At 45.2% G+C, this 72089-nt stretch overlaps 1 protein-coding gene across 1 annotated transcript; it reads left to right on the top strand.

The window, feature by feature from the left end:
- Positions 1 to 12209: 12209 nt before the first annotated feature.
- On the top strand, positions 12210 to 65562 carry LOC134965194 (mucin-2-like). Its single transcript, XM_063941706.1, has 5 exons — positions 12210 to 12807; positions 25284 to 25400; positions 39898 to 40053; positions 62241 to 62384; positions 64528 to 65562. The coding sequence occupies exons 1-5, from the start codon at positions 12210 to 12212 to the stop codon at positions 65268 to 65270; spliced, it is 1758 nt and encodes a 585-aa protein (XP_063797776.1). The 3' UTR covers positions 65271 to 65562.
- Positions 65563 to 72089: the final 6527 nt, after the last annotated feature.

Raw genomic sequence — 72089 nt, 5'->3', positions numbered from 1 at the left:
TCGTCTCATTGGGTTCCTATGATGACATAGTGATTAGGCCCGCCGATAAGGGCGGGGCCATTGTAATCCTGAACCTGGAAGATTATAAAGCGGAGATATATTCGCAATTGGCACACGTGGAAGTTTATCAAAAGCTGACTACGGACCCAACATCCAAATATCAGAAGGAACGGTTCATATTCTAAATTTGGCTGTGGTGGAGGGCAAATTACCAGCTAAAATGTTAAAAGCACTGTCTATTAAATATCCTAGAGTACCAGTGCTGTACACATTGCCCAAATTGCACAAAAATAGTCTCAAACCCCCGGGCAGACCGATCATCTCCGCCCCTGACTCTCTGTATAGGCCAGTGGCGCAGCTTCTGGATTCCATCCTGCAACCGTATCTTCCTCTTCAATCAACATTCTTGAAAGACACTACTTCGTTCCTGTTAAAATTACAGGAGTATAGATCACTCCCTGAAGGAACGTTACTTTGCTGTTTAGATGTATGCAGTCTTTATACTGTGATCCCTCACACTGGGGGTTTGGCAGCTATGTCTTCATTTCTTAGTTCTCATCTTCCTGTTGAGATGTTTGACCATGATTTGTTTTTGACCCTGCTAGAACTAACTCTCCGTCGTAACTATTTTTTGTTTGACGGACAGTTCTTTCTGCAACTCAGGGGGTGTGCGATGGGGTCCCCTGTTGCCCCATCGTACGCTAATATATTTATGTTTGTCCAAGAAAAGGAGTTGTTTTTTAATAATCAGGATATCAGAGATAATATTCTAATGTTTTGTCGCTATATCGACGATATCTTCCTATTATGGAAGGGTGATAAAAGTTCCTTTAAAAAGATAATGTCAGACATCAATTGCAGAGATTCCCCCGTTAAATTTACATTTACTTGTAGTACCAGTGAGGCGCATTTTCTGGACGTAGCTATTAGGGTGAATAATGGCATTCTGACTACTGAGGTGTTTCACAAATCCACCGATCGTAATACCCTTTTGACGGCATCCAGCCATCACCCTGAACCGTTGAAGAATGGCCTACCCCGATCCCAGATGATGCGTATTGCACGCATTGTCAGTGATCCAGTGGTACTCAATAGGGAAATTGATGCATTGATTAAGAAATTTTTGGCCCGTGGCTATGATAATAGTCTGCTACAGACCAATAAGATGGAGGTGTTGGCAATACCCAGGCATGCGCTTCTTAAACCTTCTGGGAAGCAACGGAGGCCGAAAATCCCGTTCCCCTGTGATTTTTCTACTTCTAATCCCATTATGAGACGGGCCACTCGGGCATTATGGCCCATAGTATCTACTGACCCAGATCTGAAAGGGCTACATCGGTCCACTCCAATGATGGCATTTAGACGTGGGAGGAACATTAGAGACAGAGTGGTTAGAACAGACATCACCGGGATGGGAGCATCCCAATTGCCTAATGTACATTACAAAGCACCTGGGTGTTACCGCTGCAGTTACATGTTTAGCTGTAAAGCCTTTCAACATCCCCATTGTGAGAATAAAAAATATGACATCAGATTCGTACTTACCTGTTCCACCACTCATGTCATTTACATCATCATTTGCCCTTGTGGATTGTTTTATGTTGGGCAAACCATTCGTAAGTTCTCTGAACAAATGGCTGCCCACAGGTCGGCTATTAAATTAACCCTTGAAGGTAAATTGATTGACCAACCGGTGGCCAAACATTTCAAATAGGCTGGCCACTCTTTAGAATCCCTCCGGTATTTCATGATTGATCATGTCCCCCTGTCACTTCGTGGGGGGGATAGATCCAAATCTCTACTTATTAAGGAAGCACGTTGGATACCTGTTTGGGAACTATTTCTCCAGGTGGTCTTAATGAGAAAATTAATTGGAACACATTGGTATAGCGTTGAACTCCGAATATTTATCTTGTGCTCTATAGCACTGCTGCTTGCCCTTGTTTGTATGGGATAATGTGTTGTAATCCTATATTGGCTATTTAGATATATGTGCTGCAGGTACTTGTCAGTGTATTTTCTCTCAGACTCCGCATTTGTTTTTAACTATTGCCTTGATTGTCTTGAATGTTTACTATGTGCTTGTACATTGTGTATAGGGATTTAGTTACTGTATTATTTTAGGTGGGCGTTTCCGATCCCTTTTTTTCCTCCCTCACAGAGCCCTCCCTGTCTGAACTTCCCACGTCTGGTAGCTGTGGACCGCAGCGCCGGCTGGCGGTGGAACGCAGGCTTGCGTTCCCTTGGTAACCGTTAGACTTGTACTCGGAAATGACGCGGCGGATGCGGCAGGGTGAAGGGGACTCGAGGGCGGAAATGAAGGTTGACGACGCCGGCGGTGTGGGGTCCTATTTATAGGGGTAAGTGTTTTTCACCTTGTATTTCTTCTGTGTTCATTCTGAGGACGGGGCTTGCTGCCCCGAAACGTCAATGATATGAAATAAATTCTTCACCTGGTTTATGATCTCCGAGTGCCGTTGTCTATTGGAGTGATATATATATATATATATATATATATATATGTATATAAATAAATAACTAGTGTCAAATATTGTAGATACTGAGGATTCTGGGAAATGATCTATTGTTTGTTGGACTTGTGACTAATAGTGTATAACGCCCATGTGGACCGAGCCACTTTACTGTAAGTAAATATGTATTTTACAAAAATAAACCATTACCAAGTCATGCAATCATGATGAAGTGGTAATATGTGACTAGACATCACTAGGTGTGACTGTACCTTTTCTTCTCTCTTTTATAATCAGATGTGCATACTCACATCTGGGTCACATGTTCTGATGTCAGAGGGCACTGGATAAAAAAGGACAGCAAATTCCACTGTGGTACCTGAGTACTTCATTGCACAATTGCACAATTGCAGGTGCTGCAATAGCTATCTAGGTGAGAGGGAGATTTATTTTATGTGATGTCATCAGTGCAGTAATTATATCCTTTGGGATTGTGTATGATGTCATCAGAAAATGTTTATCGGGGTGGGACCACTTAAGATTGTACTCAAGTTTAAGAAGCCAAATTCCTGTGGTATTTAGCTTTAGATAGTACATATCACACAAGAGTTCCACTAATATAAATCTTGTGATAACATGTGCCCTCTCCAATGCCATTGTAAGCTTTAGTGATCCACCACTGCTTAGATCAACAGGGAGCTGGAAGGCAACCGATTCTTGTGTAAATACTGCTGCTTGTGTTCTTGTGTTCCCAAATGTCAAGTGACTTTATTAAACTTTGTTCTTTAATCCTTTTTAAAAATGCAAGTATGCAGAGGATCATCTGGATGCATTCTAGCGTGGGAAAGCAGTATTCTAATTAGCCCATGGCAGTTCTTTTGTCAAGCATTTTTTCTGTTTTGTTTGCCTAATCATTAATTAGACACATAAGAAAAGTGATCTCACTGAGGACATCGGCAGCAAATGCCAGTTGTGTGATCACCAATATTTCATTGCATGAAAGTGATGTCCTGTGTTGGTAATACCCAGATTATTGCTGCCCCAGCATCGCTAGAGTCAGAGAAATTTTCCAAGATATAACACGGTATTGCATGTTCACCAATGCAGTGACAGCTAGATAACTGTAAGCCAAAATTAAAATATTTAAAAAGAGGAAAGTAATAATGACAGGCAAAACAGGGGCCCGCCAAAAAATATGGGCATGCCTCGATGGGGAAGGGGCGTGGTCACAGTTATGCCCTCTGTAGCTGTGCCCCCAGTAGCTGTGCCTCCAGTAGTTTTGTCTCCTGTAGCTGTGCCCCCAGTAGTTGTGCCTCCAGTCATTTTGCCCCCAGTACTGTGCCCTCAATAGTTGTGCCCCCATTAGTTTTTCCCCCATTAGTATTGCCCCCAGTACTGTGCCCCCTGTAGCTGTGCCCCCTGTAGTTGTGCCTCCAGTAGTTTTGCCCCAGTACTGTGCATCAGTAGTTGTGCCCCCATTAGTTTTACCCCCAGTAGTTGTCCCCCCAGTACTGTGCCCACTGTATTAATGCTCCTAGTAGTGTCGCTTACCAAAAAATAAAAATAAAAAATAAATAAAAAATACTCACCAGCCCCGCTCCTGCTTCCCGACCGCTGCTGTCCTCCGTCTCCGGATGCCAGATCTCCTCGGATCTATGGGATGTCATGACGTCATGAGGGACGTCATGGGGGATGTCATGACGTCTCTCCCATAGCACCGCACAGACACTAGAGGTCAATTATGACCTCTAGCGTCTATAGCTGCTTCCACAATGCCGTGCGGTGCGCCTGACGTCATCGCGCACGGCACCAGTAGCGGATCTTGCCACGGCGGCGGTGCCCTCGGGACAGTGGCGCCCCAGGCAAAAATCCTGCTTGCCCGTGGCAAGATCCACTACTGACCGCAAGACAGAGGGGTCCTGTTCTGCACCTGCATCACCTGGCTGCCCCCATCACCGCATCACGCCCCTAAGCACCTTCAGTCACACACCCCATTATTTAACATAGTAGCATAGTAACATAGTTAGTAACTACGGTTGAAAAAAGACAATTGTCCATCAAGTTCAACCTATTTGTGGTCTCCTATGTAGTCTTATTATAGGACTAGTTATTTTTGTTAGTACTAGTTATATTAACTATAATGCGTGCCTACGCACCATAACTCTGAAAATCTTTATCCAATAGGAATTTATCTAACCCATTCTTAAAGGTGTTGACTGAGTCCGCCATTGCTACTCTCTCAGGCAGGGAATTCCAAACACGTATTGTCCTTACTGTGAAAAAACCTTTTCGCCTCAAGGGCCCTCATTCCGAGTTGTTCGCTCGCTCGCTAGCTGCTTTTAGCAGCATTGCACACGCTAGGCCGCCGCCCTCTGGGAGTGTATCTTAGCTTAGCAGAATAGCGAACGAAAGATTAGCAGAACTGCTAATAAATATTTTCAAGCAGTTTCTGAGTAGCTCCAGACCTACTCACAGATTGTGATCTGCTCAGTCCGTTTAGTTCCTGGTTTGACGTCACAAACACGCCCTGCATTCGGCCAGCCACTCCCCCGTTTCTTCAGACACTCCTGCATTTTTCCCTGACATGCCTGCGTTTTTTAGCACACTCCCGGAAAACGCTCAGTTACCACCCAGAAACGCCCCTTTCCTGTCAATCATTCACCGATCAGCAGAGCGACTGAAAAGCGCCACAGGATCCACAGCAAATCTGCTAAGTTTTTAGTTAAATAACTAAGCACATGCGCCCTGCGTGCCTTGCGCATGCGCAATTAGCAACAAATCGCAGCATAGCGAAAATCGGCAACGAGCGAACAACTCGGAATGACCCCCAATGTGCGGAAACTCCTCTCCTCTAACCTAAGTGAGTGACCACGTGTCCTCTGTGCTGATTTTATAGAAAACAGGTCCCGAGCTCTGTGTATTGCAGATGTTGATCATGTCCCTTCTTAGTCTCCTCTTTTCCAATGTAAACATGCCTAGCCTTGCAAGCCTTTCCTCGTATTTCAACGTCTCCGTGCCCTTGATTAGTTTGGTCGCCCGCCTCTGAACCTTTTCTAGCTCCAGGATATCCTTTTTGTAATATGGTGCCCAAAATTGCACACAGTATTCAAGATGAGGCCTCACTAGTGATTTATATAATGGGAGTATAATACTCTCGTCCCTTGCATCAATTCTCCGTTTTATGCATGCTAATATCTTATTAGCCTTCTTTGCTGCACTCCTACTTTGGGTACTGGTGCTTAATTTGTTATCTATGTGAACCCCTAAGTCTTTTTCTAGTACAGAATCCCCTAATATTACCCCTTTTAGTATGTAAGTGTTATTTTTGGTCTTGCCCCCACAGTGCATTACCTTACACTTGTCTGTGTTGAATCTCATTCTCCATTTTGCTGCCCATGCTTCAAGTTTAGTTAAGTCGTTCTGAAGAGACTCAGCATCCCCCTCTGTATTTATAACCTTACACAGTTTGGTGTCGTCTGCGAAAATTGACACCATGCTCTTTAGACCTACTGTTAGGTCGTTGATGAAAATGTTGAGCAAAAGTGGTCCAAGTACAGACCCTTGTGGCACACCACTTAGTACTTTAGCCCAATTTGAAAATGATCCATTTACCACAACGCGCTAATTTAAGGCACACACTTCAAAATACTGTCTTACAGTACATCCCATACAGGAGCAAATAGTTCCATGAGTAAGGTGTCTGACTGCAATAAGGAAGGTTGTGGGTTCAAATCCTGAGTATGACAGTATTAGATGTATGTCAGCTCCGGCCCCAATCAGCCTATTTGTATCGCACTGTAGGAGTAGGTCCTGGGCTATGCACAGACTGCACAGACTGGAAAAAACATTAGATGGTGAGTGAGTTGCGAACGGATTTGCAGCTGACCGGCGTTCACACTGATTTTCGCACGACGTATGCAGACTTGCATGGGGCGGTTTTACACTCTGCACAGTGAATATCTAATCGCAAACCTCTGCAAATTCGCAGAGGAGCGATCAGGTCTGAATTAGGCCCTTAGACAGGGCAGACCTCAGAATGCACTGCACCCATGTGTCGGTAGAGTACCGGTTACAGCTGGAAATGTATACGTCAGCATACATACACCTACCCTGTACTGCAGAGAGTTGTTGAACACTGTGATTACAGCCAAACACATGAAATTGAAATATGACATGAAAAGTAAATAGTGTAACAGCATAAGATAAGACATAGGGGTATATTTACTAAAATTCGTAATTTTCAGAATGAGGTTAAAGTTCAAACACGAATGACATCGAATGTGTGAAATTGCAACTTTTTGAATTTATTACGACTAATTTACTATGCTGTCGTATTCTGCATTTTCGTGTTTTCCGATGTCGATGTCATTCGTATTTTTTGGCAGTGTTTTACGGGAGTGAATAGTAAAACACTGCCGACATTAACACAATGAATCTCGGCCGAATCTGTGAGATCCGTGCAGGGCTTCATTGTGCACCTTTCGTAAAAAAAAGAAAGTGTTAAAAAAAAAAAATGCGTGGGGTCCCCCCTCCTAAGCAAAACCAGCCTCGGGCTCTTTGAGCCGGTCCTGGTTGTCAAAATATGGGGGGGGAAATTACAGGGGTTCCCCCATATTTCATCAACCAGCACCGGGCTCTGCGCCTGGTCCTGGTGCAAAAAATACGGGGGACAAAAAGCGCAGGGGTCCCCCGTATTTTTTGAACCAGCACCGGGCTCCACTAGCCAGGTACATAATGCCACAGCCGGGGGACACTTTTATTGTGGTCCTGGTGGCCCTGGCATTACATCCCCAACTAGTCACCCCTGGCCGGGATACCCTGGAGGAGTGGGAACCCCTTAAATCAAGGGGTCCACCCCTCCAGCCACCCAAGGGCCAGGGGTGAAGCCCGAGGCTGCCGCCCCCCCCATTCAAGGGCGGCGGATGGGGGGCTGATAGCCAAGTGTAAAAAATCTGAATATTGTTTTTAGTAGCAGTACTACAAGTCCCAGCAAGCCTCCCCCGCAAGCTGGTACTTGGAGAACCAAAAGTACCAGCATGCGGTGGAAAACCGGGTCCGCTGGTACTTGTAGTACTACTACTAAAAAAATACCCAACAAAAAACAGGACACACACACCATGACAGTAAAAGTTTATTACATACATGCACACCTCCATACATACTTACCTATGTTCACATGAGGGTCGGTCCTCTTCTCCATGTAGAATCCTCGGGGTACCTGTGAAAAAAATTATACTCACATAATCCAGTGTATCTTCTGTTCTTTGTATAATCCACGTACTTGGCAAAAAAACAAGCCAGAAACCCGACCACGCACTGAAAGGGGTCCCATGTTTACACATGGGACCCCTTTCCCCGACTGCCAGGACCCCCCCTGACTCCTGTCAAAGAGGGTCCCTTCAGCCAATCAAGGAGCGCCACGTTGTGGCACTCTCCTGATTGGCTGTGCACTCCTGTAGTGTCAGTGAGGCTGCACACGGCAGAGATACAATGTTGCGCCTATGCGCTCCATTGTATCCAATGGTGGGAACTTTGCGGTCAGCGGTTGACCGAAAGTAACCTCACCGCTGACCGCAAAGTTCCCACCATTGGATACAATGGAGCGCATAGGCGCAACATTGTATCTCTGCCGTGTGCAGCCTCACTGACACTACAGGAGCGCAATATGGGGGAACCCCTGTCATTTTTTTCCCCATATTTGACAACCAGGACCGGCTCAAAGAGCCCGAGGCTGGTTTTACTTTTTTTATTTTCTCTGCCGTGTGCAGCCTCACTGACACTACAGGAGCGAAATATGGGGTAACCCCTGTCATTTTTCCCCCCATATTTTGACAACCAGGACCGGCTCTAAGAGCCCGAGGCTGGTTTTACTTTTTTTATTTTTTTTTCTTACATTTAACACTTTCCCACCCCTTACCACTGATAAACATGCACAGATCTCATGGATCCGTGCATGCCTATCAGAACACGGTAAAAAAAAGCAGGTCTATTTGAAAACTGCTTTTTTTTTATGATTTGTATTTATTCACGGCAGTGTATGTATGGCTATTGCCGGCAGTGCTTGTGAAATACAAGTTTTAGTAAATTACCGAGTTCTAGCAAATAACAGGCGTATTTGACCGATGGTGTATTCATTCGTAATTTTTTTCTTTGACTTCAATAAAAATACGAATGCCCTCATCACTGCCGTGATTTGAGTTTAGTAAATGGCCGAGATGACACTTTGAAGAAAAAACACCATCTCGGTCAAAATCGGGAGCTTAGTAAATATACCCCATAGTACAAGAAACTAATATGACTATAACAGCATAGTATAAGTGAAGAGCTTGGGTATAGTATAAGAAAATAATATAAGTGGATAGTATAAAAGCGCATTACTGTATAATGAGTCTACCATCTATTTTCCAAGCCAGGGTCCCCCTGTAAAGGGTGGAGGTCCATTTAATATTGTTCAATATGCTGCATAGTTTGCTTTTAAAGGGAAAAAAAAACATAACTAAAAAACAAAGAAATAAAACAAAAGCAGAGCAAAATAATATTTTGCTGCCATTTAGCTCCAGTAAATATCCTATGAAGATTTATCACTACATTTCCGATAACAAGAAGAGCGCGGAAATGCAGAGACAACGCTGCAGTAAGCAATAGTACATCCCGCCCAGAAAGAGAAAGCATTAGCAGTAATAGATGGGGGAAGAAGTTAAAGCAATGAGGAAACAAGCGCATTGAGGGGAGTAGTGGAATCATAATGGGGGTATTGTATCAAACCTTGGAGAGAGATAAAATGGAGAGAGATAAAGTACGACCCAATCAGCTTCTGTCATTTTTCACACGCAGCCTGTAAAATGGTTGTTAGACGCTGATTGATTGGTACTGTGTATCCAGGGGCAAACGCAGGATTTAGCCAGGGGGGTTTCCATGTATATGTATGTCTGCATATATATATATATATATATATATATATATATATATATATACAGTATATATATATAAATATTCATACATACATTGATGCATCCTACTGTAGGTCTGTGAGCAGTGAGGACGGTGAGGCCGAGGACGGAGGGAGCTGCTGTTTGTGCACAGCCAGCAGCTCCCACTGGACATTCTGTTTTGTCAGCAGAGAGCTACAGTACATAGCTCTCTGTTGTTGTTGTTGTTGTTGTTGTTGCTGCTGCTGCTGCTGCTGCTGCAGGTCCGTGGTCGCGATCGCGACTTTTGCAGAGATAGAGACACATCTGTCACGTCTCAAAAAAAGAAAATTCAGCTCATCAGGGGGGGTTTCCAGGTATTCGGAAACCCCCCCTGCGTGCGTTACTGGTATCTGTCCACTTTATCTCTCTCCAAGAGAAGTAAGGATGAGAGAAAGAAGAGATGGAGATGGAAGCAGCAATTAGAAGGGAGCAGTGGTGAGTGAGAGGAGAGACACTTTTAATTATCTGCCTTGGAGAGGAGGGTTCTTTTCAGTGATGGTCCATGAAGGTCATGGTTTCAATTCCCACCATGGCCCTAACTGTGTGGAGTTTGTATATTCTCCCCGTACTTGCGTGGGTTTCCTTTGGGTACTCTGGCTTCCTCCCACAATCCAAAAATATACTGGTAGGTTAATTGGCTCCAAACAAAATGAACCCTAGCGTGAATGTGTCTGTGTACAGGTGATAGGGAATATAGATTGTAAGCTCCACTGGTGCAGGGACTGATGTGAGTGGCCAAATATTCTTTGTAAAACATGACGGATTATGTGTGCGCTATATAAATAACCGGTAATAAATAAATGATAACTAACATTATTTTTTGTATATATATTATTTATTGGATACAAGGGTCAGGGGGCGTGATTTTGATTTGGAAGTAAAGCAAAAAAAAATCAAGTGACTGTGCACCTGGGCAGAAATATGTTGCACTGCAGCATAGGCGTATCTATTATGGGTGCACAATGTAAGCTGGGCACAGGTGATTCGCTCATGTACAATAGAGATTTGTCGCCGGGAGCATGATGAGCGCCATGTTTCCGGAGACTTGCGCATGCTCAGAGTCTACCTGCACCACAGAGAGGAGGGGGCCCACACAGAGTCTGCACATGGGTCCCAGTCTCTCTTACACCGCCACTACACTATAGGGGCAGATGCAACATGTGCAGAGAGAGTTAGATTTGGGTGGGCGTGTCCAAACTGAAATCTAAATTGCAGTGTAAAAATAAAGCTGTCTAACATTTGTGGGCTACATGCAAAAGTAGCCAGTATTTAGCCTGCACAGAAAATATATAAATGAATGTGTACCCCTTGCATGGCAACATGGTTTATTCCAGATACAAAGTTACTTGCTTTTTTATTTGCTTTAGTTTCAAATCAGAATCAGGCTCACTGTTAGGTAAGGGTCTACATGTCTCCATTCTTTCAACATTGGCCATTTGGCTGCATTCCACTTATTAGTAAACAGAGTTTATTTAATGAAAACTTGGGCTGCAATTTTTAGTTTCCTAGAAGAACAATGGACAGGAAATCATTTATAAACAAGTATAATTTTATATCCAATAGTGTCCCTCATTTCTGTGTGATCTTAGGCTGGGTACTCACTGGAGTGTTGCCGTACCAAAATGCAGTTTTGGTGCGACATATCGCTTACAGCGCGCAGGACTGCGCGCTCCCGTGGTCACATGTGGCCGATACTTGGCTTGATGTGCTACACATCAAAACAAGCGTCCGTCGCTAGTGTCCTGTGTTATGTTAATGACGGACAGAACATGGTTGTTCTGTCCTTCATTAACATCGCCCCAATGTGTACGGGCATTCTAGGCTGAAAGGGATTCGTTCCAATGTCCTTATTACTGATTGATGATAATGCTTCTGTCATACAGTAGCCACCCGTACTTACCCCCAGCAGCTGCAGTTGTCATTCCATAACCTTATATATTTCAAGTATTCCTCACACCTCTTAGACTGTAAGCTCATTTGGCCAGGGCCATCTTTCATTACTGCAGCACCTCTTTGTCTGTAATTGGGTAATGTCTTTACTGGTAAGAGTCCATGCTAATTTGTGCTGCTGTGAAATCCGTAGCGCCTCACAAATAAATGTTGATGATGATTGCTAAAGTATTATTCCCACAATCAGAGCCATGCTTGTGGGGGTGGCTTGGAGATTACTAGAACATTGTGTATGGTGCAGATAAATAAAGGCTGGAAGTTAATTATTTTAATCTTGCTAGGTAAACAAGCTGACGTGTATTAAAACAGAAAAAAGGCAAACAAATTTAATTTAATCCTTGGCAGCTGGAAAGACATTAAGTAACACATTTGGGCACATTGAGAATATTGTATAAAGTCTTAGGTGTTTGCTTTACAACGAGTATGTAAAAGGTTTATTAATATGTTCCATGTGGACTAAACATAATGATGTTCTCTCTTATTTACAATCACATTATTATTATTATTATTATTATTATTATTATTATTAACAACATAATTGTAGGAAAGAGGGGTTTGTGTTCCTGGAACACTGGGCGGACTTCTTAGTCAGGCACCATCTTTTTTTGTCGTGATGGATTGCACCTGAATGAGGAAGGGCAGCGGTGCTGGGGGGAAGGATGGTTAGAAGGTTGGAGGAGATTTTAAACTAGGTGCCTGTGGGGAGGGTTTAGTTAGAAACTACTGGTCAAGCAGTGAGAACAGCAAAGATGGTGGTAGTGAACCAAATGGGGGTGGAGAAGGGGGGAGGGACAGAGCAGACTTCAAGGCCATTAATATGGGTACTAATAAGGGTATTACCAAGGGTATTGCCAAATCACCGACTAGTAACATTTATGGGTCCCCGTTACTGCATATAGAAAATGATGTCCCTAGCGCAAGGAGGAATACTTATCTTAATTATATTTATGTAAATGCTAGAAGCCTAACAGCTAAAAAGGGGGAACTAGAAATCCTTGCCACAAGCATTCAGTACGATATTATAGGCATTACTGAAACCTGGTGGGACGAATCTCATGACTGGTCAATTTATATGGAGGGTTATAAGCTGTTCAGGAGAGACAGATCAAACAAACGGGGTGGAGGGGTTTGTCTTTACCTAAAGCAGTTTTTAAAACCTGATGTACGGAAGGATATTCATGAGGAAAACGTAAACACTGTTGAGATGTTATGGGTTGAAATTACATGCGGTGGAAAGGTAAAGAAAAAGATAGTAGTGGGGCTATGCTACAAGCCCCCTGGCATTAATATATCTGACGAGGAAATGTTGCTGAAGCAAACTGATAAAGCGGCAGGAGCAGGGGACGTAATAGTGATGGGAGATTTTAATTATCCAGAGAGAAATTGGATAAATGATTCATGCGATACTGCTAGGGGTAATATGTTTTTAAACACACTAAATGATAACTACTTACTTCAACTAATCGAGGAACCAACTAGGCACAACGCAATCTTAGACCTGTTATTGACAAACAATGGGTATTTGATATCAAATATTATATTAGAGGAGCCTATAAGAAACAGCAACCACAATATGGTCACATTCAATATAAATTTTCATAAGCAGTCCTATATTGGTTCAACTAGGACTCTGAACTTCAGCAAAGCCAACTTTGACATGATGAGAGAAGCTTTAAGGGACACTGAATGGGAAATTTTGTTTGAAGGAAAAAACACTACAGAGAAATGGGAGGCATTAAAATCCCTGCTCGATGAGATTACTTGAAAATGTATTCCCATGGGCAGCGAACAAAGGACTTAAAACTCCAAATCAATGTGGCTTAATAAAAATATTAAGGAATTAATGGGCAGAAAAAGGCAATTCAGAAAATACAAATCAGATGGGAAGGCGGAGTCATTCGAGTACTACAGAGGTTCCCAAACTGTGTGCCATGGCTCCCTGGGGTGCCTCGGGACACCTGCAGGGGTGCCCTGGGTTGGTGGTCCAGGACCAATTCAAATTATTCATGGTCAATATAATAGGCAAAACCAGTGCTGGTGGCTGCCAGTCATAAAATATGTGGCCAAACAGAAGCAAATCTTGTTCTTCACCACACAACTGACCCTAAGGATGACATATAAACGCGATCTACTTAATGTAATATTTCTTTCTAAATTTCTCAATAAGAAATTTTTGGCCTAGGGGTGCCGTGAAAAAAAGTCTGATATTCTAGGGCGCCGTGATTCAAAAATGTTTGGAAACCACTGGAGTACTATAAGGTTTGCAACAAGATATGCAAAAAATAAATAAGAACGGCTACAGTACAAACTGAAAAGCTAGCAGCAAAGGAAAGTAAATCAAACTTTAAAAAATTCTTTAAATATATCAACAGTAAAATATTGAAGAAGGAGAGTATAGACCCTTTAAAGGACAAACTGGGAAACTTAATAAAAAATGATAACGACATAGCGGATACATTAAACAAGTTTTCCTCATCAGTATTTACAATAGAGGACCAGATGAATTAATTAACACACCCAACCCCAATAAGGATAATGTCCCATTGCTTAGTGCTTATTTAAGTGAGGAGGAAGTCTGTGACCAATTGAAAAAAATTAAGATTAATAAGTCACCTGGTCCAGACGGTATTCATCCAAGGGTTCTTATGGAACTACACTCCGAATTAGCAAGACCTCTATTTTTAATCTTCAATGATTCACTTACATCAGGCATGGTTCCCAAAGACTGGCATATAGCGGAAGTTGTGCCAATCTTCAAAAAGGGAAGTAAAGCTGAACCAGGCAATTATAGACCAGTTAGTCTTACATCTATAGTGGGGAAAGTCCTTGAAAGCATTCTGAGGGATAGTGTACAGAAGATCCTTGAAGCCAAAAAGATTATTATTAGGAACCAACACAGATTTGTGAAGGATAGATCATGTCAAACATACTTACTAGGCGTTTATGAAACAGTTAGTGCGAACCTTGATCAGGGTAAGGTGGTGGATGTAATCTTTTTAGACTTTCCTAAAACTTTCAACACAGTGCCACACATGAGACTTTCTATAAGTTACATGAACTAGGGCTAGGGAACACAATATGCACTTGGGTTAGTAACTGGTTAGATAATAGGGAGCAGCGCGTTGTGGTAAATGGAACTTCTTCAAATTGGACAGAAGTTCTAAGTGGTGTGCCACAAGGGTCTGTTCTCGGACCGCTATTGTTCAACATTTTCATTAACGATCTAGCGGTAGGTCTAGAGAGCATGGTGTCGATTTTTGCAGACGATACCAAACTATATAAGGTTATAAATTCGGAGGGAGACGCTGAGTCTCTCCAGAACTATTTATTTAAACTGGAATCATGGGCAGCAAAATGGAGAATGAGGTTTAATACAGACAAGTGTAAGGCAATGCATCTTGGTAGCAAGAACAAATATAACACCTATATACTTAATGGGGTGATTTTAGGGGACTCCGTACTGGAAAACGATTTAGGTGTTCATATAGCTAACAAACTTAGTAACAGCACCCAATGTAGGATAGCGGCAAAAAAGGCAAACACGGTACTAGCATGCATAAAGAGGGGTATTGATGCAAGGGATGAGAGTGTTAATCTCCAATTATATAAAGCCCATAGAGGCCCCATCTGGAATACTGCGCACAATTTTGGGCACCCTACTACAAAAAGGATATCCTGGAACTAGAAAAGGTTCAGAGGCGGGCGACCAAACTAATTAAGGGGATGGAGACGCTGGAATACCAGGAAAGACTTGCAAGGCTTGACATGTTTACACTAGGAAAGAGGAGATTAAGAGGGGACATGGTCAACATGTAGAAATATTTAAGGGGACAATACACAGAGCTTTTGGGGGATCTGTTTTTGTTAAGACCAACAGAGAAAACACGTGGACACCCACTTAGGTTAGAGGAGAGGAGATGCCGCACACAGAGGCGGAAAGGTTTTTTCACAGTAAGGACAATACGAGTTTGGAATTCCCTGCCTGAGAAAGTAGTAATGGGGGACTCAGTCATACTTTTAAGAATGAGCTAAAAAATTCTTTAATGGATAAGGATATACAGGGTTATGGTGGATAGATCACGTACCATAGTTATAATAAAATGAGGAAATACAACACAATTCCTGAAAATAATAGAGTAGGAGAACACAAATAAGTTGAACTCGATGGACGGATTGTCTTTTTTCAACCTCACAAACTATGTAACTATGTAACTATGCAACATTTGTTATAGCGCTATCTTATTGGCTTTAAATTAGAAATGTGCAGTTCGGTGCATCCAGCAATCCGAATCCACCCAAATTTTGTAAATCCGAACAGTACCAAAACCAGGTCCAGAACTTAAGAGGAAATCAGAACTGGACCGAGTCCCAACTTTCTTGCAATTCAGTGTTCCGATTTTAAATCCGAATTTTGGATTTTGGATTGCATAAATTACATGATGTTAGCTGTTTTCTTATCGATTTATATTAATGATTATCGATTTTTAACCGAGCCGAAAATCAAATCTGAACCAAAATACTTGAGAGTCAATTTGCCAAAACCAAAACTAAAACAAGATGTTGAATTAGAACCAAAACAAATAACACTGGGCACCGCGCACATCTCTACTAAAAAATAACACTAAGGGACGAATGTAATGCCGCCTGAGTTGGCCACAGATTGCCAACCTAACTCGGACGATTTATTAAATCGGCAAACATTTACGGTAAAAGGCAAAACCATGCCTTGTAAATGGTTGCCGCTTTAAATAAAATTCAGAGTTCGGCCGGCAACCTGCACATCTTGCATTACATCCTGCCCTAACAGTTAACTTCATCTTGTTTAAGTCAACCCTGTACTCCCACTGATTTACAGTATATTATAGCTTAATTATTTTTTCTCAGCCATCTTTGATTAGAGACTGACTGATATCTGTGGCTATAGGATTAAAGGCTTGAAATATATATATATATATATATATATATATATATTAGAGATGAGCGGGTTCGGTTCCTCGGAATCCGAACCCGCCCGAACTTCAGTTTTTTTTTACACGGGTCCGAGCGACTCGGATCTTCCCGCCTTGCTCGGTTAACCCGAGCGCGCCCGAACGTCATCATCACGCTGTCGGATTCTCGCGAGGCTCGGATTCTATCGCGAGACTCGGATTCTATATAAGGAGCCGCGCGTCGCCGCCATTTTTCACACGTGCATTGAGATTCATAGGGAGAGGACGTGGCTGGCGTCCTCTCCGTTTATAGAGATTCGAGAAGAGAGTGAGACAGAGAGAGACACAGTAGTAATTTTGGGGAGCATTAGGAGGAGTACTACTACTACTAGTACTTGCTGAAGTGATAGAGAGAGATAGTGTGACTGTATTATCTGACTTGTGGGGGAGACACTGACAGTGGGGAGCAGTTAGAGTCTGAGAGCAGGACTCAGGACTCAGGAGTACATATAACGTACAGTGCACACTTTTGCTGCCAGAGTGCCAGCCACACTGCCATTGTTTGTGACCACACTGACCACCAGTATAATATATATTGTGATTGTCTGCTTAGGACTCAGGAGTACTACTTGCAAGTTGCTGATAGTGTGACCAGTGACCTGACCACCAGTTTAATAATCACCACCAGTTTATGAGTTTAATATATATATATATATATATATATATATATAATTGTATATAATATATATATAATATTGTATACAACCTAGCACCTACCCGTGTTTTTTTTTTTTTTCTTTCTTCTTTATACATACTACTATAGTAGCTTACTGTAGCAGTCTGCGGTGCTGCTGAGCTGACAGTGTCCAGCAGGTCCGTCATCAGTCATTACATAATAAATATATAATATATACCTGTCCGGCTGCAGTACTAGTGATATTATATATACATATATATTGATTTCATCTCATTATCATCCAGTCTATATTAGCAGCAGACACAGTACGTTAGTCCACGGCTGTAGCTACCTCTGTGTCGGCACTCAGCAGTCCATCCATAATTGTATACCACCTACCCGTGGTTGTTTTTTTTTTCTTTCTTCTTTATACATACTACTATAGTAGCTTACTGTAGCAGTCTGCGGTGCTGCTGAGCTGACAGTGTCCAGCAGGTCCGTCATCAGTCATTACATAATAAATATATAATATATACCTGTCCGGCTGCAGTACTAGTGATATTATATATACATATATATTGATTTCATCTCATTATCATCCAGTCTATATTAGCAGCAGACACAGTACGTTAGTCCACGGCTGTAGCTACCTCTGTGTCGGCACTCGGCAGTCCATCCATAATTGTATACCACCTACCCGTGGTTGTTTTTTTTTTCTTTCTTCTTTATACATACTACTATAGTAGCTTACTGTAGCAGTCTGCGGTGCTGCTGAGCTGACAGTGTCCAGCAGGTCCGTCATCAGTCATTACATAATAAATATATAATATATACCTGTCCGGCTGCAGTACTAGTGATATTATATATACATATATATTGATTTCATCTCATTATCATCCAGTCTATATTAGCAGCAGACACAGTACGTTAGTCCACGGCTGTAGCTACCTCTGTGTCGGCACTCGGCAGTCCATCCATAATTGTATACCACCTACCCGTGGTTGTTTTTTTTTTCTTTCTTCTTTATACATACTACTATAGTAGCTTACTGTAGCAGTCTGCGGTGCTGCTGAGCTGACAGTGTCCAGCAGGTCCGTCATCAGTCATTACATAATAAATATATAATATATACCTGTCCGGCTGCAGTACTAGTGATATTATATATACATATATATTGATTTCATCTCATTATCATCCAGTCTATATTAGCAGCAGACACAGTACGTTAGTCCACGGCTGTAGCTACCTCTGTGTCGCACTCGGCAGTCCATCCATAATTGTATACCACCTACCCGTGGTTTTTTTTTTCTTTCTTCTTTATACATACTACTATAGTAGCTTACTGTAGCAGTCTGCGGTGCTGCTGAGCTGACAGTGTCCAGCAGGTCCGTCATCAGTCATTACATAATAAATATATAATATATACCTGTCCGGCTGCAGTACTAGTGATATTATATATACATATATATTGATTTCATCTCATTATCATCCAGTCTATATTAGCAGCAGACACAGTACGTTAGTCCACGGCTGTAGCTACCTCTGTGTCGGCACTCGGCAGTCCATCCATAATTGTATACCACCTACCCGTGGTTGTTTTTTTTTTCTTTCTTCTTTATACATACTACTATAGTAGCTTACTGTAGCAGTCTGCGGTGCTGCTGAGCTGACAGTGTCCAGCAGGTCCGTCATCAGTCATTACATAATAAATATATAATATATACCTGTCCGGCTGCAGTACTAGTGATATTATATATACATATATATTGATTTCATCTCATTATCATCCAGTCTATATTTGCAGCAGACACAGTACGTTAGTCCACGGCTGTAGCTACCTCTGTGTCGGCACTCGGCAGTCCATCCATAATTGTATACCACCTACCCGTGGTTGTTTTTTTTTTCTTTCTTCTTTATACATACTACTATAGTAGCTTACTGTAGCAGTCTGCGGTGCTGCTGAGCTGACAGTGTCCAGCAGGTCCGTCATCAGTCATTACATAATAAATATATAATATATACCTGTCCGGCTGCAGTACTAGTGATATTATATATACATATATATTGATTTCATCTCATTATCATCCAGTCTATATTAGCAGCAGACACAGTACGGTAGTCCACGGCTGTAGCTACCTCTGTGTCGGCACTCGGCAGTCCATCCATAAGTATACTAGTATCCATCCATCTCCATTGTTTACCTGAGGTGCCTTTTAGTTGTGCCTATTAAAATATGGAGAACAAAAATGTTGAGGTTCCAAAATTAGGGAAAGATCAAGATCCACTTCCACCTCGTGCTGAAGCTGCTGCCACTAGTCATGGCCGAGACGATGAAATGCCAGCAACGTCGTCTGCCAAGGCCGATGCCCAATGTCATAGTACAGAGCATGTAAAATCCAAAACACCAAATATCAGTAAAAAAAGGACTCCAAAACCTAAAATAAAATTGTCGGAGGAGAAGCGTAAACTTACCAATATGCCATTTACCACACGGAGTGGCAAGGAACGGCTGAGGCCCTGGCCTATGTTCATGGCTAGTGGTTCAGCTTCACATGAGGATGGAAGCACTCAGCCTCTCGCTAGAAAAATGAAATGACTCAAGCTGGCAAAAGCACCGCAAAGAACTGTGCGTTCTTCGAAATCCCAAATCCACAAGGAGAGTCCAATTGTGTTGGTTGCGATGCCTGACCTTCCCAACACTGGACATGAAGAGCATGCGCCTTCCACCATTTGCACGCCCCCTGCAAGTGCTGGAAGGAGCACCCGCAGTCCAGTTCCTGATAGTCAGATTGAAGATGTCAGTGTTGAAGTACACCAGGATGAGGAGGATATGGGTGTTGCTGGCGCTGGGGAGGAAATTGACCAGGAGGATTCTGATGGTGAGGTGGTTTGTTTAAGTCAGGCACCCGGGGAGACACCTGTTGTCCGTGGGAGGAATAGGGCCGTTGACATGCCTGGTGAAAATACCAAAAAAATCAGCTCTTCGGTGTGGAAGTATTTCAACAGAAATGCGGACAACAGGTGTCAAGCCGTGTGTTGCCTTTGTCAAGCTGTAATAAGTAGGGGTAAGGACGTTAACCACCTCGGAACATCCTCCCTTATACGTCACCTGCAGCGCATTCATAATAAGTCAGTGACAAGTTCAAAAACTTTGGGTGACAGCGGAAGCAGTCCACTGACCAGTAAATCCCTTCCTCTTGTAACCAAGCTCACGCAAACCACCCCACCAACTCCCTCAGTGTCAATTTCCTCCTTACCCAGGAATGCCAATAGTCCTGCAGGCCATGTCACTGGCAATTCTGACGAGTCCTCTCTTGCCTGGGATTCCTCGATGCATCCTTGAGTGTAATGCCTACTGCTGCTGGCGCTGCTGTTGTTGCTGCTGGGAGTCGATCGTCATCCCAGAGGGGAAGTCGTAAGCCCACTTGTACTACTTCCAGTAAGCAATTGACTGTCCAACAGTCCTTTGCGAGGAAGATGAAATATCACAGCAGTCATCCTGCTGCAAAGCGGATAACTGAGGCCTTGACAACTATGTTGGTGTTAGACGTGCGTCCGGTATCCGCCGTTAGTTCACAGGGAACTAGACAATTTCTTGAGGTAGTGTGCCCCCGTTACCAAATACCATCTAGGTTCCACTTCTCTAGGCAGGCGATACCGAGAATGTACACGGACGTCAGAAAAAGACTCACCAGTGTCCTAAAAAATGCAGTTGTACCCAATGTCCACTTAACCACGGACATGTGGACAAGTGGAGCAGGGCAGGGTCAGGACTATATGACTGTGACAGCCCACTGGGTAGATGTATGGACTCCCGCCGCAAGAACAGCAGCGGCGGCACCAGTAGCAGCATCTCGCAAACGCCAACTCTTTCCTAGGCAGGCTACGCTTTGTATCACCGCTTTCCAGAATACGCACACAGCTGAAAACCTCTTACGGCAACTGAGGAAGATCATCGCGGAATGGCTTACCCCAATTGGACTCTCCTGTGGATTTGTGGCATCGGACAACGCCAGCAATATTGTGTGTGCATTAAATATGGGCAAATTCCAGCACGTCCCATGTTTTGCACATACCTTGAATTTGGTGGTGCAGAATTTTTTAAAAAACGACAGGGGTGTGCAAGAGATGCTGTCGGTGGCCAGAAGAATTGCGGGACACTTTCGGCGTACAGGCACCACGTACAGAAGACTGGAGCACCACCAAAAACAACTGAACCTGCCCTGCCATCATCTGAAGCAAGAAGTGGTAACGAGGTGGAATTCAACCCTATATATGCTTCAGAGGTTGGAGGAGCAGCAAAAGGCCATTCAAGCCTATACAATTCAGCACGATATAGGAGGTGGAATGCACCTGTCTCAAGCGCAGTGGAGAATGATTTCAACATTGTGCAAGGTTCTGATGCCCTTTGAACTTGCCACACGTGAAGTCAGTTCAGACACTGCCAGCCTGAGTCAGGTCATTCCCCTCATCAGGCTTTTGCAGAAGAAGCTGGAGACATTGAAGGAGGAGCTAACACAGAGCGATTCCGCTAGGCATGTGGGACTTGTGGATGGAGCCCTTAATTCGCTTAACAAGGATTCACGGGTGGTCAATCTGTTGAAATCAGAGCACTACATTTTGGCCACCATGCTCGATCCTAGATTTAAAGCCTACCTTGGATCTCTCTTTCCGGCAGACACAAGTCTGCTGGGGTTCAAAGACCTGCTGGTGAGAAAATTGTCAAGTCAAGCGGAACGCGACCTGTCAACATCTCCTCCTTCACATTCTCCCGCAACTGGGGGTGCGAGGAAAAGGCTCAGAATTCCGAGCCCACCCGCTGGCGGTGATGCAGGGCAGTCTGGAGCGACTGCTGATGCTGACATCTGGTCCGGACTGAAGGACCTGACAACGATTACGGACATGTCGTCTACTGTCACTGCATATGATTCTCTCACCATTGAAAGAATGGTGGAGGATTATATGAGTGACCGCATCCAAGTAGGCACGTCACACAGTCCGTACTTATACTGGCAGGAAAAAGAGGCAATTTGGAGGCCCTTGCACAAACTGGCTTTATTCTACCTAAGTTGCCCTCCCACAAGTGTGTACTCCGAAAGAGTGTTTAGTGCCGCCGCTCACCTTGTCAGCAATCGGCGTACGAGGTTACATCCAGAAAATGTGGAGAAGATGATGTTCATTAAAATGAATTATAATCAATTCCTCCGTGGAGACATTGACCAGCAGCAATTGCCTCCACAAAGTACACAGGGAGCTGAGATGGTGGATTCCAGTGGGGACGAATTGATAATCTGTGAGGAGGGGGATGTACACGGTGATATATCGGAGGATGATGATGAGGTGGACATCTTGCCTCTGTAGAGCCAGTTTGTGCAAGGAGAGATTAATTGCTTCTTTTTTGGTGGGGGTCCAAACCAACCCGTCATTTCAGTCACAGTCGTGTGGCAGACCCTGTCACTGAAATGATGGGTTGGTTAAAGTGTGCATGTCCTGTTTATACAACATAAGGGTGGGTGGGAGGGCCCAAGGACAATTCCATCTTGCACCTCTTTTTTCTTTAATTTTTCTTTGCGTCATGTGCTGTTTGGGGAGTATTTTTTGGAAGGGCCATCCTGCGTGACACTGCAGTGCCACTCCTAGATGGGCCCGGTGTTTGTGTCGGCCACTAGGGTCGCTTATCTTACTCACACAGCTACCTCATTGCGCCTCTTTTTTTCTTTGCGTCATGTGCTGTTTGGGGAGGGTTTTTTGGAAGGGACATCCTGCGTGACACTGCAGTGCCACTCCTAGATGGGCCCGGTGTTTGTGTCGGCCACTAGGGTCGCTTATCTTACTCACACAGCTACCTCATTGCGCCTCTTTTTTTCTTTGCGTCATGTGCTGTTTGGGGAGGGTTTTTTGGAAGGGACATCCTGCGTGACACTGCAGTGCCACTCCTAGATGGGCCCGGTGTTTGTGTCGGCCACTAGGGTCGCTTATCTTACTCACACAGCTACCTCATTGCGCCTCTTTTTTTCTTTGCGTCATGTGCTGTTTGGGGAGGGTTTTTTGGAAGGGACATCCTGCGTGACACTGCAGTGCCACTCCTAGATGGGCCCGGTGTTTGTGTCGGCCACTAGGGTCGCTTAGCTTAGTCATCCAGCGACCTCGGTGCAAATTTTAGGACTAAAAATAATATTGTGAGGTGTGAGGTATTCAGAATAGACTGAAAATGCGTGGAAATTATGGTTTTTGAGGTTAATAATACTTTGGGATCAAAATGACCCCCAAATTCTATGATTTAAGCTGTTTTTTAGTGTTTTTTGAAAAAAACACCCGAATCCAAAACACACCCGAATCCGACAAAAAAAATTCGGTGAGGTTTTGCCAAAACGCGGTCGAACCCAAAACACGGCCGCGGAACCGAACCCAAAACCAAAACACAAAACCCGAAAAATTTCAAGTGCACATCTCTAATATATATATATATATATATATATATATATTAAAAGTAATTGAATAAATAGTTATTGTTTTTTATTATTATTATTATTATTATTATTATTATTATTATTTAAAAGGTACTGCATGCAGTCTGCAGTGCCATACAGAGGTAAAACAACAAGACTACAATTTGCATTATAGAAATTAACAAGTAGCACTACAACCCTCAACACAGCTGTTCTTGTATTTCTGGGAGTCTGCTCGTATTTTTAAAGCGGCAATCATTTACAAGGCAAAATTGACCTGGTTTTGACTTGTAAATGACTACCATTTTAAAATACGGACAGATTCACAGACAGGGCTGCCATCAGGGGGGAACTGCTGGCCCGGGACTCCAGATCATGGACTGGCAGCCAGCCATGGAGAGACAGCGGCTGCATTTTGAATTTGGCGCTGCCAGAGCCAATCGCAGCTTGCGGACCAGCAGCCAATCAGGAGCGCAGCGCACACAGATCAATAATATGTGTGCATTTAGTACTAAAATATTCTTTGATGTTTGTTTTAAATAAATGATAGAATGACATGTTATAAATAAATAATAACACCCATCCCCGCAGCCCAAAGTTTGAAATTTTTTGTTAAAAATGACATTCGCACGATTGAGGCCCCACCCCTGCTGTTGCTCCACCCACATTATACACAGCTCCGCCCCACAATTGAATCTGCATGCTACAGCAGTGCGACAAGGACGCTAATCTGAGAAAAATGGCAAGAGACCAGGGGCCAATACGACTGATCTATGCCACACATCCGCCATGCCACATTGTGTGAATTTACACGATTGTAGAAAAAGTACAAATGCTAAGCCGTAGGTACGCTACAATCTGGTCTGTGTGTGGTTGTGATCTGAAAAAGACACTATACAGCGTGATAAAGATACTCAAGTGCAAAAGTTCGACATTAGCTGTCAGTTGTGTGTCTCGCCATGGTTTTTGTGCCATGCAGCGCAAAATCTCTAGGTGAATAAGGACACATCTGTATAGCCATTTGATTAGCTGTACTTTAGTTTTTTGCCCGTGATTCAGATCTTTTCACACGGAATGGCTTTGTGCTGTGTTGAAGGATCTGGGCGTGCGTAGCAGCAGCAGCAGAATCAGCAAACGCAGCAGCAGCATCAGCCAAAGCAGCAGCAGCCACCCAACTCAGTGGATATGGACAGCTGTAACATGGCAACCGTGCGCACTGACCATGCCGTCTGAAAGCTGCTATGTGCTACAATACTTCATTGAAAAAAGTACATGGCCAAAAACCGGGTGGCTTTTTTCCACCCGTTTAAAACGGCCAGTGTGAAATAGCCCTTAGAGCTCAATGAACGGACATCATCTCTCTTCTTACAGTGTGTGTGTTTTGTACATAGCCATCATTGTTTTTCTATATGTAACTCAAGGGGGGGGGGGATTTAATAGTTTTTAATGCGGCTATTAGTTTTGTCAACTGACAGAGCAATTCAATTGTTGCTCTGTTTGGGCCTGAATAGCCTCAGCTGCACACATTTCAGTTTGCATGCCCCGGAGGTGGCGAGCTACATTGTGCAAAAAGTTGGCTGTTTGGGCGCCCACACAGCACCTTTCCCAATGCGCCCATTAGTTTAACCAGGTTTAGTCACTTTACAAGGCTAAACCCTGTCTAACTGGGCATGATAAGCGCAATAAGTAAAGGGCGCCCAAAACTATTGAATTGCAACATTCAGCAGCCAATCATTATCGCAACTTACAAAAACAATTGAATTCCCTCCAAGGCATTCAAATAAAACAGAATGTTTAAGCAATACATTTTTCTAAATGTGCTAATCCATGTTTTCCAGGTTATACTCTTTCCTGTACAAGCTGCAGTGGTACAACAGCAACCCTATGTACGGGTTCTGCGATCGCCTGCCCATCCGGTGCTGACGCCTGTTCAACTACCTACACAGAGACCCAAAGTATGTGGACTCCATTCAATATTTCATCTCTATATTTTCAAGTATTGTAGAAATTCGGATTATTTTTTATTTTATTTTTCAAACTGTTTTTTATTAAGTTTTGCGATAGAGAAAACACCAGACAGTATGCAGTGTAGTGATACTCCTATCACGTCATACAGAAGGGAAAAGAATCACATAACAATGGCATGTACAAATGCAGACCAAATAAAAAAAATTAATTGTCATAATGCAGAAAAGAAAAAAGGGGAGGGATACCAACAGTAACCTAACCAACTGGGACCATGAGACGGTGGGGGGGAGGGGAGATGGAGGGGGGGGGGGGAATGAATGGGGGTGGGGACGGGGGATAAGAGGCACCTTCGATATGATGCAATATAAGGTCAACAGTAGTGGAAATGAAAGCATAATACTAATAACACTAGTGCATTGGAGGCCTTATAATAACATAGTAACATAGTATTTGAGGTTGAATAGAGGCAAATTGCCCATCGTGTTCAACCTGTTTTAAGTTGTGATGATTGTGATAATATTGCAATGAAATAGCCATAAACATGAGTATTTTAAAAAAAGAATGAGAGTGCATATCATGGAGAGTAAAAAGAGGAGGGAATAGAGGAGGAGAGTAGGGCTATCACAGTTTAGAGGAGAGGAGGCATAAGAAGAAAAAAAAAGAAAAAATACATAAGTCACTTGACCATCTTCCAAGAGGAGTTTAAGTATAAGGAGGTAGAAAGGCTCTGTGGACTTGATGTGGACTTCCTGTAGGTAAGCGGAACTCAATATGGGTGTGGTTCATCAAATCGACAGTATCTATGTCGACAATGTTTAGGTCGACCACTATAGGTCGACAGTCACTAGGTCGACATGGATGGAAGGTCGACTGGGTTTCTAGGTCGACATGTGCTAGGTGGACAGGTCTAAAGGTCGACATGAGGAATTTTTTTGTGTCGTTTTCTTCGTAGAGTGACCGGGATCCCAAATTAGTGCACCGCGTTCGCTCGCCATGCTTCGGGTATGGTGCCTTCGCTCCGCTACCGCTTCGCTCGGCACAGATTACCGTTCCAATCGTAGTCCACTGTTATGATTCCCGTACTCCAGACCAGAGGAGATCTTATGGCAGAGGTCTGAGTACAGGAAAGATATACTGGTTTGTGGGAGCAGGAGAGCCTAGTAACCCCTGGCGCCCTAACTCCGTTGTCTCGCCCGTGTTATCAGAAATCCCCTGCGAGACTATGGTTGCTTGAGCCCATGGCAGCCGCGTTCGAAGGGCGGATTATGTCTGCCCAACCCCGATGCCCCCTCAGGTCTTAATGGGAGACAAAGGGAAATCCGAGACAGGGTGATAACAAGGGGCCCTCTGACTAAGCAACCAGGCCAGGGGTTACAAGCTAACTAATTTAACCAAAGAAGTATGTGCGGACTAGCCGCCAGGGAAAAGGACAACCAAAGATCCACTGATCCGTCACTCCTATCCAGCACCGCTGGACACCAGAGTGGACCAGGGAGAGCGGAATCCTCCGCAAAAGCTCCAGAACACAAAGATACAAAATAATAAACAGTAAGCGGTCAAGCCGCAACACACGGCTATGCCGCGACTCACGAACACCACAGGATGTTAAAGGTGCTCGGTCAGACTCCAGGAATAGATGACAAACTTCCGAGTACAGGATCACTGAGGACAGGAACAACCGGATTGAGCAGGACTGGAAACTCTCTGTAACTGACACAGGCAAACAGGAAGCTATCACCGGCGTCTGTGAGAAGTCCAAAGGGTGCTTATAACTGTGAGCTCCCCAATCAGGAGCCAGACTGGGTAATCACAAGTAATGCCGTGCAGCTTGCATGCTGCACGGCCAGCACACCATTAATACAAATTAGAAAAGACCCAGCAACGGGGAACGCGGCCCGAACGTGGCGTCCCCGTTGCTAGGGTCTGAGCGGCTCCGTGCGCCCGGCGTCCAGCGTTGCCAGGGAGCCGGCGGCTGTACGCGCACGGCGTCCCTGGTTGCTAGGCGCCGGGCCGCACCGACGAGCGGACCCCGGCGCCTAACATCCACGTGGATCGTTAAGTATGAAAAAATTCAAAAAAAGAAAAAAAAATTGAAAAACCCATGTCGACCTTTAGACCTGTCGACCTAGCACATGTCGATCTAGAAACCCTGTCGACCTTCCATCCATGTCGACCTAGTGACTGTCGACCTATAGTGGTCGACCTAAACATTGTCGACCTAGATACTGTCGATCTTCAGACCGGATCGCCTCAATATAGTCATGGTGCGGTAGTGATGCTTCAATAGAAAGTCATATGAGGTAACGCCTGGGATATCCGTTTGCCATGAGGTAACTAATTTATGAAGGTAGGGCTGAGAGGGTAGATTTACTATAATGATGTAAATTTGTTTAATTTTATAAGGGTGGGATTCCCAATATTTGAGGACCTTCGCTAGAGGGGAGGAGGGAACAGGGAAATAGGAATCAAAATTTAGCGAAGATAAGTAGTATCTAGTTTGGAGAAACATAAAGAAATGGGAGGATGGAAGGGGGTACCTGTCTCTCAGCGTAGCAAATTGTGCGATATTACCTCTCGGATCAAACATTTGGGAAGCGGAGCACAGCCCCTCTCCCGCCACTGAAGGAATAGAGCATTGTGAAGGGAAGGAGTGAAAGACGGGTTTCCCCATAAAGATACATAGGGAGAAGCAGCGTGATCGCTCCTCAGTTTTTTATGTAATTTCACCCAACTAAAGTAAGTATCCCGAAACAGAGGATGATCCAGGATAAAAGAAGGGATAGAGGATTTCTTTATATGGAGGAGAGCACAGAGGAAAAAAGGTCTGAAAGCATTAGAATCTAGGGCCAAATCAGTATACTGTATGTGCTTTTGCCCAATAGCCAGTCAGCAGCATACCAAAGAAAGGCCATGAGAGAATAGGAGAGAAAACCAGGGACACCAGCACCACCAACAGATTTATCCATCATAAGCTTCACGTAAGCAATTTTTTTTCCCCTTGCCAAAGAAAGCGCGTCATAGCTCTACGGAGTCAGAGTTCATCCGAGTCGCAAAGGCAGATCGGGAGTGATTGCATAATGTAGAAATGTTTTAGGAAAATTACAGATTTAAGGACAGTAATCCTCCCCAGCAAGGAAAGAGGAAGGGTAGCCCAGCCCTCTAGCCTGGCAATCGTAGCTGAACTAACTGGGGAAAATTGAAATTCATAAATATGTGAAATATCTTGAGAAATATTAACTCCTAAATATTTAAAATATGACTAATTGTGAAGGGGGAGGTAATTGTAATAGAAGAAAGTAAAGGAGGGGGAATGTGTATAGGCATTAATTCAGAATTGGTGACATTGACCTTGTATCCCGCTGACTTCCCAAAATCCGAGATCAGTCTTAAGATTTCCGGGACTGAATAAAGCAGGTCAGAGACAAATAACAACATGTCATTTGCGAACAGGGCAACCTTAAGCTCAACGTCACCAATATGAATACCCGTATAGATTGTGGATAGCCGAAGGGCAATGGCTAAGGGTTCTAGGGCGATGGCAAAGAGGAGTGGGGAAAGCGGGCAGCCCTGCCATGTGCCTTTTTCTATGATGAAAGGGTCAGAAAGGAAACCGTTACAGGAGATCTGAGTAGCTGGGGATGAGTATAAGGTGTGAAGGATGCGAATAAAAGCGCCTGGGAAACGAAAACGCCACAGAGTGGCGTAGAGGTGTGACCATTCGACTAGATCGAAGGCTTTTTCTGCATCTAGTGAGAGGATAGCATTACCGGAGGAGGAAATTGAGTTTTGGCAGGCGTGAATGGCGGCAATTACCTTCCGCACATTGACCACTGAGTGTTTGCCGGAAATAAAGCCAATCTAGTCAGAGTGAACCATGTGAGGAAGTATAATTTTAAGGCGATCAGCCAGAATCTTAGCTAGTAATTTATAGTCGAGATTTAGCAAAGATATTGGGCGGTAAGAGCCAGGAAGTGATAGGTCCCTGCCCCGGTTTAGGAAGCAGTTTGAGGATGGCTGAGTTGAAATGTGGAGGGGGAGTCTCAGCCGACAATAAAAAATTGAAGACGGCCACAAGAACAGTGATAATTTTGGGGAGGAGGAGTTTATAAAATTCCCCGCGTGTAGTCGTCCGGGCCCGGCGCTTTATTAGGTTTGAATTGTTTGATTGCCAGCTGAACCTCGGTTAGGGTAATCGGTGCTTGAAGTAGAGGGGCCATGTCATCTGAAAGGGAAGGGAAGGGTAAAGCGTCCCAGAAATGGCTGATTTTTGCTGGGATTTTTTTTAAGGAAAACAAAATGGTAAAAAGCAAACTTTTCTCATTTACTTTCATATTAAAAAAAATAAAAAATAAAAATGTAGGAAAAAAGATGCTTTAGGACAGTGGTTCTCAACCTCGGTCCCCAAGTACCCCCAACAGTTCATGTTTTCCAGGTCTCCTCACAGGATGCAAGTGAAATTATTTGCTCCACCTGTGGGTCTTTTAAAATGTGTCAGTGAGTAATGAATACACCTGTTTAACTGTTAGGTGACCTGGAAAACACGAACTGATATATATATATATATATATATATATATATAAAAGCCATAATTTTTCTTAAAAAATGAATACTCTAAATTTGGGGTGAAGTCAAAATCAATGAAAAAGGCATTTTTTTAGACCCCAAAAATGACATGTAATTATTGGAATAATTAAGCTAATTGGAAACAAGGTGTACAAGGGGTTCTGCATGGTGTACCAACATTTTAACCTTAAAATAAGGATTTTCCCAACCATCTCTCACCCTCAGTGAGGTACGAATGGAAAAATGAGAGTTTACTCTGCCTGGCTCAATGCTAGTTTATAACTGGTTTGCAAAAGGTGAATTTGCTGAGAAAACAGCAAATCGCATTCTGCAACTCGCACCTAATAGGATTAACCCCTGCGTCTCTGTGTCTCTATATGCTGGGGGAGTCTGGGCCTTATTGGGGTGTACTCTCAGGTTGCATCCTCAGACTATCCCTCAGGACAGCAGATGGCTACAAGTGCCAAATTTACCCAGGGAGGATATGTATGAACCTATTGGATGTCATACAAAAGCCTTCTAACATAGGGCCTGATTCAGGTTGGATCGCAATACGTGATCCAACCGCCAAAAAATGCTACATGGATGCGAGCGCATGCGCTGGGACCGTCCTGTGCATGCGCCCACATTTTTTGCAAGGCCCCGCAGAAAATGTGATTCTGTGGAGTGGGGAGAGATTGCGCTCACTGTGGGGACAGTCAGGATGAATGCTGCTTAACCTGGAGGTGTCCTACCTCCTGTTAGGATTTAGTACAGAGAAATGGGGGGGGGGGGGAGAGGAGGGAAAAAAGGGGGGGGGGAAGGAGAGGTGTATATGTGAGATGGTTGCTATTGGGTGTAACCTCTATATGTACCAATGACAGTCTTGGAAACGTGATAGGTATTATGTATTTATTGATTGTGAGTCAACCTCTATCAGGTGTGTCATGCAGACCACCCTTTATGAGTGTACCCTCCTAAATGGTACACTAATGTACACAGAAATCTTTATAGTAATGAAGAAGTCTAATACCACTATCAGGTGTGTCATGCAGACCACCCTTTATTGGTATACCCTCCTGGTAGTATACTCTATTCAGAAGGAACCCGGCTGGGGTGAATGTCAGTTGTGCCCTGGTCATGAGTCTCCGGATACAGACAACCACCTCATTTATTATATTCACAGACCCCCTTCCCCGGCCGGAGAAGGGGATACATACACCCTAGTGCGATACGATCCCGCTCACATGACATCGCACGTGACGCGGGCACCAGAATTGCAAGCGGAGAGAGACTGTGGCGGCTGTGATCCGGACGGGGGCCGGGAGCTACAGATAAGACAGGCAAAGACAGCGCAGGACATGGGCACGGGAGCGCGGACACCGGCGGTAAGCGTGCCAGCTTACCCCCGGCGGTAAGTGTGATCAACAGAGCCCCATACGCACCACCTCCAGCCGAGTACACCAGTTAGAGTCTGACAGGCGGGACGCCACAAGCTGTCACACTCATAAGACACACTGACTAGAGACTACTTCAGAAGTCACATAGGCACTACCAGACCTATGGTAAAGGTGACCCACAACCAGGGTACACCTGACATTCACCCCAGCTGGGGTCCTTCTGAATAGAGTATACTACCAGGAGGGTATACCAATAAAGGGTGGTCTGCATGACACACCTGATAGTGGATTTAGACTTCTTCATTAGTATAAAGATTTATGTGTACATTAGTGTACCATTTAGGAGGGTACACTCATAAAGGGTGGTCTGCATGACACACCTGATAGAGGTTGACTCACAATCAATAAATACATAATACCCATCACGTTTCCAAGACTGTCATTGGTACATATAGGGGTTACACCCAATAGCAACTATCTCACATATACACCTCTCCTTCCCCCCCCCCTATTTTTCCCTCCTCCCCCCCCCCATTCACCCTCCCCCCCCCCCCCAGATATCCACATCCCCAGAGTGCGCTGACCATTTCTCTGTACTAAATCCGCAGAAAATGTAATTGCCTCGTGGGGCGTTCATGGGCTGGGGAGCGGCGGCAACACTCCATTTCGAAGGCGGAGAAGGAGCGTTGCAGGGGCGCGGCATCAAAATGAGGGCATGGCGGTGCGAACGGTGGGCATGACGGGGGTATGACTCAGGCGGCTGCATGATGTCATGCGCAACTGCTGTGATCACTAAAATGGCGGCGTCCCTCCCGTGGGCGCAGACAGGCTGCGTCAGAAGGAGGCTACCTCACTTTTAGCAACCGCAGTTTTAGGATGGTTAAGATGGGGGTTGGCTGTTGGCATGCTGGGCGGCCTTGCCTGCGATGGGTGGCCCCCAGCATGCGATCCCAAGGATTGCAACTTCTGCTACTTAGCAGAATTTGCCATTCTTACTAAATCAGGTCCATAGTCAAAAGTAATTACCAGGACGAGCATGACATAAACACAGACTAAGGGGGGGATTCAATTAGCCACGGTAATTTACCACTGGCTAAATGATCCCCCGGGACTATTCAATTAGCCCCGAAGGCAGCCCGCAGATCCGAAAAGAAAATCCCGATAAATTTCGGGTACCGCAAACCCATTAACACATACTGTAGGTAAAGGAACTTATGTCGGATTCAGTGTGTTAACGCCCAAATACAGTTAATTTACCGGGCAAGCAATAAGGCTCTAATTGAATAGCCTCGGGCATTAAAGCCCAAGGCTACCATCCTTTTTCACAACCAGTAAATTAACAGGTCTAATTGAATTCCCCCTAAGTCATATGAAGGCTGACTTCTTGTTTCTGATGATGCTGCAGAGAATGTGCAATAACAAGCATGACTACAAAAAGCTTCAAGAAACCTATTGTATTGAGAAAGGCTTCACCGCATTCCAAGAGTGTGTATCTGTAGACCGACGGTCAGCATACCAACGCCGATATCCCGGCATTGAGATGCCCAGCAGGGGTGGCGAGCGCAGGTTTTATTCTCACTCTATGGGTGTCATAGACAGCCACAAGTGATAATAGTCCCTGCTGGTCGGCATGTGACATTAAATAGCCCTGGCATGTGAGGGGGCGGGATCTAGGTGTCAGGATTGTGACCGGCGGTCTCCTGACAGCCGATCATATAACTACATCCCCATTCCAAAACTGGTGTTAGGCATGAGATTCAAGGGAACTGTATGTAAGTGTTAAAAGTAGGTGTATCTTGCTAATCTCCCAAGAAAATTTATAGACATGCAAGAAAATAAACCAATATAGGCATCACTTTAGGGGATAAATGTATCAAACCTTAAGATAAAGTGGAGAGAGTTAAAGTGCCAACCAATCAGCTCCTACCTGTCATTTTACAGACTGGGGTAGATGTCTGTAAAAACTTGAAGGGAGATGAAGTAGAAAGAGATAAAGTACCAACCAACCCGCTCCTACCTGTCATTTTTTAAACACAGCCTATAACATGGCAGTTGGAAGCTGATTGGATGGTACTTTATCTCTCTCCACTCTATCTAGTGCCAAGGTTGATACATCTCCCCCTTGTACTTAGATCACACATGTACCAATATCACTTGAATCTGCAGAAAGTACCAACAATATACTGTATACTGCATTAGACCTCAACAAAAGTGTTGATAAGTAACGGGTTTAAATTAGAGATGAGCGGGTTCGGTTTCTTTGAATCCGAACCCGCACGAACTTCACTTTTTTTTCCACGGGTCCGAGCGACTCGGATCTTCCCGCCTTGCTCGGTTAACCCGAGCGCGCCCGAACGTCATCATGACGCTGTCGGATTCTCGCGAGGCTCGGATTCTATCGCGAGACTCGGATTCTATATAAGGAGCCGCGCGTCGCCGCCATTTTCACTCGTGCATTGAGATTGATAGGGAGAGGACGTGTCTGGCGTCCTCTCCATTAGAATAGAGATAGATAGATTAGATAGAGAGAGATTGTGCAGAGTCGCAGACAGAGTTAGTTTACCACAGTCAGTGACCAGTGCAGTTGCTAGTTAACTTTTATTTAATATAATATATCCGTTCACTTCTCTCTGCTATATCCGTTCTCTGCCTGAAAAAAAAAACGATACACAGCACAGTCAGTCACACAGTGTGACTCAGTCTGTGTGCACTCAGCTCAGCCCAGTGTGCTGCACAGTCATCAATGTATAAATTAAAAGCTTATAATTAATTGTGGGGGAGACTGGGGAGCACTGCAGGTTGTTAGCAGGAGCCAGGAGTACAATTATATTAATTAACAGTGCACACTTTTGCTGCAGGAGTGGTGACCAGTGCCTGACCACCAGTATAGTATTGTTGTATACTACTAATATCTCTTTAAATATCAACCAGTCTATATTAGCAGCAGACACAGTACAGTGCGGTAGTTCACGGCTGTGGCTACCTCTGTGTCGGCACACGGCAGGCAGTCCGTCCGACCAGAATTGTATTATTTATTATTATATACCTACCACCTAACCGTGGTTTTTTTTTCATTCTTTATACCGTCATAGTGTCATCCTAATTGTTACGAGTATACTACTATCTCTTTATCAACCAGTGTACAGTGCGGTAGTTCACGGCTGTGGCTACCTCTGTGTCGGCACACGGCAGGCAGTCCGTCCGACCAGAATTGTATTATTTATTATTATATACCTACCACCTAACCGTGGTTTTTTTTTCATTCTTTATACCGTCATAGTGTCATCCTAATTGTTACGAGTATACTACTATCTCTTTATCAACCAGTGTACAGTGCGGTAGTTCACGGCTGTGGCTACCTCTGTGTCGGCACACGGCAGGCAGTCCGTCCGACCAGAATTGTATTATTTATTATTATATACCTACCACCTAACCGTGGTTTTTTTTTCATTCTTTATACCGTCATAGTGTCATCCTAATTGTTACGAGTATACTACTATCTCTTTATCAACCAGTGTACAGTGCGGTAGTTCATGGCTGTGGCTACCTCTGTGTCGGCACACGGCAGGCAGTCCGTCCGACCAGAATTGTATTATTTATTATTATATACCTACCACCTAACCGTGGTTTTTTTTTCATTCTTTATACCGTCATAGTGTCATCCTAATTGTTACGAGTATACTACTATCTCTTTATCAACCAGTGTACAGTGCGGTAGTTCACGGCTGTGGCTACCTCTGTGTCGGCAGTCGGCAGGCAGTCCGTCCATCCATAATTGTATTATTATTATAATATATACCACCTAACCGTGGTTTTTTTATACCACCTAACCGTGGCAGTCCGTCCATAATTGTATACTAGTATCCAATCCATCCATCTCCATTGTTTACCTGAGGTGCCTTTTAGTTCTGCCTATAAAATATGGAGAACAAAAAAGTTGAGGTTCCAAAATTAGGGAAAGATCAAGATCCACTTCCACCTCGTGCTGAAGCTGCTGCCACTAGTCATGGCCGAGACGATGAAATGCCAGCAACGTCGTCTGCCAAGGCCGATGCCCAATGTCATAGTACAGAGCATGTCAAATCCAAAACACCAAATATCAGAAAAAAAAGGACTCCAAAACCTAAAATAAAATTGTCGGAGGAGAAGCGTAAACTTGCCAATATGCCATTTACCACACGGAGTGGCAAGGAACGGCTGAGGCCCTGGCCTATGTTCATGGCTAGTGGTTCAGCTTCACATGAGGATGGAAGCACTCAGCCTCTCGCTAGAAAACTGAAAAGACTCAAGCTGGCAAAAGCACCGCAAAGAACTGTGCGTTCTTTGAAATCCCAAATCCACAAGGAGAGTCCAATTGTGTCGTTTGCGATGCCTGACCTTCCCAACACTGGACGTGAAGAGCATGCGCCTTCCACTATTTGCATGCCCCCTGCAAGTGCTGGAAGGAGCACCCGCAGTCCAGTTCCTGATAGTCAGATTGAAGATGTCAGTGTTGAAGTACACCAGGATGAGGAGGATATGGGTGTTGCTGGTGCTGGGGAGGAAATTGACCAGGAGGATTCTGATGGTGAGGTGGTTTGTTTAAGTCAGGCACCCGGGGAGACACCTGTTGTCCGTGGGAGGAATATGGCCGTTGACATGCCAGGTGAAAATACCAAAAAAATCAGCTCTTCGGTGTGGAGGTATTTCACCAGAAATGCGGACAACAGGTGTCAAGCCGTGTGTTCCCTTTGTCAAGCTGTAATAAGTAGGGGTAAGGACGTTAACCACCTCGGAACATCCTCCCTTATACGTCACCTGCAGCGCATTCATAATAAGTCAGTGACAAGTTCAAAAACTTTGGGTGACAGCGGAAGCAGTCCACTGACCAGTAAATCCCTTCCTCTTGTAACCAAGCTCACGCAAACCACCCCACCAACTCCCTCAGTGTCAATTTCCTCCTTCCCCAGGAATGCCAATAGTCCTGCAGGCCATGTCACTGGCAAGTCTGACGAGTCCTCTCCTGCCTGGGATTCCTCCGATGCATCCTTGCGTGTAACGCCTACTGCTGCTGGCGCTGCTGTTGTTGCCGCTGGGAGTCGATGGTCATCCCAGAGGGGAAGTCGTAAGCCCACTTGTACTACTTCCAGTAAGCAATTGACTGTTCAACAGTCCTTTGCGAGGAAGATGAAATATCACAGCAGTCATCCTACTGCAAAGCGGATAACTGAGTCCTTGACAACTATGTTGGTGTTAGACGTGCGTCCGGTATCCGCCGTTAGTTCACAGGGAACTAGACAATTTATTGAGGCAGTGTGCCCCCGTTACCAAATACCATCTAGGTTCCACTTCTCTAGGCAGGCGATACCGAGAATGTACACGGACGTCAGAAAAAGACTCACCAGTGTCCTAAAAAATGCAGTTGTACCCAATGTCCACTTAACCACGGACATGTGGACAAGTGGAGCAGGGCAGGGTCAGGACTATATGACTGTGACAGCCCACTGGGTAGATGTATGGACTCCCGCCGCAAGAACAGCAGCGGCGGCACCAGTAGCAGCATCTCGCAAACGCCAACTCTTTCCTAGGCAGGCTACGCTTTGTATCACCGCTTTCCAGAATACGCACACAGCTGAAAACCTCTTACGGCAACTGAGGAAGATCATCGCGGAATGGCTTACCCCAATTGGACTCTCCTGTGGATTTGTGGCATCGGACAACGCCAGCAATATTGTGTGTGCATTAAATATGGGCAAATTCCAGCACGTCCCATGTTTTGCACATACCTTGAATTTGGTGGTGCAGAATTTTTTAAAAAACGACAGGGGCGTGCAAGAGATGCTGTCGGTGGCCAGAAAAATTGCGGGACACTTTCGGCGTACAGGCACCACGTACAGAAGACTGGAGCACCACCAAAAACTACTGAACCTGCCCTGCCATCATCTGAAGCAAGAAGTGGTAACGAGGTGGAATTCAACCCTCTATATGCTTCAGAGGTTGGAGGAGCAGCAAAAGGCCATTCAAGCCTATACAATTGAGCACGATATAGGAGATGGAATGCACCTGTCTCAAGTGCAGTGGAGAATGATTTCAACGTTGTGCAAGGTTCTGATGCCCTTTGAACTTGCCACACGTGAAGTCAGTTCAGACACTGCCAGCCTGAGTCAGGTCATTCCCCTCATCAGGCTTTTGCAGAAGAAGCTGGAGGCATTGAAGAAGGAGCTAACACGGAGCGATTCCGCTAGGCATGTGGGACTTGTGGATGCAGCCCTTAATTCGCTTAACAAGGATTCACGGGTGGTCAATCTGTTGAAATCAGAGCACTACATTTTGGCCACCGTGCTCGATCCTAGATTTAAAGCCTACCTTGGATCTCTCTTTCCGGCAGACACAGGTCTGCTGGGGTTGAAAGACCTGCTGGTGACAAAATTGTCAAGTCAAGCGGAACGCGACCTGTCAACATCTCCTCCTTCACATTCTCCCGCAACTGGGGGTGCGAGGAAAAGGCTCAGAATTCCGAGCCCACCCGCTGGCGGTGATGCAGGGCAGTCTGGAGCGACTGCTGATGCTGACATCTGGTCCGGACTGAAGGACCTGACAACGATTACGGACATGTCGTCTACTGTCACTGCATATGATTCTCTCAACATTGATAGAATGGTGGAGGATTATATGAGTGACCGCATCCAAGTAGGCACGTCACACAGTCCGTACTTATACTGGCAGGAAAAAGAGGCAATTTGGAGGCCCTTGCACAAACTGGCTTTATTCTACCTAAGTTGCCCTCCCACAAGTGTGTACTCCGAAAGAGTGTTTAGTGCCGCCGCTCACCTTGTCAGCAATCGGCGTACGAGGTTACATCCAGAAAATGTGGAGAAGATGATGTTCATTAAAATGAATTATAATCAATTCCTCCGCGGAGACATTGACCAGCAGCAATTGCCTCCACAAAGTACACAGGGAGCTGAGATGGTGGATTCCAGTGGGGACGAATTGATAATCTGTGAGGAGGGGGATGTACACGGTGATATATCGGAGGGTGAAGATGAGGTGGACATCTTGCCTCTGTAGAGCCAGTTTGTGCAAGGAGAGATTAATTGCTTCTTTTTTGGGGGGGGTCCAAACCAACCCGTCATATCAGTCACAGTTGTGTGGCAGACCCTGTCACTGAAATGATGGGTTGGTTAAAGTGTGCATGTCCTGTTTTGTTTATACAACATAAGGGTGGGTGGGAGGGCCCAAGGATAATTCCATCTTGCACCTCTTTTTTCTTTTCTTTTTCTTTGCATCATGTGCTGATTGGGGAGGGTTTTTTGGAAGGGACATCCTGCGTGACACTGCAGTGCCACTCCTAGATGGGCCCGGTGTTTGTGTCGGCCACTAGGGTCGCTAATCTTACTCACACAGCTACCTCATTGCGCCTCTTTTTTTCTTTGCGTCATGTGCTGTTTGGGGAGGGTTTTTTGGAAGGGACATCCTGCGTGACACTGCAGTGCCACTCCTAGATGTGCCCGGTGTTTGTGTCGGCCACTAGGGTCGCTAATCTTACTCACACAGTCAGCTACCTCATTGCGCCTCTTTTTTTCTTTGCGTCATGTGCTGTTTGGGGAGGGTTTTTTGGAAGGGCCATCCTGCGTGACACTGCAGTGCCACTCCTAGATGGGCCCGGTGTTTGTGTCGGCCACTAGGGTCGCTTATCTTACTCACACAGCGACCTCGGTGCAAATTTTAGGACTAAAAATAATATTGTGAGGTGTGATGTGTTCAGAATAGGCTGAAAATGAGTGTAAATTATGTTTTTTGAGGTTAATAATACTTTGGGATCAAAATTACCCCCAAATTCTATGATTTAAGCTGTTTTTTAGGGTTTTTTTAAAAAAACACCCGAATCCAAAACACACCCGAATCCGACAAAAAAAATTCGGTGAGGTTTTGCCAAAACGCGGTCGAACCCAAAACACGGCCGCGGAACCGAACCCAAAACCAAAACACAAAACCCGAAAAATTTCCGGCGCTCATCTCTAGTTTAAATCCCTATGGGATTGCATCCCACCAATTTACTGTACTAAGGTCAAAACCTCCGCAATCCTGCTGAAAAACAGCCATTACTCTTTTCCCCCATTGAAAGAATAGAAGCCAAAAATTTGCTAAGTGCCGCAAAACCACTGTCAAACCTGGCCCCCAAAAAGGACCTGCCAGAGGTGTTTTGTACCAAGATCTTCACAGATCCTATATTTGATATATGTGAGAAATCACAAAATTGTGGTTACAGTCAAACACGTCAAGGAATGAAAGGTTTATAATAACAGGAAATAGAGGTTTTTAAAAAATAAATATTAATATAATGTTAGAAAAAAATGAAAAAAATATCAGCATACTAATGAAAAATATTAACATATTCCATAAACCCTATCTATCTATCTATCTATCTATCTATCTATCTATCTATCTATCTATCTATCTATCTATCTTTCTATCTATCTATCTATCTATCTATCTATCTATCTATCTATCTATCTATGTCTTTATGACTATATTACTTTTTTTTTCTTTCTACACTTAGTTACGGCATTCGGACTAAAAACGATCTCAGTAGAGAGAGGATGTGGATACTTATCAGAATGTGAACAACCGAAGAGTCTCAGTAACCAGTTTATGACTGTGAATATAAACATTGGATGCTGCACAGTTGATAACTGCACAGCAGCATTACCTACAGGTAGGTCTGCAATAGTCATGTGACTACAGTAGTTATCCAGTAACAGACGGTATCCGGTTGATAGATAGACAATGTCTAGTTAGACAGTCAAACGAAGGGGGTAAATAGATGGTTGCTATGGGAAACATCCCATCTTAAATAGAACTCCCATCTTAGTAAATTTACCCCCTTATGTTAAACAGAAATTAGGTCGACACGGTCAAAAGGTCGACATGAAAAAGGTAGACAGTACAAAAGTTCGCGAGGGGATGACTTTCTACAATTGGGGGTCCCAGATGACAAAACTATCCACTCAAACCACAAAAATGCAAAAAACATTTTTCTAACTTTTTTTGTGTTGACCATTTTCATGTCAACCTTTTGTACTGTCTACCTTTTTCATGTCGACCTTTTGACCCTGTCGACCTTTTGATCCTGGCGACCTCATTTCTGTTTAACACATGGGAGGTAAATTTACTAAGATGGGAGTTCTATTTAAGATGGGATTTTTCCCATAGCAACCAATCAGATTCCAGGTATTATATTCTAGAAGGTGCTAGATAAATGTGAAGTATAATCTGATTGGTTGCTATGGGCAACATCCCATCTTAAATAGAACTCCCATCTTAGTAAATTTACCCCTTGGTGTCTAAAATATGGTGTCTACCTATTGACTGTCTAACTAGACAATGTCTATCAATCAGCCCACACCCGTAACAGACATAGGGAACCTCTCCTACCTGCAAAAAGTATGTACAGTTCTTTGAAAATGTTTTTTTTTTTTGCATACATCACTTGAAGTACCATTTCTGTGAATGCTTGTAAATTGTACATCCCATATCCCATTCTGTGTGATGTGCCACCGTGATGTTTGACTGCCTACATAGCAGTAGAATAGAGTAGCAACTTTCCTGTACATTTCAGAGATGTAAGGCAAAATTGGCGATGTTGGTGTTCATGAAGTACCATCATTCCAACAGTTCCTGCAGTCATTGCCGGGTAAAGTAGCCTCAGCAATGTAGACAAGAGGGCATGACCACGGTTCATGGGGGCATGAACGTGGCTTACTGGCTTGGCCACTGCTCATGGGGCGTGACCTCGCAGCATGCCCCGTGTCTCTGTATGCCAGCCTACCGAGCAGAGTGCCGGGAGGCAGAGCTGCTCGGCCTGCACCAGTCTCTATGTCTGCTGTGCGGCTGGAACTGGCCCATCAGGCCACGGACCTTTCTTGCATTTGTCAGTAGTGCCAGATGGCCAGTCCAGCACTGCCTGCTATTGGTTTGTCACATAGAAAGTCTATTTATGGAACTTTCTGACAACTTAGTAGTTGTAAAGTCAGTTAAAGCATACAGGTAAAACTCATAAACAGGATAAAATTAGAGATGAGCGGGTTCGGTTCACCGAGTTCCTATCCCCCCCGAACTTCACCTATTTTACACGGGTCCGAGGCAGCCTCGGATCTTCCCGCCTTGCTCGGTTAACCCGAACGCGGCCGAACGTCATCATCCCGCTGTCGGATTCTCGCCGCCATTTTCACTCGTGCATTGGAGATTGAACGGAGAGGACGTGGCTGCGTTCTCTCCCTGAAAAGCTCCGTATCTGTGCTCAGTGTGCTGCAAATATCTGTGCTCAGTGTGCTGCATTGTGGGGACTGGGGACCACCAGTATATAATTATAGTAGTACAGTACAGAAGGCCATTGCTGTATCTTGCAGCTCTGTGTCAAGTATACTATCTCTGTGCTGCATTATTGTGAGCAGTATATAGTAGGACAGTGCAGCATTTTGGTGACCAGCAGTATACATATAGTACAGTACAGTAGGCCATTGCTGTATCTTGCAGCTCTGTGTCAAGTATACTATATCTGTGTCAAGTATACTATCTCTGTGCTGCATTATTGTGAGCAGTATATAGTAGGACAGTGCAGCATTTTGGTGACCAGCAGTATACATATAGTACAGTACAGTAGGCCATTGCTGTATCTAGCAGCTCTGTGTCAAGTATACTATCTCTGTGCTGCATTATTGTGAGCAGCATATAGTAGGATAGTGCAGCATTTTGGTGACCAGCAGTATACATATAGGCCCTCATTCCGAGTTGTTCGCTCGCAAGGCGATTATAGCAGAGTTACACACGCTAAGCCGCCGCCTACTGGGAGTGAATCTAAACATCTTAAATGTGCGACCGATGTATTCGCAATATTGCGATCAAAACCGAGTTAGCAGTTTCTGAGTAACTCCAGACTTACTCTGCCTGTGCGATCAATTCAGTGCTTTTCGGTCCCGGCTGACGTCATAAACACACCCAGCGTTCGCCCAAGCACTCCCACCGTTTCTCCAGACACGCCTGCGTTTTTTCCGGAAACGGTAGCGTTTCCTGCCACACGCCCCTAAAACGCCGTACATCCGCCCAGTAACACCCATTTCCTGTCAATCACAATGCGTTCTCCGGAGCGACGAAAAAGCCGTGAGTAAAATTACTTTCTTCTTAGTAAAGTTACTTGACGCATGCGCAGTGCGAACATTACGCATGCGCACTAAGAGAATTCTCACTGCGATGCGATGAAAAATACCGAGCGAACAACTCGGAATGAGGGCCATAGTACAGTACAGTAGGCCATTGCTGTATCTTGCAGCTCTGTGTCAAGTATACTATCTCTGTGCTGCATTATTGTGAGCAGCATATAGTAGGATAGTGCAGCATTTTGGTGACCAGCAGTATACATATAGTACAGTACAGTAGGCCATTGCTGTATCTTGCAGCTCTGTGTCAAGTATACTATCTCTGTGCTGCATTATTGTGAGCATATATAGTAGGATAGTGCAGCATTTTGGTGACCAGCAGTATACATATAGTACAGTACACTAGGCCATTGCTGTATCTTGCAGCTCTGTGTCAAGTATACTATCTCTGTGCTGCATTATTGTGAGCAGTATATAGCATTACAGTGCAGCATTTTGGTGACCAACAGTATACATATAGTACAGTACAGTAGGCCATTGCTATTGATATATTACTGGCATATAATTCCACACATTAAAAAATGGAGAACAAAAATGTGGAGTGTAAAATAGGGAAAGATCAAGATCCACTTCCACCTCGTGCTGAAGCTGCTGCCACTAGTCATGGCCGAGACGATGAAATGCCATCAACGTCGTCTGCCAAGGCCGATGCCCAATGTCATAGTAGAGAGCATGTAAAATCAAAAAAACTAAAGTTCAGTAAAATTACCCAAAAATCTAAATTAAAAGTGTCTGAGGAGAAGTGTAAACTTGCCAATATGCCATTTACGACACGGAGTGGCAAGGAGCGGCTGAGGCCCTGGCCTATGTTCATGGCTAGTGGTTCAGCTTCACATGAGGATGGAAGCACTCATCCTCCCGCTAGAAAAATGAAAAGAGTTAAGATGGCAAAAGCACAGCAAAGAACTGTGCGTTCTTCTAAATCACAAATCCCCAAGGAGAGTCCAATTGTGTCGGTTGCGATGCCTGACCTTCCCAACACTGGACGGGAAGAGGTGGCGCCTTCCACCATTTGCATGCCCCCTGCAAGTGCTGGAAGGAGCACCCACAGTCCAGTTCCTGATAGTCAAATTGAAGATGTCACTGTTGAAGTACACCAGGATGAGGATATGGGTGTTGCTGGCGCTGAGGAGGAAATTGACAAGGAGGATTCTGATGGTGAGGTGGTTTGTTTAAGTCAGGCACCCGGGGAGACACCTGTTGTCCGTGGGATGAATATGGCCATTGACATGCCTGGTAAAATTACAAAAAAAATCACCTCTTAGGTGTGGAATTATTTTAACAGAAATGCGGTCAACAGGTGACAAGCCGTGTGTTGCCTTTATCAAGCTGTAATAAGTAGGGGTAAGGACGTTAACAACCTAGGAACATCCTCCCTTATACGTCATCTGGAGCGCATTCATCAGAAGTCATTGACAAGTTCAAAAACTTTGGGTGACAGCGGAAGCAGTCCACTGACAACTAAATCTCTTCCTCTTGTACCCAAGCTCCTGCAAACCACACCACCAACTCCCTCAGTGTCAATTTCCTTCTTAGACAGGAACACCAATAGTCCTGCAGGCCATGTCACTGGCAAGTCTGACGAGTCCTCTCCTAACTGGGATTCCTACGATGGATCCTTGAGTGTAACGCCTACTGCTGCTGGTGCTGCTGTTGTTGCTGCTGGGAGTCGATTGTCATCCCAGAGGGGAAGTCGGAAGACCACTTGTACTACTTCCAGTAAGCAATTGACTGTCCAACAGTCCTTTGCGAGGAAGATGAAATATCACAGCAGTCATCCTGCTGCAAAGCGGATAACTCAGGCCTTGGCAGCTGTGTTGGTGTTAAAAGTGTGTCCGGTATCCACCGTTAATTCACAGGGAATTTGAGAATTGCTTGAGGTAGAGTGTCCCCGGTACCAAATACCATCTAGGTTCCACTTCCCTAGGCAGGCGATACCGAGAATGTACACAGACGTCAGAAAAAGAGTCACCAGTGTCCTAAAAAATGCAGTTGTACCCAATGTCCACTTAACCACGGACATGTGGACAAGTGGAGCAGGGCAGACTCAGGACTACGTGACTGTGACAGCCCACTGGGTAGATGTATTGCCTCCCGCTGCAAGAACAGCAGCGGCGGCACCAGTAGCAGCATCTTGCAAACGCCAACTCGTTCCTAGGCAGGCTACGCTTTGTATCACCGCTTTCCATAAGAGGCACACAGCTGACAACCTCTTACGGAAACTGAGGAACATCATCGCAGAATGGCTTACCCCAATTGGACTCTCCTGGGGATTTGTGACATCGGACAACGCCACCAATATTGTGCGTGCATTACATGTGGGCAAATTCCAGCACGTCCCATGTTTTGCACATACTGTACATTGAATTTGGTTGTGCAGATTTTTTTTTAAAACGACTGGGGCGTGCAAGAGATGCTGTCGGTGGCCCGAAGAATTGCAGGCCACTTTCGTCATTCAGCCACCGCGTGCCAAAGACTGGAGCACCAGCAAACACTCCTGAACCTGCCCCGCCATCATCTGAAGCAAGAGGTGGTAACGAGGTGGAATTCAACCCTCTATATGCTTCAGAGGATGGAGGAGCAGCAAAAGGCCATTCAAGCCTATACATCTGCCTACGATATAGGCAAAGGAGGGGGAATGCACCTGACTCAAGCACAGTGGAGAATTATTTCAATGCTGTGCAAGGTTCTGCAACCCTTTGAACTTGCCACACGTGAAGTCAGTTCAGAGTCAGGTCATTCCCCTCATCAGGCTTTTGCAGAAGCAGCTGGAGAGATTGAAGGAGGAACTAAAACGGAGCGATTCCACTAGGCATGTGGGACTTGTGGATGGAGCCCTTAATTCGCTTTACCAGGATTCACGGGTGGTCAATCTGTTGAAATCAGAGCACTACATTTTGGCCACCGTGCTCGAACCTAGGTTTAAAGCCTACGTTGTATCTCTCTTTCCGGCAGACACAAGTCTGCAGATGTTCAAAGACCTGCTGGTGAGACACTTGTCAAGTCAAGCGGAACGTGACCCGTCAACAGCTCCTCATTCACATTCTCCCGCAACTGGGGCTACGAGGAAAAGGCTAAGAATTCCGAGCCCACCCGTTGGCGGTGATACAGGGCAGTCTGGAGCGAGTGCTGACATCTGGATCGGACTGAAGGACCTGCCAACGATTACTGACATGTCGTCTACTGTCACTGCATATGATTCTGTCACCATTGAAAGAATGGTGGAGGATTATATGATTGACAGCATCCAAGTAGGCACGTCAGACAGTCCGTACGTATACTGGCAGAAAAAAGAGGCAATTTGGAGGCCCTTGCACAAACTGGCTTTATTTTACCTAAGTTTCCCCCCTCCAGTCTGTACTCCGAGAGAGTGTTTAGTGCAGCCGCTCACCTTGTCAGCAATCGGCGTACGAGGTTACTTCCAGAAAATGTGGAGAAGATGATGTTCATCAAAATGAATTATAATCAATTCCTCCGTAGAGACATTCACCAGCAATTGCCTCCAGAAAGTACACAGGGACCTGAGATGGTGGATTCCAGTGGGGACGAATTAATACTCTGTGAGGAGGGGGATGTACACAGTGAAAGGGGTGATGAATTGGACGATGAGGAGGAGGTGGACATCTTGCCTCTGTAGAGCCAGTTTGTGCAAGGAGAGATTGATTGCTTCTTTTTTGGTGGGGGCCCAAACCAACCAGTCATTTCAGCCACAGTCATGTGGCAGACCCTGTGGCTGAAATGATGGGTTTGTTAAAGTGTGCATGTCCTGTTTATACAACATAAGGGTGGGTGGGAGGGCCCAAGGACAATTCCATCTTGCACCTCTTTTTTTTTTTATTTATCTCTGCATCATGTGATGTTTGGGGCTAATTTTTTTAAGTGCCATCCTGTCTAACACTGCAGTGCCACTCCTAGATGGGCCAGGTGTTTGTGCCGCCCACTTGGGTCGCTTAGCTTAGTCATCCAGCGACCTCAGTGCAAATTTTAGGACTAAAAATAATATTGTGAGGTGTGAGGTGTTCAGAGTAGACTGGAAATGAGTGGAAATTATGGTTATTATGGTTAATAATACTATGGGAATAAAATTACACCCAAATTCTATGATTTAAGCTGTTTTTGAGGGTTTTTTTTAAAAAAAACCCCACCCGAATCCGACAAAACATTTTTAGGGAGGTTTTGCCAAAATGCGTCCGAATCCAAAACACGGCCGCGGAACCGAATCCAAAACCAAAACACAAAACCCGAAAAATTTCCGGTGCACATCTCTAGCTAAAATAGGATTTTGGTTACCTACCGGTAAATCGTTTTCTCGTAGTCCATAGAGGATGCTGGGGTCCACATTAGTACCATGGGGTATAGACGGGTCCACCAGGAGCCATTGGCACTTTAAGAGTTTGAGAGTGTGGACTGGCTCCTCCCTCTATGCCCCTCCTACCAGACTCAGTCTAGAAACTGTGCCCGAGGAGACGGACACCTTCGAGAGAAGGATTTAACACAGATAGTCGCGAGATTTATATCAGCTCACACATACAAGGCACATCAAGCTAACCTAGCTTGAAAACTCAGCAACCGCTGAAACATTACTTACCAAGTAACAATGCAGTACTCAATTAAAACAAAGTTGTACTGAACCAAATAACGATAGCAGGAAAATGAAGCGCTGGGCGGGCGCCCAGCATCCTCTACGGACTACGAGAAAAGGATTTACCGGTAAGTAACCAAAATCCTATTTTCTCTTACGTCCTAGAGGATGCTGGGGTAAACATTAGTACCATGGGGATGTACCAAAGCTCCCAGAATGGAAGGGAGAGCGCGGAGGCTCCTGCAGAACTGATTGACTGAACTTCAGATCATCAGCGGCCAAAGTATCGAACTTGTAGAACTTTGCAAACGTGTTCGACCCAGACCAAGTTGCAACTCGGCAAAGTTGTAAAGCCGAGACACCCCAGGCAGCCGCCCAGGAAGACCCCACCTTACGAGTAGTGTGGGCCTTGACAGACGTAGGACACGGCAATACTGCCGTAGATTACGCATGCTGGATAGTGAACCTGATCCAGCGAGAGATCGTCTGCTTAGAAGCAGGACACCCAAGTTTCTTGGGCTCATACAGGACAAACAGAGTCCGATTTTCTGTGACGAGCAGTCCACTTCACATAGATTTTCAGAGCCCTTACAACATCCAAGGACTTTGATGAAATTGAGGAGTCAGTAGCCACTGGCACCACAATAGATTGGTTGATATGAAATGCCGACACAACCTTCGGAAGAAACTGCTGACATGTCCGGAGCTCAGCTCTATCATCATGGAAGATCAAGTATGGGCTTTTACAGGACAAAGGGCCTAATTCTGAGTTGATCGCAGCAACAACTTTGTTAGCAGTTGGGCAAAACCATGTGCACTGCAGGAGGGGCAGATATAACATGTGCAGAGAGAGTTAGATTTGGGTAGGGTGTATTTAAACTGAAATCTAAATTGCACTGTAAAAATAAAGCAGCCAGTAACTATTTACCCTGCACAGAAACAATATAACCCACCCAAATCTAACTCTCTCTGCACATGTTATATCTGCCCCCCCCCCCCCCCCCCCCGCAGTGCACATGGTTTTGCCCAATTGCTAACAAACTTGCTGCTGCGATCAACTCAGAATTAGCCCCAAAGCCCCCAACTCTGACACACGTCTAGCAGAAGCTGAGGCCAACAACGTGACAGCCTTCCATATAAGAAATTTGATCTCAACCTCCTATAGAGGCTCAAACCAGTCTGATTGGAGGAACTGCAACACCACGTTAAGGTCCCAAGGCGCCGTAGGTGGTACAAACGGAGGTTGGATATGCAGAAATCCCTTCAAAAGGGTCTGAACCTCAGGAAGGGCAGCCAACTGTTTCTGGAAGAAAATGGATAGGGCCAAAATCTAGACAATCACAGATCCCAACCTCAGGCCCATATACACACCAGCTTGTAGGAAGAGGAGAAACCGTCCCAGTTGAAACTCCACCGCAGGAAATTTCTTGGACTCACACAAAGATACTTTTTTTTTCCAAATTAGATGTTAATGTTTAGACGTTACTCCTTTTCTAGCCTGTATCAGGGTATGGAATAACCTTGTTCGGAATGCCCTTTCGTGCTAGTATCAGGCATTCAACCTCCATACCATCAAACATAGCCGCGGTAAGTCTTGATAGGCAAACGGCCCCTGCTGCAGCAGGTCCTTCCAAAGAGGAAGAGGCCTCGGTACTTCTTGCAGTAGATCCAGAAGATCAGTGTACCAAGCGCTTCTTGGCCAGTCTGGAGCAATGACGATCGCTTGAACCCTTGTTCTCCTTATGAGCTTTAGAACTCTTGGGATGAGTGGAATTGGAGGAAACACGTACACCGACTGGGTCCCTCGACCTGGAACAAAACCACCGAAGTTTCTTGTTGAGACAAGAGGCCATCATGTCGATCTGGAGTATGCCCCAAAAATCTGTTATCTCCTTGAACACCTCCGGATGGAGACCCCACTCCCCTGGATGGAGATCGTGTCTGCTGAGGAAGTCTGCTTCCCAGTTGTCTACTCCCGGAATAAAGATTGCTGACTTTGCCAACGCATGTTTTTCTGCCCAGAGGATGATTCTTGTTACCTCTGACATTGCAGCTCTGCTCTTCGTTCCGCCCTGTCGGTTTATGTAAGCCACCAATTTCTCAGAAGATGGGCTGCTTGAAGATGACCATTGTAGACGGTTCTTAGTTCCAAAATGTTTATCGGTAGGCCGGCTTCCAGATTTGACCACCCTTGGAAGGTTTCCCCTTGAGTGACTGCGCCCCTGCCCCGGAGACTTGCATCCGTGGTTAGAAGGATCCAGTCCTGAATCCCGAACCTGCTGCCCTCCAGAAGGTGAGGCAGTTGCAGCCACAAGAGGTGTGAAATCCTGGCCTTTGGTGACAGACGTATTCTCTGGTGCACGTGTAGATGGGATCCCGACCACTTGTCCAGGAGATCCAGTTGGAAGGACCGAGCATGAAACCTCCCGTACTGCAGGGCCTCGTAAGAGGCCACCATCTTTCCCAGAAGGCAAATGCACTGATGAACCGACACCCGGGTTGGCTTCAGGACATTCCGGACCATTGTTTGTATCACCAACGCTTTTACTTCTGGAAGAAACACCCTCTGCACTCCCGTGCCGAGGATCATTCCCAGAAAGGACAACCTGCTGGTTGGTTCCAAATGTGATTTTGGAAGATTCAGGATCCAGCCATGTTCCCTGAGAAGCTGGGTTGTGAGAGCTATGGACCATAACAGCTTCTCCTTGGACGATGCTTTTATCAGCAGATCGTCCAGATATGGAATTATGTTCACCCCCTGTCTGCGGAGGAGTATCATAATTTCCGCCATCACCTTGGTGAATACCCTCGGTGCTGTGGAGAGGCCGAATGGCAGGGTCTGGAACTGAAAATGACAGTCCAACAGTGCGAATCGAAGATAAGCTTGATGCGGCAGCCAAATCGGAATGTGGAGGTACGCATCCTTGATATCCAGGGATACCAGGAATTCCCCCTCCTCCAGACCTGATATCACTGCCCTTAGAGACTCCATTTTGAAATGAACTTTGAAAGGGGTTTAGTGAGTTTAAGTTCAGAAAGGGCCTGACCGAACAATCCGGTTTCGGTACCACGAAAAGGTTCGAATAGTAACCTTTGTTTTGCATATGGGGTGGTACTGGCACAATGATCTGTGCCACCACCAACTTCTGGACGGCTTCTTGCAGGACAGTTCTGTCCGCCAGCAGAGCTGGCAAGCCTGATTTGAAAAATCGGTGAGGAGGGAGATTTTTAAATTCCAGCCTGTACCCCTGAGACACAATATCTTGCACCCAGGGGTCCAGGCCGGATGACACCCAGAAATGACTGAAATGCCTGAGTCTCGCTCCCACCGGCCCCACCTCCAGGGTGTGCAGTCCACCGTCATGCGGTGGACTTTGGTGTACCTGAAGCAGGGTTCTGTTCCTGGGAACCTGCAGCAGCAGGTTTCTTAGACTTGGGTCAACCTCCCCGAAAGAAGGTGTTGGACGGCTGGGCCTTTCTGGGCTTGGTAGACCGAAAGGGCTGTGATGTAGCTGAAGCAAAGGGTTTCTTCGGAGCAGGTGTAGCTGAGGGAAGAAAAGGTGACTTACCAGCTGTAGCCGTGGAGATCCACGCATCTAACGCTTCCCCAAAGAGAGCCTGACCTGTGTAGGGTAGGGTCTCCACACTTCTCCTGGATTCCGCGCTGGCAGACCACTGGCGCAACCACATTCCTCGACGAGCTGATACAGACATGAAAGAAATTCCCGCAGCCATGGAACCCAGGTCTTTCATGGATTCTACCAGAAATCCTGCCGAAACCTGAATGTTACGTAAAAACAATTCAACATCACATTTTTCCATAGTATCCAAGTCCTCAAGTAACGTGCCTGACCACTTTACTATAGCTTTGGCAATCCAAGCACTGGCAATAGTGGGACATAGTATTGCCCCAGAAGCCGTGTACATGGATTTGAGCGTATTATCAATTTTACAATCAGCTGACTCTTTCAAGGCGGTAGATCCTGGAACAGGTAAAACCACCTTTTTTGAGAGTCTGGATACTGACGCGTCAACAATAGGCGGGTTTTCCCATTTTTTCTTATCCTCTACCGGGAAAGGAAATGCTACCAGAACCCTTTTAGGTATCTGAATTTTTTTATCCGGATTTTCCAGAGCCTTTTCAAAGATAGCATTTAATTCCTTTGACGCAGGAAAGGTTAGCGAGGCTTTCTTATTTTCAGTGAAGTAAGCCTCCACAACCTGCTCGGGTGTTGTATCAGCAATTTTCAACACATCCCTAATAGCCTCTATCATCAACTGCACCCCTTTTGCAAGAGATGCTGCCCCCCGCAACACATCCACATCACCGTCCTCAGTGTCAGAATCGGTATCCGTGTCATCCTGCATGATCTGTGCAAGAGCACATTTATGTGAATATACAGCGGGGAGCCCTGATGTACCAGAACTGGGCCAGACTGCCATAGAGTTCTGTAGAGCCTGAGTTGCAGATTCATTTTGTGCAACTCTATTTGAAATCTGAGAAATCATAGATTTGATAGAGGATAACCACTCAGGCTCCCTTGCTGGAATCTGTGCTAAACCAGTGCAATCCTGATTACATGGAATGGGATCATCCTGAGAGGACATATCCTCTGCAGCATATGACACAGAGTCCTTGGACATTGCTTAATGGAGACCACAGACACTCCACACACACACTGGGGAGGACAGACAGAATTTCACCCCCAAGAATGGCAAGAGAGACACAGAGATTGGATCCAACCCACACACAGCACTTCTAATATCAAAGGAGACCCCTTATCAGCGCTGACTGTGCACCTTAATAGGTTACACAGTCGTTTTGCAACCTCATCTCCCCCTTCTACAACCCCCTGATACCGTGAGAGATAGCTGGACTTGCTGCGGAGGGACTTGCTCTTCCTGGACAGCAGGGATGTGCGGTGAGCTAAATGGCTCAGGAGGCATGGGCTACCCCCAAGCCAGATTTACACACAAAATATGAGCCAAAGGGTACATCTGGGCATTATACACAGGTGCAGTAGTATAAACTCCTGGAAATTTGGTGAGTTTTGATAAGAGATGTGCGAAAAAGATAGATAGGTGAGGCACTGCCTCCCCTGCCATAGACTTTTTACTCCAGAGTTTTGGCTATAAAAATTATTAGAATAATACAAAGAAGATATTTCACACAAATTCTTTGTATTTTTCATATACTTTATATAGTCAAAACTTTTGACTTAAACGATAGTATGACAGGAAAGGCTCTACCTCACCTGCCTCACCCCACCCCACGTCACTGCTGGACAGCGCTGTGCCGGCAGGAAAATGGTGCTGAACGCTGCTGGGTCTGCTCTGAGGAGAAGCTCCGCCCCCAAAACGACGCTGTCTTCCCACTCTTCCTAGGATTATACTGGCCTGAGGATTTATGCTGGCTGAGATCCCGGGACCCCGACAGGCTATGTGACCAGTGTAGGGTGTAGGCGCTGGCTCAGGGCGCCCCTCACAGCGCCACACTATGTACTGCTGAGCCTCTGGAGCGCAGTTAATACTGCGCTCCTACCCTGATGCCGCCATCTTCACACCGGCCCCCCGCTTGCTAGGGGGGGCGGTGACTGACTCGCCACTGATCTTCAGCTCTGTACGACATAGTTACCTACTTTCTGGCAGCCCTCTCCGGGAGAGAGCTGCCAGGTCGGCTCAGTGGAGGGGCTGTCCGGGACAATGATGAGAGGAGGGGACGGGGAGGAGGCGGAATGGGGCGTGGTGGAGGCGGGGAGGAGGCGGTACGAGGGTGGGGTTACATCGACACCACATTTAAGCCACCACCCCCCGCTCTGTAATGCCGCTATAATCGGCATTTTACATCAGGGTGCGTGACTACGATGACGCGATTCTTGTTGAATTGCGTCATCGAGTGTCCGGACCACCCACTTTACTCTCAAAGTGGGCGGCCGGGCAGGAGGGAAGTGAAAAGTCATGAGACTTGTCTGCTCTTCCGGGGGGCTGGGAGGGTCACCCGATTTTCGGGAGCCTCCCGGCCATTCCGGGAGAGTAGGCAAGTATGCTGTACGGGGGTGGCGGCATGCTGCCGGGGTGAGCGATCCCCTATGGCAGGGAACGATCAATCCCCTCAGGAGCTCAGTGTCCTGTCAGCGGAGATAGTGGCTCAGACCCCGCAGGGCGGACACTACTCCCCCCCTTAGTCCCACGAAGCAGGGAGGCTGTTGCCAGCAGCCTCCCTGTAAAATAATAAACTCTAAAATAAACTTTACTAGAGAAACTCTGTAGAGCTCCCCTAGCTGTGACCGGCTCCTCCGGGCACATTTTCTAAACTGAGTCTGGTAGGAGGGGCATAGTGGGAGGAGCCAGCCCACACTCTCAAACTCTTAAAGTGCCAATGGCTCCTGGTGGTTCCGTCTATACCCCATGGTACTAATGTGGACCCCAGCATCCTGTAGGACGTAAGAGAAAGTAAGTAAGCATTAGTACATTTTACAACAGTAAGAAATAGAGTCAAATAAATGACTGTCCGTAAAAATAAAGAAAAAAAAATGGGTTTAACATTATTCCAACAATAAAAACTGAAACTGAAAATGGCAAGCCCTAAAAAAGTTCTTGTGACCCATAAATCCAGATATTTTTTAAATTACAAACTCTGGTCTGAAATTTTTTATATGTTTGAGAAGGGTGGTCTTCAGTATGCCGGCTGTCGGGATCCCGGCGCACAGTATACCGGCGCCGGAATCCCGACAGCCGGCATACCGACACTTATTCTCCCTCGTGGGGGTCCACGACCCCCCTGGAGGGAGAATAAAATAGCGTGGTAGCGCGCCATCGTGCCCGCAGCGTGGCGAGCGCAACGTGGTGAGCGCAGCGAGCCCGCAAGGGGCTCATTTGCGCTTGCCACACTGTCGGTATGCCGGTGGTCGGGCTCCCGGCGCAGGTATGCTGGTCGCCAGGAGCCCGACCGCCGGCATACCATACTACACCCGTTTGAGAATGAGCAAAACACATTATTTAAAGCATAATATCTTACACAAGACCTATTTCTCCACCCTTAAAAATTATGCAGAATATTCTAGTGTCTGTAAAATACAGTATACAGAGATTCCATAGAGTTCAAAGATTCAATATGAAAGATTCTACAGTAGGTTCATTTTTTCTTTATCTAACAAAATCACCAGAATGAGAATATTCACAAAGATATTCACAATTAAAATGAAACTGATTGACTAAAGCATCACAGGAAAGTCGTGACATTCCCTGATCTAGGGGGATATTCAGTTACCCGCGATCGATGATTGCAGGTAATTGTCTCACCCGGGGACTACTCAATTAGCCCCGATAAGCCAGCACGAGATGTAGCTTATTAGAGATTTCTTTCACCTGCCTAAGGCACACGAAGCAAAATCCCCGAAAACAGTCCCGTTTTCAGCAAAAAAAACTGGGCTGTTTCTACCAAAAACACACAGGTTTCACTGTTTTCGGGTAAAAGGATGTTTGTACCGGGTGAAAAAACATTGGGAAAAATCACCCAAAGCTTCTTCTTGGGTAATTGAATACTCCCCCTTAGTCTTATATCTTAAGGAGTGCAGGGAACTAGAATGCTTTACATCAGTTCCAAAGGGAGGTGGACTGTATAGGTCTATGTAGTAAGATTGCTTGGAGTGTTACAAATTCATTCAAATATCATTGATGCCTTGAATTAAAAAATAAAAATAAAATATTGATTAAAATTACTTTGAGTTGGGACATAATGATGCTTTCCAGTAGAGATCCTCCTGAATTTGATTAACGAATACCCGGAATTCCTATCCCCCAATATTAATTATCTGATCACAGTTTCACAATCCCAGGGTATCAAGGATTCAGGAAAAATCCACGTTTGATCTGAAAGCCACCATAGACCAGTGACCATGCTGATGTCTACTTTATACTCACTAATACACCTAACAAATACTATCCTTGCTTTGTTTCTGTTGAATGGGGCTTTTGTACCTGAAGATACTCACTGAGGATTTCAGTGAGCATTGTCGTATATTCTGAGGACCTCAGTGGATCAATAGCTTGAACTTTGCCAAAGTTTTTCTCAAATTTAGTCTGAACTGTCAACCAGACAAAAGTATTATCTGCACAATTTATCCCTAGTTATGGCTTCCAAGAACACGGCAAGGGTCAGTGGTGGTGTAAAGCGTGAACTCAAGTTCATATCAATGCAGGAAAAGGTAGAGATGTTGAGAAAACATGACCGAGGTGTTTAAATTGTGGAAACTGTATGATTCGTACAGTATTGGTTCATCAACTGCCTAATTAGTGTGTCAGAGGTGTATCACTTAATTACTATTATTATGTGACCACGTTTAGTCCAGAAAAACGTATAATCCGGCACAGTTCTGGAACCAAGCATGCCAGAAAATCGGTGGTGTACCTATATGAAGACATAGATGCAAGAATTAATAGCTAAAAGAGTCAGGTGCTATAGGGGCAAGAACGAATGGCGCCAATCAGTGCAGCCCAACAACAACAATTGTACTGTCTGCAAGTCCGGCGTAATACCACACTATTTTAGCCATAGAGGTGTATATGCTGCCCCCACCAGGGTGGTCCTGACTTCCCAATCAATCACAATAAATGTGAGCTCACCAAGCAAGCCTACTACACCCAGGCAGATGAGTAACCATACTTTCCAGCCAAAATAGTCAATAACTATAACTGCAAAAACATAGGGAGGGGGGGGGGGGCGTATTCTTCAAAGATAGAGGTCTGAGCCCTGAAGCCCGAGACTTATAAAATATTAACAAACCACTCCCCTAACACTATATAATGGTAAAAGCGTAACTGGTGACCACCAATCAAACTAGCCCCCATCCTTATGGCTTGAGCCACTTCTGGATTATGACAGCCTTCTATTAACTTCACTACAGCATTGGCTCTGATGGCCTAAGCAATGCCACCATCCTCCCTCAGGTGATGCTTCTATACTTAACTTACTCACTTTGTCATACCGGAAAAGGTTGAAGCTCCACCATAATAGTAAGGAACAGCACTCCCAGATCCTTCTTGTGGAATGAAGTACCTGTATTTTTAGCCCCAAGATCTTTCATGGGGTTTCTGGTGTCACATTGTGGAAATGATATAATGCAGCCTACATCCCCATGAGAATGACCACTCCACATTTATTTCTTTATTACCTCTTTCTAAGAGCACAAGTGATAAACAGTGAACATGGATCTATATTATAAGCCTAACTTCATAATGCACAAAGCCCCATCATACACCAGGGCAGGTTTGTAACCAACCTACAGTACGGGATGTAGTTAATGTCCCTGTGGTCAGAATACAGATGATGGGATCCCAACCATCGAGAATGTCGGCAGTGGTGCCAGGACTATTCCCACTCCTGGGTGTCTACGACACCCATAGAGGAGTGGGAATAGAACCTGTGGCGAGAGCAACAAGCCACCAAGCCCGCAAGGGGCTTTCTAGCGATCGCCAGCATTCTGGCGGCCAGGATTCCGGTGTCGGTATTCTGACCTCCAGGATCCTGGCCACCAGGATTCCCTCCCCAACCCTACAGTACAATCCCTCAGTAACCAGAGTCAAGAGAAGCGTCTCCATCACCTCGGCAGGATTAATTTAGTTAATGAAAATGTAGTTGCGCTAAAGTTATCTTTATGTATTATATTACTTCATCTCTCAATTTGTAATAAAAACATCTTGATTATTGAGTCTAAAGGCTCTAGCTTGAAGAAACACATTATTGCTATAACAAATGTAATTTAGTCACTAAGCCACTAAATGGACCCACAGACTGAGCTTCATAACACCTGATTTTAATCTATATACCTGGAAGTATTGGAAGTACAAGCTGGATGGAAAGTTTTGAGATGCTACCTGTAATATGAACATGATTGGGTAGGATATCACTAGAGTCCAGAGAAGGAGCACGACAAAAAAGAGCACATGATATGTTTGGGCATTTGATAGACAGTAAACACAACAATTTATGGGTGTAGGCTAGTAAGGAGGGAATTATTGGAAGGGGAATAGCCTTTACATTTGGAATGAGCACACTGTGGTAAGACTCCTACATTTTGTTTAATATGGCAGTCCATAATGGGGGGAATTCTCTGGGGTGCGGGGCTCCCTGTGCCTGCCGTGGCTGGGTGTCCCTGGGGCATCGCAATTTAACACTTTTTCATCACTCCATGGCACTTAAAGTTTGTTTGTTTTATATATATATATGTAACACCTTCACATAATTTTCTTTTACTCCTCACATTATTTACAAATGCAGCGACAGCTGCTCCTACCTCTTTAACCCTATATTTTTATCACTCCTGCGATGCCCTGGGGTTGTCTGGCTGGGTAGCTCTGGGGTGTCCTGCCCCCCGGACCTGAACCCCTATAGTTAGTGTTAGGGACTTACCCAATGAGAGGCTACCTTGATGCGGTGGGTAAGCTCATAGCCCTGGCCAGGAATATGCTAAGTGCCTCTGGTTACTACAGGTTGAGCTAGTGTGAGATAGTGCACCTGCTACCTTTTCCCTTTGTACACTTTACTAAGCCTCAAGCAGAGTAGCACCTCACTACCTAATTAAGGTGTGCAAATTAGGGCCCTTTTCCCTCTTACTAGAGATGGAATGTCACCAGATCCCAAAACTGCCTTCTTTTATCTGTGCAGTCAATCCTCTCTGCTAATTCGTGTTTGGATCAAGTTCAGAACTAGGGATGGCCATCGGTGTGGTTGCCATTGATGGTTACCATCAATGACAGTATGACAAGTAACCATTGATGGCTGCAAACTATGCAGTGGATGACCATCAAAGGTTTCCACAACCGATGGTCACCCCTGTTCTTTAAATTACTGTCCCGTGGGCCAATCAGAACAGGGGGCAGGGCTTCGCAGGTGTCGGGGGTTGAGTTATGCCTCATAATAACTTCGTAAAAAAATTGGTTATGCCATGCCATTGATGGAGGAAACCCATCTGAGTCTCCCCTCAAACTATTCTACATCGTTTATATACCACCGATGATTTTGAATCATTGATGATCGATAGCCATCCCTATTCAGAACATAGGTTACTCTACCATCGGTGCCACTGGCTGTTTGCATTATCATTGGAGCATGTCTGCACTCTTGATCCTCTGCATGTCTCCTCTATGGTAATGTGGGCACTTCCTGGGAGGCTCCATTCATCTCCAGTCACTCATTCCTCTGCTAAACCAAATAGAGATACTTCCTGACAGTCTCTGTCGCTGCTGCCTCCCACACAGACCCCACAGCCACCACCAGAAAGGAGACATGCAGAGGAACCAGACTGCAGACATGCTCCAATGATAATGCAAACAGCCGGCGATTCTCTTGTAGCTCCGATCCCAGACAGTGCCACCCCGGCTGCCAGAACCTCTTGCTCAGTCCCTGCCACCACTGGAGGGGAGACATACAGAGGACCTGGACTGCAGACATGCTTCGATGGTAATGCCAACAGCCGACGTTTCTCTAGTAGCTCTGATCCCCCCCCCTGGACCCCCCCCCCCCCATCCCCACGGCTGCCAGAACCTCTTGCTCGGTCTATGCCACCACTGGAGGGGAGACATACAGAGGACCTGGACTGCAGACATGCTCCGATGGTAATGCCAACAGCCGTCGATCCCACCTACACATGCAACGGAAAATAATCCTGTCCCCCAAAGCCAGGATTTCGCTCCTGAGGTGGCTACACAGTTCTCACCTTCTAGACGGACGCAGGTTTGGGATTCACGACTGGGTCCTAATAACCACGGATGCAAGTTTCCGAGACTGAGGAGCTGTCACACAGGGGGGAAGCTTCCAAGGAAAATGGTCAAGTCAGGAAGCCTGCCTTCACATAAACGTTCTGGAATTGAGAGCCATTTCCAACAGCCTTCTACAAGCGGTACATCTTCTTCAAGATCCCGTGCAGATCCAGTCGGACAATGTAACAGCAGTCACGTACATAAACAGGCAAGGCGGAACGAAAAGCAGAGCGGCAATGGCAGAGGTGACAAGGATTCTCCTCTGGGCAGAAAGACATGTTAGAGCTCTGTCAGCAATTTTCATTCCGGGAGTGGACAACTGGGAAGCAGACTTCCTCAGCAGACACGGTCTCCATCCAGGAGAGTGGGGCCTTCACCAAGAAGTCTTCGCAGAGATGACAAGTCTTTGGGGAGTTCCTCAAGTAGACATGATGGCATCTCGTCTAAACAAGAAGCTTCAGAGATATTGTTCCAGGTCGAGAGACCCTCAAGTAATAGCAGTGGATACACTGGTGACCCAGTGGGTGTTTCAGTCGGTATATGTTTTCCCTCCACTTCCACTGATTCCAAAAGTTCTCAAATAATAAGAAGAACAAGAGTTTGAGTAATCTTCATTGCCCCAGGCTGGCCAAGGAGTGCTTGGTATCCAGATCTTCAGGAGTTGCTCATAGAAGATCCTCGGTCTCTTCCTCCTCGAGAGGACCTACTACAGCAGGGGCCGTGTGTATCAAGACTTACCGCGGCTACGTTTGACGGCATGGCTGTTAATCGTCGGATCCTAGCCCGAAAGGGTATTCCCAAGGAAGTCATCCCCACTCTTATTCAGGTCAGGAAAGGAGTAACGTCTAAACATTAGCACCGTATTTGGAGAAAATATGTGTCTTGGTGTAAATCCAAGAAGGCTCCTATGGAAGAGTTTGAGTTGGGACGTTTTCTCCATTTTCTGCAGGCTGGTGTGGATGTGGGCCTTAGATTGGGGTCAATCAAGGTCCAGATTTCAGCCTTATCAGTTTTCTTTCAAAACAATTGGCCTCCTTTCCAGAAGTTCAGATGTTCGTGAAAGGGGTTCTGCACATCCAGCCTCCATTTGTGCATCCAGTGGCACCATGGGACCTTAATGTGGTGTTGCAGTTCCTTCAATCAGATTGCTTTAAACCTCTGCAGGAGATAGAATTGAAGTTTCTCTCTTGGAAAGTGGTGATGCTTTTGGCCTTGGCATCCGCAATGGCGGGTGTCTGAGTTGGGGGCCTTGTCTCACAAGAGTCCTTACCTGATCTTCCATGAAGATAGGGCAGAGTTAAGAACTCGTTAACAATTTCTTCCAAAGGTGGTTTCGTCCTTCCACATAAACCAACCTATTGTGGTGCCAGTAGTCAGTCTCTAGATGTGGTTAGAGCTTTGAAGATTCATGTCGCAAGAACAGCTCGATTACGGAAAACAGAGGCTCTGTTTGTCCTGTATGCTCCCAACAAGATTGGGTGTCCTGCTTCTAAGCAGACTATTGCGCGCTGGATCAGAGGGACAATTCAGCACGCTCATTCTACGGCAGGCTTGCCAGTACCGAAGTTGGTGAAGGCCCATTCTACTAGGAAAGTGGGCTCGTCCTGGGCGGCTGCCCGGGGCGTCTCGGCTTTACAACTTTGCCGAGCAGCTACTTGGTCAGGGTCAAACACATTTGCTACATTTTATAAGTTTGACACCTTGGCCGATGAGGACCTCAAGTTCGGTCAATCGGTACTGCAGGGTCATCCGCACTCTCCCGCCCGTACTGGAGCTTTGGTATAACCCCATGGTACTGAAGTGGACCCCAGCATCCTCTAGGTAGTATGAGAAAATAGGATTTTAATACCTACCGGTAAATCCTTTTCTCCTAGTCCGTAGAGGATGCTGCGCACCCGACCCAGTGCGTACTTTACCTGCAGTTTGTTCTTTATAGTTACACAAGTTGTGTTTCATTTGTTTTCAGCATGTTGCTGTAAATGGTTCATGCCTGTTGGCGTGTGTCATGTTGAATGCCATGTTGTGCGGCATGGTTGAGGTGTGAGCTGGTATGAATCTCACCATTAGTATAAAAGTTAATCCTTTCCTCGAAATGTCCTTCTCCCTGGGCACAGTTCCTATAACTGAGGTCTGGAGGAGGGGCATAGAGGGAGGAGCCAGTTCACACCCTTGAAAAGTCTTAAAGTGCCCATGGCTCCTGCAGAACCGTCTATACCCCATGGTACTGAAGTGGACCTCGGCATCCTCTACGGCAGGGATGGGGAACATTTGGCCCTCCAGCTGTGTTTGAACTGCACATGGCCGGGCGTTTGCTGGGCAGGTATCTGACGTCATTACCGTGTCACTCGTCGCAGCAATCATCGCACAGGATAAGTAACTACACGGCTGGTCTTGTTTTGCACAAAATGTGTTTGCAGGCACTCTGCTGCACAGGCGTTCGCACTCCTGCAAAGCGAAAATACACTCCCCCGTGGGCGGCGACTATGCGTTTGCACGACTGCTAAAAACTGCTAGCGAGCGATCAACTCGGAATGACCCCCTATGTTCTAAGCCTTGCAAAGAGATAAAGTACCAGCAGTGGCGGATCTTGCCACTGGCAAGCAGGACTTTTGCCCAGGGCGCCGCCTTCCGGAGGGCACCGGCGCCATCCGAAGGGTGCCGCACCATGGCAAGATCCGCTGCTGCTGTGCCCCTAGCTGCCGCTGCCCGCTGTGAAGGGAAACTAGACGCTACGCGTCTAGTTTCCCTTCGTCGGCTGCTCGTTGTGAAGGGAAACTAGACGCTACGCGTCTAGTTTCCCTTCGTGGAGAGGACCTTTACTGTAATGATGTGCAGTGCGCGTTGACGTCATCGCGCACCGCATAGCAAAGGTCCGCTTAGCGTCTAGTTTTCCTTCGTGGAGAGGACCTTTGCTGTGCGGTGCGCGATGACATCATTGCGCACCGCACATCCTACTACAGTACAGGGGGCGTAACTGACCACGCCCCTTGTATGAAGCCACGCCCCCTAATGCCGCCTGGGGCGCAAGAAGCCCCGGAACCGGCCCTGAGTACCAGCCAATCAGCTCTTGACTGACATGTTACAGGCTGTGTTTGAAAAATGACAGTTAGGAGCTGGTTGACTGGTACTTTATCTCCGTCCACTTTATCTCTCTCCAATGCTTAGTACATAGACCCCTTAAACTTACCTGCATTTCATCATTATTTGTTTTTTTATTAATTAATTAATTATAAAACCACCCAAATTGTAGAGCTTTAGGTGTAGATCACATGCAATTACTGTCTATAGTCTTCCAATAAAATGTCTCTTATTTGACTATTTCCTTTTTCTCATGCTCCTTCTTAGTGTTCACTGGCAATGCAGCTGCCAACGGGTTCCAGTGCCCATCATGCTTCACTTTAACAGCTGAAACGTGTGTGCCAGATTCCAATATCAGCTGCACTGGGAATGAGACCAGGTGCACGTCATACTCGATGAGTTCTGCCGATGGTAATGTGAAATATAATAATGGTTATGTGTGTCATGTATACTAATGTAGCACAGGCCTCTGCTGTCACTGTTTAACTGGCGGCATAGAAATAAGATATTACTTTTTGCCATTGTTAAAGGGAGATTACAGTAGTTTCTTTATACTTCATTAGAGTCCGCAACTGTTGCGTGCATGTAATTCTATCCAACTCCACTTTATTTGTCATTTTTATCATGTTTTAAAAACTGAAGCAAGATAAAAGACAAGAAGATATAAAAGCAACAGAAAATAGAGCGTTCCCCCATCTCATGTAAAAACTATTAAGGGGCCTATTCATTATCGGAGGGCTGTTGGTCCCCAATAATTACGTTTGTAACTCGCTGAGAGCTACAATGGTGGATACTTGGCTTCTGGAGCAAGTCAGTATTGTGCCAGCTAATCCAAAAAGCAGCCGTCCCCTCAATCCCTAACACTGCTAGCAAAGCAATGTTACTTACCCCTGACGATCAGCTTGACGGAATTGAGGTCACACATGCACATGGCCACAGGGCACACAGTGCGGTGGCAGTGGAGGGATTATTCTTGCAAGCGGAATGCCGACGGTCACATGAATGACACGGGCACCCCAACATTGAAGATACTGACGTCGGAGGGGTGTAAGTATTTTTACCTCGCCGCCATCCTACCCTAACACTCTGGGGGAGATGGTTAGCACTAACCCTCGAAGGGGGGGCAGCTAGGGCTACCCCCCCCCCCCCACACACACACACACACACAGCGCCTTAACAGCTACCCCAATACTTACCTTCGGGATGTCAGCTGACGGTCTTCCAGCACCTCCTGAGTGGTGTTGGGATTCCAATGAACGCATCCCTCGGGAACCAGTGGCATCCAAATATGGTGTTGGTTCCCGCAGGCAAACCCCAAAAATTTTAATCTGCAGAGATTGCTGAATATTAGGCAGCCCCATCGGTCCCTTATAATGAATGGGCCCATTAAGATCATGAATAGGCCCCTAAGGGGTATATTCAGTTGAAGTCGGATCCATTCCGACATTCATCTGTCAGAATGGATCCGACCTGGGCTATTCAAAGTCATCTCAATTCGACTTTTAAAAAAGTCGAACTGAGATGTGGGAGCTGAGACAGGGGAGAGCCACGGGCAGACGGGGGAGAGCAGCGCGAGGTCTCACTTGCTGGAGCCGGGTGGACGCTGCTGTGAGTGGTGGCTGTGACATCCTCCAGCGCTGCTCTCCCCGTCTGCCCGTCGAATTGAGATGGTCGAAAAGGTGGCCAACCCGTTTTCAACATAAGCAAGTGGATCGGCAGCTATTCCGCTGATCCACGTGCTTTTAGACAAGTCGAATTCCTCGACTTGTCGAATAATTTGGGGTTAGATTGAATAGGTCGGAACCCCTTCCGACGTAAAAAAGTAGAAAATTGCCGTCTTTTCGACAGACGGCAGCTTTCAACTTCAGTTGAATATACCCCTAAGTGATTAATCATAATTTTAAATAAATCCTCTTGCCATTGATTGAGTTAAATTTCCTATAACTCCTCCGTCAATACCAATGGATGTTATGGTGATCTTACAACGCATATCTTGGGGGTACTGTCTTGTGGCAGGGGATAGGGATAAAGTTATAATGTAAAAATTTACACTTATGATGTCAACATTCTGCATCTGCAGAATATATGTTTGCAATGTTGACGTGTAATATGTTTACATTCTGAAGGAACTGGAGAGTTAAGGCTAGGCTGCAGTAGCAGAGGTTAGACTATGGGATGGAAGGGTTAGGGTTTGGCACTAGGGGGATGGTTAGGGCTAAGCTATGGTATGGGAGGTTAGGGTTAGACACTAAGGGGAGGATCAGGGGTTAGAGATATTTCCTTGCCACTAGAAGTGTTGCAGGATGAGCTGGAAATCACCACGCTGTTAGTGCCGGACCCCTAATACACCGCTAGAACCACCAGGCCAGTAGTACCGTGTAAGTCACAACTGCACCACCAGGAACATCTTATTGACATTATAACTGTGTGTACATTTATTCAATAATAATAATAATATATCTGACACTTCTGGAATGAATTTAACAGTTACCAGTCAACATTCAGTGCCTCATACCTCATTCATATTTTGTTTTCTTCTTTTTTTATTCTTCAGCACCCTATAAACCAATCATGGCCATGTCTGGATGTGCCACACCATCCCTTTGCTCTAACTACACTGGAACTACGTCAACCGAAGTCACTGGACAGATCAAGATAGGCATCAAGTGCAACAATGCCCCAGTCAGTACTGGCAGTCAAAATAATACTACTCCCAGCAGTACTGTTAGTCCTAATACAAATAGTGAATCAGTCAGTGTTAACACTCCAGCTGTGACCAAGGCCAACACTCCAGCTGAGACCAAGGCTAACACTCCAGCTGAGACCAAGGCTAACACCCCAGCTGTGACCAAGGTCAACACTCCAGCTGTGACCAAGGCCAACACTCCAGCTGTGACCAAGGCCAACACTCCAGCTGAGACCAAGGTCAACACTCCAGCTGTGACCAAGGTCAACACTCCAGCTGTGACCAGCAACTCTCATGCATTTACAGAAACAGGCACCAGCAGTCATTTAGAATTAACTAGTGGTGGTAATAAAGTTACAAGTCTACCAAGTAGTAGAACTGAATCCCAAAGCTACCACTTTACCACTGACATTGCCAATTCCTACCCGAGCAACAGTACCGTGTCACAAAACAATTATACTACTCGCGTGACTTTCACACCCATAGTTCTGCATAGCACGACCCGTGAACCAGCCACTAGCTGTTGTGTTTGTAATGGGTCTATCAACCGTGGCTTTAATCTTTGCCTGATTTTAATCTTAATTTTGCCCTTGATAAAATGTTTACATTAAAGTGTGAGGCCACATAATTCTTTCTTTCCTTTGTCATTTTTATTCTTTCATTCTGAAAACGATATTGAGTTGTAATGGAGCTTTAGTAAATCCAAATGGTCAGTTCAGTTTTCTTTCATGACCTGTCGCCCCCTTTAGTCTCCTTTTTTTATATTATATGCACCTACTGTAAATGAAAAAATATTTAAATTGACATAACCAGGCACTTTATAATCGTGTTCAGTACCTTGTCACAGACTGGACGGTTGCAAAGAGCTCAAAGAGTTTTGGGATGGCGTGTAATACTCTTATAACAAATACCAATGTAGGGAATATACATACAGACACTTTGAAGTTTCCAAAACACATTACTGCCTATTGTACTGTAAGGAATCTACAATCATTTACCTGCGCGCATCTGTATGCTATAAGCAAAAATGAGCGAAGATACAATGTGGCATAGTACATTCATCTTTATGGAGGCGCTCCCCCGGCACATCACAGTGAATAGCATTGCCCCCATAGAATTACACAGATATAGATTGTCAGAGGAACACACAGAAGATGTAATGAATATCTCAAATAACCCATTGGATGGTAACTATAATAAGTTGATTGCAAATTAGACGAATGGAAACAATTAAGAGAAAAGTTTGGAGTACAGACATATAGAAGCTGTTTCTACAATGTTAAATAACGGCTTTGACTGAACTAATTTGTGAATGAGGCTTTTTGTTATGTCTGCAGTTATGTAACCTATGGCTGGTGTGCACTTACCAACAATGACGATCTTCATGTAGATTACTTAAGCGTCTGAAACACCGATCAATAAAATGTATACTATATGTAATTGTCTAATACTGTATATGTGCTTTTAAATATGGTCCATACAGAAACAGTCCTATGTCTCATGTGGGCAAATAAAAAATATGTGATTCCAAGGTTTTTTATTTTATTTCAACAAGCCACATATAGATAGATAGATAGATAGATAGATAGATAGATAGATAGATAGATAGATAGATAGATACAGAGCCGTATTAACGGAGTGGCGCAGGGGACATGGTACTCCCAGGTTCCCTTCTCTCAGGGTTTACCCACACCCCCCTACCCCCCACGGCCGCAAAACACACTCATATTACCAGGCAGGAAAACAAGATATGGAGGACACCCCAGTCTTAAATGCCCCGGGACCCCCCAAGGCTTACTTCGGCGATAGATAGATAGATAGATAGATAGATAGATAGATAGATAGATAGATAGATAGATAGATAGATACTCCTTTCATTGCAAATACTTACTGCTTCTTTTATAATAACACATTTTCAAGAAAAGTATTGTGTGTCAATTTGTTAAATTATACAGGAAATTAATAATTTAACAAATTAATTATACTTATCTTTAATTTAGCTATAAAATGCCTAATTGAGAGTTTGATTTCTACAGTGAATGTAGACAAATAAACGTGCACAAAAAATCTCCCAAGAGACAGATCTGGGGAAGTCTTTACACCTATGTATGTTCTTTCTGCACTTAATGTACAATTTTCTGACCTTGCCAGCCCTTGTCCCACTTCTTCAGACATAAGGGAATATAGTTCTACCACATCAATAGGAAAATCTAGACATCAGTGCATTTTTGGTGACCACAAGTAGTCTGAAAATGCTTGTATTACACCAAAACTGCCAAATGGTTAACTCTAAGGGGGAGACGTATCAAAACTTAGAGAGAGATAAAGTGGTGAGAGATCAATACTATCAGCTCCTCACTGTCATTTTTCAACACAGGCTGTAACATGACAGCCATGAGCTGATTGTCTGGTATAGTGGGGTGGATGGACTAAGTCTTGGCACGTGATAAAGTGGAGAGAGACAAAGTACCACCCAATCAGCTCCTGTCATTTCTCAAGCACAGACTGTAACATGACAGGAGCTGATGGGCTGGTACTTTATCTCTCTCCACTTTATCATTCTCCAAGGCTTAGTACATCTTCCCCTAAATGAGATTAATATGCATTAATATGTGTAAAATCACTGCAATAAAATGAAGTTATTATCTCATTAGCATACTGTATCAGTATTTAGGCTTACAGGGAGCTTAAAAGGGTATCCGGACTCCATGTCGACACCAAAAAGGTCGACACACCTTAGGTCGAGACCACTTGGTCGACACACCTTAGGTCAACATGGACAACAGGTCGACATGGACAAGGTCGACATGAAAAAGGGTCGACATTAGTTTTTCACATTTTTTTTCTTTTTTTAACTTTTCATAGTTTACGATCCACGTGGACTACTATTGGGAATGTGTAACCTGTGCCGAGCGCAGCGGTAGTGGAGCGAAGCACCTTGCCCGAAGCATGGCGAGCGAAGCGATACTTGCTAGTCGACACAGTGCACTAATTGGGGTTCCTCATCACTTTACGAAGAAAACGACACCAAAAAAACATTAAAAAACTCATGTCGACCTTTTGTCCATGCGACCTTTGTTCCATGACGACCTAAGGTGTGTTGACCAATTGGTGTCGACCTAAGGTGTGTCGATCTTTTTGGTGTCGACCTGGAGTCCCATACCCTTATGGTATCATTATTATCAGATGTATCTATTCTTTTGGTTTGGACTACAACAGACAAAAGACATTCCATACACTGAATACAATTGTATCTATACAGCTGGCCGGTTGTCATACTGTATCTAATGGAAGATAAATTATCATTGTCTGTAGCTGAATGTTCTTTTAAGTGGTCTGGGACTTCAAGTCGACACCAAAAAGGTCGACACAACTTAGGTCGACATCAATTGGTCAACACACCTTAGGTCGTCATGGACAAAAGGTCAACATAGACAAAAAGTCAACATGGAAAAAGGTTGACATGAGTTTTTTTATATTTTTTGGGTGTCTTTTTCTTTGTAGAGTGACCGGGAACCCCAATTAGTGCACCGTGGCAAGGTGCCTCACTGCGCTCAGCACAGGTTACCGTTCCCAATTGTAGAACCATCACAACTTAAAACAGGTTGAACACGATGGGCAATTTGCCTCTATTCAACCTCAAATACTATGTTAGTCCACGTGGATCGTAAAGTATGAAAGAGTTCAAAAAATGAAAAAAAATGTGAAAAACTCATGTAGACCTTTTCCCATGTCGACCTTGTACATGTCGACTTTTTGTCCACGTTGACCTTTTGTCCATGTCGACATACGGTGTGTCGACCTTTTTGGTGTCGACCTGGAGTCCGGTACCATAATGAGGCAGGCCCACAGCATACAGCAGAGAATGTTGCATATCTGGTCACTACAGATTTTATTTTCTAATGTAGTCGTATTTTTAAAGCATGTTCCATTATTTCTTACAGAAAATCCCGGACAATAATTGAAGACTTTTGAAGATGATAATAAATGTCTCACTGATTTGTAATCCCGATAAATCTGTCTTTGGGTGTAACATGAAATAAGGATTTGGGCTCGTTTTATTTGTTGTATCATTTATTATAGAGTACTAGTGGTTCCCAGACTGGATGCCGTGGCTCCCTGGGTTCACAGGACGCTTGCAGGGGTGCCACGGGTTTGTGATTCAGTGCCAAATCAAATTAATTATGGTCAATGGGGCAGATGTATTAACCTGGTGGAGACGGCATAAGGAAGTGATAAACCAGTGATATGTGCAAGGTGACAAAGGCACCAGCCAATCAGATCCTAACTGTTAATTTATATATTGGAGCTGATTGGCTGGTGCCTTTATCACCTTGCACATATCACTGGTTTATCACTTCCTTATGCCTTCTCCAGGTTAATACATTGCCCCATTGTGAGATGCAAAACCAGGTCTGGTGGCTGTCAATCATAAAATACATGGACAAACAGAAACACAAACCTGTCCACCCCACCACTATATAACTGGACCTAAAGAAAACCATAAAGCACAATTTACTTCATTTAGTAAAAATTAGCTGATTTTATCAATATGAAACTTTTGGCCATGAGCATACCTCCCAACATGACCCTCTCCAGGAGGGACAGAATGCTCTGCTCCTGAACTTCCCTCTTAATTTGTGATTGCCATCACCTGTGCTGAAACATCTTTATTATCCATTAACCTGTTCAACACAGGTGCCGGCAATCACAGAGAAAGGGAAAAGTACAGAAGCAGAGCATTGTGTCCCTCCTGGAGAGGGTCATGTTGGGAGGTATGCCTTGAGTTGCCATGAAAAATTGTGGGAACCACTGTATTATACTAATATTGGTCTTTCTTTTCATCTCATGCCTTTATTTGATTGTGTTTATAATGAATTTATACAGTTGGAAGAAGCAAATATTCAACTTGATTGTAATGTTTTCAAAATTGCTGCCGTGGAAATAAGAAGCTGCTGTAGCATCTGATTGTTATCATTTCATTTGTTAAAAATAAAAGATAATTGTTAGGATAAGGTCCCACTTACTGTAAATTAAAAGGATATCATAAGTCACTAAGGGATTTTGCGATCATATAAGATGCTTTCATGTCTGTGGTGACTAATAGCATACTGTATACAGTAGGTCGGGCTGGCCAAACCACAATATCTACCAACAGTACACATTTTCCAGACCACCTGGCTGGTGCACAGGTGTAGTCATTACTAATTAAGATGTGCTGCATTCATTCCAAACTGATAATTCTACAGATCTCCAGGAGGCCTGGAAAACATAAACTGTGGATCTCAAGGACCGGTTTGGCCAGACCTGCAGTAGGTGGTGCGTTACTAGCTTTCCTTACAGGACCAGCCAATCATCTCCTAACTGCCATGTTACAGGCTATGGGGGTTATTCAGGTTTGTTAGCAAACCAAAAAAGTTAGCAATTGAGCAAAACCCTGTTACACAGTGGGGGGGGGGGGGGATGTAACATGTGCAGAGAGAGTTAGATTTGGGTGGGTTATATTGTTTCTGTGCAGGGTAAATACTGGCTGCTTTATTTTTACACTGCAATTTAGATTTCAGTTTGAACACACCCCACCCAAATCTAACTCTCTCTGCACATGTTACATCTGCCCCTCCAGCAACATGGTTTTGCCCAGTTGCTAACTTTTTCAGTTTGCTAACAAAAGTTTTCAGCCCCCCCCCCCCCATGCACCGCAACTCTCTCCCAATCACACATCCTCCCCCCCCCCCCACGCACCTCATCACATCCCCCCGACTACCGCATCCCTCCCTCACAGTTTACTCTGCCCTTGGCCTCCCCTCTAGCAATGCGCTGCCGCACATCCGCTGTTAGTGTCCCAGTCGGCTCCGTGACTCCGTCCCCACTGGTGCCGGGAGAAGCCAGGCTAAACAATTCCACGCCTCCTGCCAGCACCAGTGTGAATGGAGAGACATAGCCTGCACTAACACCCAGGGCCAGATTAAGGGCCACTTGGGCCTGGAGCCGAAAATATTCAAAGGCCTATTGTGGGAAATGGGGAGGAGTGATCAGTGCTGTGTGGATGTGGTAAGAGCCATGTGGGCGTGTACACCCCTACACTATCAGCGCCAATATATATGTAAATATATAAAAGATTGCATAATTTTGTGAGAAAAATAGACATGCAATCGTAATAGTTATGATTTATGGCCTTCCATGTGGCCATCTGGTGGTGAGCAATCATCATACTGCCGTGGTGATGGGCCTATTTTTATGTGGAGGCCTGGAGCTGGAGCTCCATCCGCCCCATTGTTAATCTGGCCCTGCTAACACCGACAGCAGATGTGCATGCAGCAGCAGCTCACTGACAAAAGAGAAGACACGGGGCACAGGAGGAGGCGAGGTCAGTGTGTGTGCAGGGGGAGGACCAGGCCCGGTAGCAGCTGCACCCCCTGCACCTATTGTTCCTACACTTATGTTTGAAGACTTCCCTGACAGAATAACATGTCATTAATCTTGGTAGTGAATAATACACGGTGACCCACCCACTACACTGCAGCTTGTTAAGGTGACACCTTATATATAGAATGTTTTACCAACTGAAATGAAAAATGATTGTACTGTCTTTATGGAAGCCAGTAAAGCTCTGTAGACATTGGGGAGATGTGTGCAGAGCGATCTACCACAACCCGCTCAGCACACATCTCTCCTCCCGCTCAGCACTCACCGCGATGTGCTGGGCGACGAGGGGAAGGGGCTTGGGGACCGCACATTTCACCCAGCGGTGAAATGAGCGATCAGTAGATTTGGCATGCATGCCAAATCTAGAGTCAGCAATAGCGACGCGCGGGGCCGCACATTGCTATCACTATGGGGCATACACACCGAGAGATCCATGCTTAATTTCTAAGCAATCTAGTCAGATTGCTTAGAATTTAAGCACTGATCTCTCCGTGTGTCCCACCCTTAAAAGATGTGTCTTTAATACAATTGTATAAACAAGAAGGAGCTATGGGCCTAATTCAGACCTGATCGCAGCAGCAAATTTGTTAGCTAACGGGCAAAACCATGTGCACTGCAGGGGGGGGGGGAGGCATAGTGAGTTAGATTTGGGTGGGTTATACTGTTTCTGTGCAGGGTAAATACTGGCTGCTTTATTTTTACACTGCAATTTAGATTTCAGTTTGAACATACCCCACCTAAATCTAATGGGCCCTACACATTGCGCGATCCGCCGCTGAGCTGCCCGACGGCGGATACGGCCGACGGGCGACCCGGCAGTGACGGGGGGAGTGAAGTTTCTTCACTCCCTCCGTCACCCGGCTCCATAGCAGTGCAGGCAAATATAGACGAGATCGTTCATATTGGCCTGCATGCACAAGCGACGGGGCACCAGCGATGAACGAGCACGGGGCCGCGCATCGTTCCTCGCTGGTGCCTCCACACTCAAAGATATGAACGTTCTC

Source organism: Pseudophryne corroboree, chromosome 10 (genome assembly GCF_028390025.1).
Source record: "Pseudophryne corroboree isolate aPseCor3 chromosome 10, aPseCor3.hap2, whole genome shotgun sequence".
In the NCBI taxonomy this organism is placed as follows: Eukaryota; Metazoa; Chordata; class Amphibia; order Anura; family Myobatrachidae; genus Pseudophryne; species Pseudophryne corroboree.
This window is presented reverse-complemented; position numbering and strand designations above follow the sequence as displayed.

Bases quoted from the DNA above. Each gene is read 5' to 3' on its own strand.
- LOC134965194 (XM_063941706.1), top strand. From the start codon at position 12,210: ATGGGTACTAATAAGGGTATTACCAAGGGTATTGCCAAATCACCGACT. The intron at 40,054-62,240 runs GTAGGTCTGCAA...GCTCCTTCTTAG, and splicing joins CACAGCAGCATTACCTACAG to TGTTCACTGGCAATGCAGCT. The intron at 62,385-64,527 runs GTAATGTGAAAT...TTTATTCTTCAG, and splicing joins CTCGATGAGTTCTGCCGATG to CACCCTATAAACCAATCATG.